The following is a 72,089-nucleotide window of genomic DNA, read 5'->3' as shown; positions in this document are numbered from 1 at the left end:
GTGTAATCCCAGTAGAAGTTAATAGTTGAAGGTAGATGTATAACCCAATGTGATTGCTAATAAACATCATTCACGAATCCAAAATCATAGTTCATTTTATTGCTAAATTCCAGCCTATTCCTCTTCACATATTCCGAAATGGAGACAGTCATAGCCCAGTCACAAAACTGTAGAATCCCACAGAATGAAGCTATTTGGCCGATCGAGTCTGCACCAACTCCCCAACACAGCATCTTACTCACACTCTATTCCTGCAACCCTGCTAATTCCCCCTAATATCTTGGAACACTAAGGGTCAATATAGTGAGGCCAATCCACTTAACCTGCAGATCTTTGGAGTGCGAGAAGAAACCGGAGCACCCGGAGGAAACCCACGCAGACACGGGGAGAATGTGCATGCTCCATCCAGACAGTGACCCAAGCCCAGGAATCGAACTCGGGCTCCTGGCGCTGTGAGGCAGCAATGCTAACCACTGTGTCACCGTGCTGCCATCAGTTCGCTGATGTTGATTTCCAAGAATTATCTTATTAAAAATCCCCGTTGACCATAGAGGAAGGTTATGATTGATCAGATTTCCAATAGGATTGGCACTTAGCTATACACCTGGATAAACAAATAGCTTCATGTGTGCGTGTTGGGGGTGTTACGGTGTTGGGGGAGGGGGGGTGAGTGGATGAGGGGGGTGAGGGGGTGGGGGATGTAGGGAGGTCTGGGGGAGTGTGGGGGGTGTGGGGAGTGTGGGCGGTGTAGGGGATGGGAGGTGTAGGGGGTATGGGGAGTGTGAGGAATGTGGAGAATAAGGGGAGTATAAGGGGGTGTGGGGAGTGTGGGAGGGTGGGAGGTGTGGCAGTGTGGGGGTCAAATGGGTGAGGGGGGTGTGGGGGGTGAGTGGGTGAGGAGAGTGTGGGGTGTGGAGGGGTGTGGGGGTGTGTGGAGGGCGTGGGGGGTGTATGGGGAGTGTGGGGGTTGCGGGGAAGTGTGAGGGGTTGTGGGGAAGTGTGGCGGATATGGAGGGTGTGGAGGGGTGGGAGGTGTGGGAGGGTGAGTGGGTGAGGGGGGGTGTGGAGGTGAATGGGTGAGGGGAGCGTGGGGGGGGGATGGGGGAGTGGGAGGTGTGAGGGTGTATGGGGAGTGTGGGGGTTGTGGGGGGGCTGAGGGGTGTAGGGGCTGTGGGGGGGGGGAGGGTGGGTGGGAAGTGCGGGGGGGTGTGGAGGGGTGGGAGGTGTGGGATGTTGAGTGGGTGTGGAGGTAAGTGGGTGAGTGGAGCATGGGGGGGGTGATGGGGGAGTGGGAGGTGTGGGGATGTGTGGGGACAGTGTGGGGGGGCGTATGGGGAGTGTGGGGGTTATTGGGGGTGGGGAGTGTAGGGGCTGTGGGGGGCGGGGAGGGTGGGTGAGGAGTGCGGGGGGGTGTGGAGGGTGCTGGGGTGTCCTTTGAGAGGCTGGGTCTAGTTTTGTAAGCAGTTAAACTGGAAGAATTAGTGATTTAAATCGCGTTGGCAGACAGTCACCAGCCCATTGTTCAGGGGACATTCACATTTCTGGACAATTGTCGGGCGAAACGCTCCCCCTCCCCCTCACCCAGCCTCCAAGCCCTCCCCCCGACCCTGGGGAACCAGGAAATTATGGCCTGATGTCTTTCGAGTAAGTCTTCCTGGGTGGAGCGGTTATTAATGATTTTTTTACTAATCCTTGTACAGGAAGCGATGCCTTAGAACGTGGAATCCTGGAGGATGGGAAGTTTCCGAATGTACCCATCAACAAGGTCATCTGACGCTGCCTAGCCCATAATAACCTGCAGTTAATGAACATCACAGGAATCTCTTCAAAATACTGGTGAGGTTGACAAGGCTGCTTCTGACTACCTGGGAGAGCTGCTTCTGCTGGAGGGTGTCTGATCTCAGATTTCAGCAGATTGCAAAAGTCTCTCAATAAAGGAAAGATTGTCAAGGTGTTTCTGGACAAGGTCAGTGTACTTACACCGTCAACAGGAGGGAAGTCCCTCACCTGTCTCTGCTGCAAAGAAAACTTCCTCCTAGAGCCTGTAATCTTTCCTTCTATCTCCTGAAAAGACAGACAGACAGATAGAATGATTGGATGGTTACCACACAGAAGGGGGCAATTGACCCGTTCACCCAAATCTTCCGGCCTCCGATTGTCAGAGACTGGATGTCTGGCTGGAGATACCTGTGGAAATCCTGACATGCTGACCCACCTGGAAACTGCCCATTCGAGGCCTCAGAGAACATCTCCGACTCTAAGTTAGAGGGAGACTTCCGACAGTTCCGATAGACTTAACCTGGATACTTACCAAGGAAACATTAGGCAGAAGAAACTAAGTTTAACTACTGGATAACTCCAGAACTGACAGATCAAACACTCATCAGAACACAAGAACACAAGCAATCGAGCAGGACGTGGGCCCTTCAGGCCTGCCCCACCATCCAATATAATCGTGACTGATCGATGCCAGACTCAGCTCCTTTTCTGTGCTATTTTCCCATAGCCCTCTGTCCCTCGGTCTATCAAATATTTATCCACCTCCACTTTAAATGATCCAGCCTACACCATCCTTTGGGGCAGAGAGTTCCAGAGATTCATTACCCTCTGTGAGAAGAAGCTTCACCTCAGTTTTAAGTGACTGGCCTCTTATCTTGTAGCTACATCCCCTTGTTCAAGGTTCTCCCATGAGTGAAAACATCTCACCATCTACCTTGCCCAGCCCGTTCAGGATCTTATATGTTTGAACAAGGTCACTCCTCGCTCTTCTAAACTCCAAGGACCCATTTATTTCGTCCCTCTGTTTTCTAAGTGACGACCAATTTTCAATCCATGCTAACACGCTTCTTCAATTCCATGGGCTTTTACTTTGTGTAACAGCCTCTTGCCCGGCATCTTTTCAAATGCCTTTTGGAAATCTAAATACACGGCATCTATAGGTACCCCTTTATCTACTCTCCGGGTTGCATCCTCAAAGAGTTCAAATAAATTTGTGAAACATGATTTATCTTTCATAAAACCATGTCAACTAGGTTTAATTATATTTATCTTTCTTAAATGATTAGCTATTTCCTCTGATTACTGACTTCACAACTTGCTAATAACTAAGGGCAATTTAGCATGGCCAATTCTCCTAACCCACACATCTTTGGACAGTGGGAGGAAACTGGAGCACCCGGAGGAAACCCACACAAACATGGGGAGAATTTGCAAACTCCACACAGACAGTGACCCGAGCCAGGAATCAAACCCGTGTCCCTGGCAATGTGAGGCAGTAGTGCTAACCACTCTGCCACCGTGCCATCCTGGTTCACATCGCCATGGCGTTTTTGCCTTTCACCTTAACTTGCTGACCTCTGATTCTCAATTCTTCCTCCAACAGGAACATTTTCACCCCGTTTATCCAATCTGAACACCTCTTTCAAATCTTCTTCTAACCTTCCGTTCTATAATGAAAACAGTTCCAACTTTGTCAATCTATCCATGCCATTGTTACAGTTTGAAAACATGACCTAGGTCAGGATTTTCCAGTCTCGTACCAATCCCTTCCACCACTGCCAGTGAGAATGGAGAATTTGGCACTCAGTCAAATCTCCATTCAGTGCAGCGAGACTGGAAAATCCCATGAGGTCGGAGAATTCCTGCCTTAATGTTTTGTCTTTTTCTATAAAATCACTGCGGCTGAAATTCACACTTTGTTTAGTTTTTGGCTGGCTATAAATCATTCAATAATCCATTATTAACCAGTCATTAATCTGTCTGTTATTAATGTATCTGTTATTAATGTAACTTCCAGCAGTGACCTTTGGGCATTCTTAATCAGTCAACATTAAATGCAAATGAGCAACATTCTCAAAAAAAATGGAAAAATACTTGCCTGAAGTAAATCTAAAAATGGAACCAAGGGCCACAAATTAATCATTGTGTTCCAATGTGAGTCACACTTGTATCAATCTGGTGTCAGGAGTGTGATAGAATACTCTGTGCTTGCCTGGATGAGTTCAGCTTCAACAACACTCAAGGAGCTCAACACCATCCAGGACAAAATATCCCCTTTGATCCACCACTTTAAACATTCACTCACTCCACCATTGACACAGCGTGACAGCAGTGTGTACCATCCACAAAATGCATTAATGCATCTCAGCAAGGCTCCTTCTACAGCAGCTTCCAAATGTGCAACCTCTACCACCTAGAAGGATAGCAGATGTACAGGGACACCAGCACCTGCTACAACTTCCATTCCAAGTTTCACACCACCCTGACTTGGAACAATGGGTTGTCGTGTCCCGTTCCGCCTGCCACGGGATTCGGAGCGGGTGAGGGGCGGACCATGGACAGGTCCGTTGATCTCGGGCGGGATTTTCCAGTTTTGAGGCGAGCGAGGCTGGAAAATCCCACCCTATCTCGTTGTTTCGTCACGGGATCAGAATCCTGGAGCTCCCTCCCTAACAGCACCATAGGTACAGGGCGTGAGATGTGCGAATTTAATGAACTGTCAGAATGGGGAGGTCACAGGTTACACCTGCCCCTCAGGGACTGCAGCGATTTAAGAAGGCAAATGGCCACCACTTTCTCAAGGGCAACTAGGGTAGGGCAATAAATGCTGATCTAGTCAGCGACACTCACATCCCGTCAAAGAATAAATAAAAAAGAATTTTCTGCTTCTGTTTCTAATCTAATTAAAGCAGTTCCTAATTCTGACTTAATTAGTTTGAAACACCCCTCTCATTTTGTTGAATAATAGAACAAGATTAAAGGACGAAATGATCTACTCTGCTCCTATTCTCTTTCCTGTTTCTAGATTGGGGTTAGCACTGCTGTCTCACAGCGCCAGGGACCCGGGTTTGATCCCTGGCTTGGGTCACTGTCTGTGTGGAGCCTGCACATTCTCCCCATATCTGCGTGGGTTTCCTCCGGGTGCTCCGGTTTCCTCTCACTGTCTGAAAGATGTGCTGGTTAGGGTGCATTGGCCGTGCTAAGTTCTCCCTCAGTGTACCCGAACGGGAGTGTGGTGACTAGGGGATTTCCACAGTAACTCCACTGCAGTGTTAATGTAAGCTGACACTAAGTAATAAATTTGAAAAGGTTAACCTCATTCTCTTTTCCGTCACAATGATTTTGATGATTGACTCTTACTTACGCCTTTTGCCAAATACAGGCAAATTCTCACCTGATGCTTCTTATTTCACAAGTAGTGACGAGTGGAGCTCCTAAACTACAAACAAAAAACCCATTCTCACGTCATGTTTGCCTTTAGTTGCCACTTGTTTGTCGTCATCTGATCAACTTTCATTGGAAGACGGACAGGATACTTTACAGGAAAGTAAAATCCTGTTCTGTGGCACGAAAAGCTTCAGAAGGAAGTGTGCAGAGTTTATTCAGAATGGCAGGGCCCACACAGTGTTTAAAGTATACACTGGGGGCCATTCTCCCAGCCCGCTGCACTGTTTGAGTAGCACAGCAGGTTGGGGGATATCAGCGGGGGCTGATTCACCAATGTCCCACAGGGCTATACAGTCCCCGTGGGTCTCCGTGACTGCGATCTCTGGTGCAATCAGTTCCGTGCTGGAAATCAGCATGTAGCATGGAAATCTCTATCTACATTTCATTAGCAATCCTGGGACTGAAGTCTCCCGACCCGTGAGCGTCTCCCTCCTCCTTCAGCAGAACTTACTCCTGCTCCCCACCATGGGAACAGGCCCCACTGGAGGGAAGAGAGGCCACTGAGGTTCCCTCCACCCCCCCGGAGATCGGGGGTAAGGAAGGGCGCTCCTTGGGCAGTACCAGACTGGCACCGCCCAAAGGGCACCTTGACACTGCCCACTGGGCGCCGGGCAGTGTAAGGGGGCCAGAGGGAGTGGGGCCTACTGGGCACAGCTATCATTGGGGGGGGGGGGGTGGAGATCCCACTGCCACTCTGCACTAGGATGATTGCGAGAGAGAGAGAGGGAAGAGGGGATCGGGGCTGACCATCTGGGTGGGGTGCGGAGGGGGCGGGACTGCCAGGGGGTGTGGGGGCTGGCATAGAGATTGCCCTGGGTGGGGAGCAGGCGTGGTGGGGGGAATGGGGAAATCAGGGGTGGCCAAGTTGGGAGGGGGGGTATATGGGAGGCCAGTGATCAGGGGTGGCAATGCGCAGTGGCCCACTCAGCACGATGCTGCCGGCTTTCCGGCGGGAATAGGTCCCTGCTCCTGATTTTCAGAGTGAATCCCGCTGTGATGCACAGTGTGTCCGAAATCCATTCTGGAATCCCGCTAAAAAAAAACCCAATGGGATTTACTCCTATTTTCCTGCATGTGGGGGACTTAGAATTTTTTTGGGAGCATTCCAGCCATCATTTCCGTTTAGTACCCTGGGATTCGGGAGGCGAGATATCATGAAATAGAATTGGGCTGCGGATTTTGGGAGTGCCCATTTTTATGTGGGCAATGCGCGAGTTTAGTGAAATGTCGGAATGGTGAGGACTCGGGGAACATCAGTCCAGGCGTTTCGGTTTTAAAACAAGCAGTAAAAGCCCTGTTCTTTCACCACAAGAACTTGGGCTACCAAATTCGGCAGAGCAACCTGTTCCGGAAGACGTTCGAGTTCAGGCCTCACTCCAAGTACACTGGTTTGGGCAGAAGGTTTCATTTTATCAGAACATCAGGATCAGCTGCTTTATGCCACACATTCTAACAGAAACGCTGGAGAATCAAATTTGTTCAAAACATCTTACTCCACACTGAGAGGACCAGGAGAGGCAAATTCCAACAGTGTGACTGTCGCTCCATTCTGCCACCTTGATTTTTTTCAGTGTCAAAGCCAGCTTCCTCACTCTGAAAATCGCAGGGCGATAGCAACTGAGCAGAATTAAACCACAAAGTTTCAATACTGACCAACAAGGCAGGGTTTCTGTAATCCAAAGATTCCCCTTGCTTCGAGCAAGACCTAAAACAAAACAAGCATCTGAAGATCTATTTTCCGGATGTACAGCAAGGGGAGAGGTAAGCTCTCTCCCCCAGCACCAGGCTGTTACGAGCCAGCACTAACCGCACCATCGCAGTACTTGTTCATCGAAAACACAGGGAGGAGAGGCAGCTGTAAGCTCTCGTCCAAAGAGACACAGCATTTAGCCACTCCAAATGCTTATTTATTAGTGTCGCAAGAAGGCTTACATTAACACTGCGATGAAGTTACTGTGAAAATTCCCTCGTCGCCACACTCCGGCAAGTACATTGAGGGAGAATTTAACATGGCCAATTCATCTGAACTGCACATCTTTGGATTGTGGGAGGAAACAGGAGCATCCGGAGGAAACCCACGCAGACACGGGGAGAATGTGCAAACTCCACACGGACAGCGACCCAAGCTGGGAATCAAATCCTGGTCCCTGGCGCTGTGAAGCAGCAGTGCTCACCACTGTTTAAAGTTTAAAGTTCATTTATTAGTGTCACAAGTCAGCTTACATTAACACTGCAGTGAAGTTACTGCGAAAATTCCCTAGTCCCACACTCTGGCGCCTGTTCGGGTACACTGAGGAAGAATTTAGCACAGTCAATTCATCTAGCCCACACATCTTTGGATTGTGGGGGGAAATCAGAGCATCCAGAGGAAACCCTCAGAGACATGGGGAGAATGTGCAAACTCCACACAGACAGTGAGCCAAGCCAGGAATCGAACCCGGGTCTCTGGCGCTGTGAGGCAGCAGCACTAACCGCTGTGCCACTGCACCACCCTCTGTGCCAATCAGTGTAGCCCCAAGTGCATCCAGGATCCAAGAATATCAGATTGGCAAAGAGAGATTGGACCATGAACTGTCGAGCAGAAGATCTTGCAGAATTCCAAGGCTTTAGACAAAAGACGCCCACTGAGCAGATCAGCAGGTAGGGGACCAGGTAAGAGAAATGAACATCAAATTATTGATTACCCTCAGTAACAAGAGACTAATATGGGTCAACATGTCAGGATGATCCGATGGGAGAAAAGAACTCCGATAAAAGCTCACCTACTAAATGTCCGAGTCAACTTTAGAATTCAACTTTAGGGGAGATTTCATTGCACAAATTCAAACAAACTGTACATATCGTCAAGCTCAATCATTATGTTGATGGTGTCAAATGAGCTGAAACGTCTTACACTAATGGGGGATTTTGCCTGTCCCACCTGTCATGGGGATTGTAGCTGGTGGTGGGGGTGGGTGGAGGGGGGGGGGGTGCGGACCACACAAAGGTCCATTAACCTCGACGGGATTCTCCGGTTTTGAGGCGAGCGTGGCAGGAAAACCCCATCCTAAGTATCTGCAACACTATGGACAACATACCGTACGTGCAAAGATAGATACCAATGCAAGTGCCAACCATTGCACATCCTCAACACCACATACACAGGACTACGGCACAGCACGATCCCATCAACATCTGACAGGCTTACCAACTACAACAGGTCTGCCATCCCTATGCAATGGTGCCATCACAATACAATGCCAATACAGAAGATCCGAGTGGACATTCTTGCTCTTTCCATGTGCAGTGATGTGCTGGTGGTTACTATCCATAACATAGCAGAGGCCGCTATCACTGAACAGGAGGAATTGACCCCATACGTGGCACATGGGTGACCTCTGACACAGCGGGCGGGATTTTACAGCCTCACTCCAGCAAGACCAGAAATTCCCGCCCGAGGGCAATGGGCATTTCCGGTGCCCGCCTCTCGCTCGCTCTGATTCTGTGGCGGGCAGAATTCTAGCCCTTGAGTCGGTTCTCCAGCCCAGGCCTCCTACTGGGCAACATCGATCATGGGATGGAAGACAATAACCGGGTAGGCTTGGTCCATTTTCATAGAATCATAGAATCAATACAGAAGGAGGCCATTTGGCCCATATTGTGGCTCAATCTTGTTATGTCTTATTTGCACTGTTATGTCTGCTTGCACACGGTTTTTCTTTGTCTGAAGGGTAAAGGGGGAATTGTCTCGACGCTAATATGGACAATGACGTGCCTGCAGAGTGACGTCACTATGACATCACCATGTGTAAGGCCCGGGGTTAAAGGGTGCAGTCTCCATGTTAGATATTCACTAATTCCCATGATCCTTACTGCAGATACTCACTCTGTATCAACAAGAGACCATATCCACCTTGTACGCCAACCACATAGTCAAGTAATTACTCTGTTAGAACCTAGACTGAATCAGAGTCTGTGCAGAGTTGCTGTTAGCAATAAACTGCATGTCATTCTGTTGAACCAGAACCCTCATCATTCTCAATATCTTGCTTAGTATAGATAACGTAAAGACAGATTCCCTGAGGTCTATATCAAGATCCTCTATATATATAATGGCAGCAGACAACAAGAGACTACAACTTGGCAGCAATGGATAGCAAGAGATTACTTTTATTTCAGAAGGATGAAAATTAGCAAATTCGCCAAGGAACACACAGATGGTGAGGAGGAAATTGTTTCTCCTTGTCTATTTTCATTGCCAGAGTGGTAATAGGGGAAACCGTGACACTGAATCTCTAAATTCATATGCTGGATGCTGTTGTTCCACTGAGTCCAGCTGGAAAGCTTTGTCTGGGCATTGTGTAAGTATAAGATGCAGTGTGGTTCCTTTTGCAGTAAATAGCTGGACAGCACCCAATATCCGGGTCAACCCATGGAGAATGGTTGCTGCCTCTACAGCACCATGGGGCCTGATGGTTCTCGGAGAACTATTACCATAACTGGGAAAAAGAAAGCAGTTTTTGTTAAAGAACTTTATCAATGTCCCAGACTGGGGATTCACTTCAAACATGTAACCTAGGTATCTCCTTATGTGACACAATGTGTGGAATATGTGCCAGAGAGGAGGGGGGTTGGGCTATGAAGAGAGACTAAATAGACTGGGTCTGTACTCGTTGGAGTTTAGAAGGATGAGGGGGGATCTTATAGAGACGTATAAGATAATGAAGGGGATGGATAGGGTAGAGGTAGAGAGATTCTTCCCGCTTAGAAAGGATAGCAGGACTAGAGGGCACAGCCTCAAGATAAGGGGGGTGCAGTTTAGATCGGAGTTGAGGAGGAACTTCTTCACTCAAAGGGTGGTGAATCTCTGGAATTCTCTGCCCAATGAAGTGGTGGAGGCTACCTTGCTAAATATATTTAAGTCACGGGTAGATAGGTTTCTGATAGACAAGGGAATTAAGGTTTATGGGGAGAAAGCAGGAAAGTGGAACTGATCCACTTCAGATCAGCCATGATCTTATTGAATGGCGGGGCAGGCTCGAAGGGCTAGATGGCCTACTCCTGCTCCTATTTCTTATGTTCTTATATTGCCTGACTGCACACGTGTTTTACAACTGGAAAAGTGCTAGCTAACTGCAGGTTGCAGTGTAATCGGCTCCGGGTAAGGTCAGTGCAGACAGTGGGCTGAATGTTGTCAGATGAACCTTCACCCTGAGATAAAGAAGCAGAATCTACAGTAAAAGTGAAAACTGCTGCAGCTTTCACAGGTCCCTGCCCCTAATCTGATCATTAACCCAGTTCTGTTTTGACAAACAAATTTCTGACCTCACACTTTCCATGAGAACAATGAGCTGCTAATGGAGCTCCTTACCCAGGCTGCAGCTCTGCTTTGCCAGTCAAATTCTAAAGTTCCTGAACTGTGGTTGTAACTAAAAACCAAGTGGATCCACTCAGGAACGAAAGGACAAATGGCAGGTTTTATTAGCAAGACTTGGTACCTCCCTGTGCCCCTGTTATCCTTTCCCAGAGTGGTGAATGATCCAAGCGGACCCTGATTGTTAGATACTCACGGCTGTGTGACGGCTCATCCAACTCAGATCCAGTATTTTACTGGGGGCTCATAGAGCCCACAGAACCCCTGCAGTGCAGAAGAGGCCATTCGGCCCATCAAGTCTGCAGCAACTCCCTGACTGAGTGCTTTACCCAGGCCCTCTACCCCGCCCTATCCCCGTAAACCCATTCATTTCCCAAGGCTAATCCATCTAACCTTTACACCTTGGGACATCGAGGGGTAATTTAGCATGGCTAATCTTTGGACTGTGGCAGAAAACCGGAGTATCCAGAGGAAACCCACGCAGACACAGGGAGAACATGCAGACTTCCCACAGGCAGTGACCTTGGGATTGAATTGAATCTGTGTCCCTGGCGCTGTGAGGCAGCAGTGCTAACCTCTGTGTCAACTTGGCACCCTACTTTCCATATTCCCACTGAAGGTTTAAACCTGTTTTTGTTCAATAGATCTTGTAGATTGGATTCTCTTTTGCAGAAATAACCTGCGCTTACATAGTGCTTTCACGAGATGTCCCAAAGCACATATTAAGAAGGCTAGAAATTTATTTATTAGTGTCACAAGTAGACTTACATTAACATTACAATGAAGTTACTGCGAAAATCCCCTAGTCGCCACACTCTGGCACCTGTTCGGGTACACTGAGGGAGAATTTAGCACGGCCAGTGCATCTAACCAGCACATCTTTCGGAATTAGATTAACACTGCAATGAAGTTACTGTGAAAAACCCCTAGTCGCCACACTCTGGCGCCTGTTCTGGTACACTGAGGGAGAATTTAGTACGGCCAATGCAGCTAACCAGTAGTAACCATATAGTAGCTTTGGAAGTGTGGTCACTGCTTTAATATAGAAAGCATGTCAGCCACACCCAGAGAGGCCTCATAAACAACAATGAGATAGATTAAAGGCCTCATTCTATTTCACTGGTGTGGGTTCGATTAAGCAGATTGCTCTCAATTTGTGTGAATCATAGTCACAGAACCACCTGGCTTTCAATCCAAAGCACTCTGGGCACAGATAGCTTTATCCAAGGGTGGGGTTTATACTCTGGGGTTGTGGGTATTCCCATCTTTGGCAGTCCTTGTGGATTTTGGCACATCTGATGTACCCCCCTGTGGGTGGCATGGTGGCACTGTGGTTAGCCTCACAGCGCCAGGGACCCGGATTTGATTCCGCCCCAGGGTGACAGTGTGGAGTTTGCACATTCTCCCCGTGTGTGTGTGGGTTTCCTCTGGGCACTCTAGTTTCCTCCCACGGGCCATATGTGAAGGTTAGTGGTGCTAAATTGCCCCTTGTATCCTGGGGGGGGATTATGGGTTACGGGGATAGGGTCTGGGGCAGATCTGGGTAAGATGCTGTTTCAGGGAGTTAGTACAGGCTCGATGGGCTGAATGGCCTCCTTTTTTGATTTACATGTGCATATAAAGGGCTGAAGTCTTTGAAAACACCCCAAACACTGCATAAGAAACTACAGGGAGATACAGCACAGCAAAAAAGATCAAAGCAATTAGAACCTGTTACAAAGGGACTGGAAACCACAGAACACAAACCGCCCAATGATGCTGAAAAACCAGAGGTTTTTGGAGGTTTTTGGAGGTTTTAACATCAGCCAAAGAGGAGTCTGTGCAATGGCTATCAGAATGAGGCCACACGCACACTATGTCAGTAGTAAAGACTTTAAGGTTCAAGTTTCAATTGGTCTTTTCTTCAGAGATTTCAAAAAAATTCTTCATTCTTGCTGAAAAACCAGAAAAACAAAAAGAAACACAAACAGAAAATGCTGGAAAATCTGAAAGTATCTGGAATTTTACGGCCTCGCTCGCCCTGGAATTGGGACAGGCGAGGCTCGCAGATCGGAATTCCTCATCGGCCTCCGATGGGGTTTAATGACCCTCACGTGAGCGGGATTGTAAAATACCGGCTATGTTTTGAATCAGGATCAGCCTTCACCAGAAACAAGCAGCTGTGACGAGAGAGAGAGAGAGAAAGGTTAATATTTCTTTATCTGTGTATTTACAGTGTTTTCTGTTTTGGTTTCCCCACCCTCCCCCCGGGTATTTTGTGCCTGTGTCACCAGAGTGAGAAGGCGGCCAGTTTCCAACTGAAGGGCAATGTTGAGTAGGATCTGTAAGTAACCACAGCACGCTAAACATTTCCACAGGCGCCCACTTAAACCTTATTGCCCAGAGCCTATCATTAGGACTTCAATTATAACAGCATTTCTCACCAATTGCCTCAATCTGACTCACAGCAAAGGACTTTTCAGGGTACAGTGAATGCAATCCTCCTGGATTTTCTTTGCCCTAATTGCGTGAGGTTCTGTAAGTGTTCTTTGCTTGAGTGCAGCCTGTGAAGCCTGTCATCACTTCCTGAGCATCTTCCCTCATCAAGGACTGAGAGTCAGCATTTGTATAGACAGGGGAAGTGATGGCCCAGTGGTATTATCGCTAGACTATCAATCCATGAAACTCAACTGGCGTTCTGGGGTTCGAATCCCGCCAAGGTAGATGGTGGAATTTGAACTCAATTAAAAAAAAAATCTGGAATTAAGAATCTGCTGATGACCGTGAAGCTCATTGTCGATTGTCAGGAAAAACCCATCAGGTTCACTAATGTCCTTTAGGGAAGGAAATCTGCTGTCCTTACCTGGTCTGGTCTACAAGTCACTCCAGAGACACAGCAATGATTCTCAACTACCCTCTGAACAAGGGCAATTAGGGACGGGCAATAAATGTTGGCCCAGCCAGCGATGCCCATGTCCCACGAATGTATAAAACAAAATTGTAATATATTAATATTCCATATGGTAATGTCACTTCTCCAGGCATCATGTGTGACTACCTAAAAGAGGCACTGTGCTTCTTACCTCATTAAGTGAGTGTTGAATGCTTGGTCTGAGCCCTCATTTGTTCAGATTGAGTGGAACAGGAGCCAGACGTTAAAATCAGTACAGTATGGTATTTGTTGTGTCTTAGCGATAATGTTCACGTGTCTATTGTTCACATATCAGTCCTGGCAACAAGCACTTAGTGCCTAATCCAGCTGACATCCTGCACACCGATACTTGACAATTGCTGACTCGAAGCAATGTGACAGAAACATGCAGAGCGATGCCTGATGGGGAATTGGTTTTCCAGACTTTACATCGAAACGAGTGCAGTAAAGGTCATCACTGGCCTCAAAACAGGACAGGAATGTCCATCTGTCATGGGGAGGTTGTTCTCTGACCCCAGTCAGGCTCTGCATTCATTTGCATGTAGGAAGCAGGCTGTGACAAGCCCTTAGCTGGGAATTTTCACCAATCTGCGGGGGTAGGTGGGAGGTAGAGACTTGTTGCCATAAGATTTGAGGATCAATCACAGCAAGAATGAAGAATTTTTTTGAAATCTCTGAAGAAAAGACCAATTGAAACTTGAACCTTAAAGTCTTTACTACTGACACAGTGTGCGTGTGGCCTCATTCTGATAGCCATTGCACAGACTCCTCTTCGGCTGATGTTAAAACCTCCAAAAGCTGTCAGGCCGATCCTGGATCAGTGTGCAGCTCTTTTCTCTTCATTCATACGTTTTAATTGGGTCACTGTAATAAACATTGCAGATCCAATTGGACAGCTAATTGAAGTTGCTTTGTAAACCAGCCATTTGTTTATTTTATTCATTCACGGGACATGGGCATTGCTGGTTGGCCAGCATTTATTGCCCATCCCTAGTTGCCCGAGGGTAGTTGAGAGTCACATTGCTGTGGCTCTGGAATCACATGTAGGCCAGACCAGGTAAGGATGGCAGATTTCCTTCCCTAAAGGATATTACTGAACTGGATGGTTTTTTCCCAACAATCGACAATGGTTTCATGGTCATCAGTAGATTCACAATTCCAGATATTTTTTAATTGAATCTAAATTCTACTACCTGCCGTGGCGGGATTCGAACCCGAATCTCCAGAAGATTAGCTGAGTTTCTGGATTAATAGTCTAGCGATAATACCACTAGACCATCACCTCCCAATGATCTCATTGAGAGGCGGAATAATTTCAAGGGGTTTAGTGACCTATTCTGTTCTGAGGTTCCATATCCATCTGAAACCCCCTTTGAGATGTTCCTTAAAAACCTACATTTTGTGTGGAATTTGTATCCAACCGTTAGTACACACGGAGGTGCGGTTTGTGTTACTGAGACTGTGTTCTGGAAAATGAAAGGAATGAGTGGAATATATCCCTGAGCTTTTACTTGTGTTCAGATCTTCTGGGAAAATGGCTGGACGAGGTTATTAAACTTGTGATGAGTTCAAAATACAATTGCTTCCAGTTAGTTGTCCAGCACTTAAATCCAGCTGACCCCATGAAAAGTGAAAATGAAGCAAGATTGTAAGTTAGATCTCCAGGAGACGCCTTTTCTTCCTTTCAAACAATGACAACACCACTTTTGCATTCATTCTCTGGCACTTCATTGGTTGTAAAGTTCTCTGGGATGTCCTGAGCCACGAAATTGTATCTTAAAAATTCAAATCTTTCTTGCCTGCCTTTTGGTTAGCAGCTTTCACCACTCACTATTGTCCCTGTCAGGCTAAAGGACGCAAGACAATCGCAGGCATTTAATCCTGAACTCATTACAGTCTTGGTTCAATCATCAACTGAAGAGCTGATCTCCGGGGGTGAAGTGAGAGGCTTTGACATCAGGGCAGCATTTGACCAAGTGTGACAAGGAGCTCTGGCAAAACTGGAGTCAATGGGAATCAGAGGGAAAACTCTCCGCTGGTAGGAGTCAAACCCGGCACAATGGTTATAGTTGTTGGAGGGAAACCACCTCAGTTCCAGGACATCTCTGCAGGAGTTCCTCAGTGTCTGAGACCCAACCGTCTTCAGCTGCTTCATCATGGAGCTAAAAGTTTGCTGATGATTTCACAATGTTCAGCACCAATTGTGATTCCTCAGATACTGGAGCAGTCCATCTCCACGTTCAACAAGACAATCTCCATACTTAGGCCGACAAGTGGCAAATAACATTTGCATCGCAATAGTGCCAAGTAATGAACATCTCCAACAAGAGAGGGCCTAACCATTACTTCTTGAATTTCCCATGATCAATATCTTGGGGATTACCGTTGACCAAAAATTGAACTGGACTAGCCACATCAAGGATAACTCACAGGCTCGGAATCCATCTTCCTGCCTCCCCAGATCATGTCCGCCATCTACAAGACACAAGTCAGGATTGTGATGGAATATCCCCACTTGCCTGCAACTCCAGCAACACTCAAGAGGCTCGACACCATCCAGGGCATAGCAGTGTGCTGGGCTGCTATCCTATCCACAAATATTCACTATCTCCACCATCTTTACTCAGGGGGTAGTAAGGGCGTGGAATGCCCTTTCTGCAGCAGTTGTGGACTTGCCAACTTTAAGGGCGTTCAAATGGTCAGTGGATAGGCATATGGATAACATTGGAATAGTTTAGGTTAGAGGGTCATTAGATTGGTTCCACTGGTCGGCACAACATCGAGGGCCAAAGGGCCTGTACTGCGCTGTAATGTTCTATGTTCTATCAATGTACTGCAGCAGGAGTGTGCATACCATTCACAAGATACACTGCAGGAACTAACCAAGCTTCCTTAGGCAGCACCTTCCAAATTTTTATGACTGCTACCATCTAGAAGGATAACAGCAGCAGATATCTGGGAACATCACACCCTGGAGGTTCCCCTCCAAGACATTCACCATCCTGACTTGGAAATGTATCGCCGTTCCTTCACTGTTGCTGGGTCAAAATTCTGAACAAAATCCTGACAGCACCGTGGGTGTACCTACACCACATAGACCACAAGGGTTCAAGAAGGCAGCTCACCACCACCTCCTCAAGGACAATTAGAGAGGGGCAATATAACATTACATTAGAAGAATGACCAGCCTGTTTGATACTAGGGTGAATATGAACACATCAGATAATGAAAATGTTTAGGGTTGGTTTTAAGATGTATCAAAAAAGGAGAGAATAATAGAGAGGTTGAGGGAGCAAGCTTCAGGTGTTATGACCTGGACAGGGAAGGATGCACAGGGGGTTTGCGTTGGAGGAAAGAGAGTCCCTGGAAATAGCTAGGTCAGTTCTGCAGTAGCTCTGGATCATATGGGGATGTTCTGCCCCATCCTAAATCCATTTCAGAGAGTGGAAAATCATGCAAATTACATGGAAATCTCCAATAACCAGCTCAGGTACACTGTGTGCACCATTCATTAATGTTTCTTTGCATGTTTCTACCTCCCATTTATGAATAAGCGTGCTGACAGTAACCCCCTGGGGGAAAGTCAGTCAGGCACATTGTGCAGATGGGGTGGCACAGTGGGTTAACACTGCTGCCTCACAGCGCCAGGGACCCGGGTTCAATTCCCGGCTCGGGTCACTGTGTAGAATTTGCACATTCTACCCGCATCTGCGTGGGTTTCCTCCGGATGCTCCAGTTTCCTCCCACAGTCTGAAAAACGTACTGGTTAGGTGCATTGGCCGTGCTAAATTCTCCCTCACTCTATCTGAACAGGCACCGGAGTGTGGTGACTGGGGGGTTTTCTCAGTAACTTCATTGCAATGTTAATGTAAGCCTACTTGTGACACTAATAAATAAACTTCAGGTCGGCAAATAATTCCTTTCGCTTCTGGCTATGTGAAGCTGGTAGACTGGGCTGACGGTAAATCGGTTTCCACACCCACTCCGACCTGCAAACTCCGCACTGTATAGAAAAATAACATGGAGATGCCGGCGTTGGACTGGGGTGAGCACAGTAAGAAGTCTCACAACACCAGGTTAAGGTCCAACAAGTTTATTTGATAGTCATCCCACAAGCTTTCGGGATTTGCACCTTCGTCAGATGAGGGTCAGGAAAAATGACCCCATTGCCACCTCAGTGGTTGACCTGGAAAGGTTCACCCACCAGCAGTAAGTATTAGAAACTTGCAAGTAGGCTGCAGACTTTCCAATACCTTGTGTTTCCCAATCTGAAGCATGCATCAAAAATTAACCACCCCCTCTCCTCACTAAACTAAATATGACTAATGGATTAATCACCTCCATCAGTCTAATCCTTCCCACTGCAGCAACGTGGCGAGATTGCATTGGCGTGTTGTATAAGGTGCAGCAAGCAAAGAGTCCTTCACCTACCTACTTTAGTCTACACGCTGGACTCTGGGCTGCATGTCCTCAGAATAGATATTGAACTTCTAGAGCTCTGTTTCATCTTTTCTTGAATTAGAAACATCTCCCAATGCAAACAAGATTCAAAAATTCAAAGGCCCTCAGGTATATTCTCAGGGAAATTTTACGAGGTTTTTTCTCAGTGTCCACTAGAGTGAAAATGGGAGAGTTGCTTGTTTTTTGTGTGGGTTTTCACACCCAATCCTTTGCATTCTGTCTCTGAAAAGATGGGCTAGTCAGTTTCTAGCCAGAGAGGCTGTGGGCGGGGCTTAACTCGCCAGCCAGTGTGCAGAGGGAGCTATTGTGCATGTGCAGGTCTCTGATGCTTCCTGGGTGTATTAGCAGTAACAGGGGTCTGACAGACAGAGAGAGAGCTGTCAGGCCCCTGCTACTGCAGGCAGCCTTAATTAGCTCCCCACCTCCCCCCCTCCCCAAGTTGCGGTGGCCTGCAATCTGAGATGCCAGCCCCACTGCTCAGACCGATCACGGCCCTCATTCCCTCCCCGACATTTGCAGGATGGCGGCGGCCCCCCCCCGACCCCACCAATCGCAAGCAAAGTGGCAGTGAATCTCCCCATTGGCCCCACCCCGGGCAGTGCCAAGGTGCCACTGCCAGCTTGGCACTGCCCAAGAGGCACCCCCGTCTCCCCGGGGGACCTTAATGGCCCCCAGTTTCACAGGCGAGGCCAGCAAGACTGTTACCCGTTCAAGGGGAGCCAGTGTTTTCCTTGCTGGAGAAAAATTCTCCTGGAGAGGCCATAAAGGCAAGTTATCCCGGGTAACAGAGCTCCAGGGTCACTAAACAGATGCTAATCAGTCACTTCCGGCAAGAAGCTGTCTGCACCTGAATTCCGAATTCGTAAAATCGTGACAGGCGCAAAAATGGACGCCATTCTCGCCAGCCACTTTATGCCCAATTTTATGACATTTTCCTGCTGCAAAATAGGCGTAAAGAGGTCGTAAAAGTCTGCCCCATGGGTCAAATAACTTCATTCTGCACCGTGCAATCCTATGATGCTAAAATTCAAGGTGCAACAAAGATTGACTTTTTGAGTGGAACTTCCCTGTCCCACCCACCGCAGGAATCAGGCAGGACGCTGACCACACAGAGGTCCTTGGAGCTTGGGCAGGATTTTCCAGTCTTGAGGTGAGCGTGGCTGGAAAATCCCACCCTTCGTGTAGGTGGTAGACAGAAAGGATCACTCCATCATTTTGTGCTCCCTGAAGTGACACTAAATTACTTCCCCAGGGATAATTCATAGAATCGTAGAACTCTACAGTGCAGAAAGAGGCCCTTCAGCCCATCAAGTCTGCGCCAAACACAATCCCACTCAAGCCCTACCCCCATATCCCTACATATTATTCCCACTAATCCCTCTAATCTGTGCATCCCTAGACACTAAGAGGCAATTTCTTAGCACGGCCAATCAACCTAACCTGCACATCTTTGGACTGTGGGAGGAAACTGGAGTACCCAGGGGAAACCCACGCAGACACGAGGATAATGTACAAACTCCACACAGACAGTGACCCAAGCTGGGAATTGAACCCAGGACCCTGGATCTGTGAAGCAGCAGTGCTAACCACTGTGCTACCATGCTGCCCGATTGTCTGCCCACTCTATTACACGGGGATGGAGCACCGATCTCCAGCCACTAAATCACGCTGGGAAAGTGTCAGAGACAAATCCTCCACCTTTTCTCTGCCCATTCTTCTTGTGACCTTTTTTTCCATGACATCAAGAAACTAGGAATGCCAATGAACCTTCTGAAAGGTGCCACCAATTGTACAGTGTCAGTGAGCAAGATAAGCAAATAAGTGGGTGATTGAACGGAGAGACAATAATTAATTTCCTGCCTGGTGAATTATTGGCCAACTGAGTGAGTTTTCGGTATCACTGATTGTCACGTGTGCTATCCCTACAGTATTGTAATAACTAAGCACTGGCATGTTTAGGATCACAGGAACAATGATCAGCATTCTAACCTACTGGAATGGGACTTTTCTTTCGCTCTCTCTGGGATAGTCCTGTTGGTCAATGCATTTGGTGTGGGAACCATTTGCCAAACTGTTAAATGTAGAGTGTATAGAGAGCAGCACCTGGGGCTGGAGATGTATACACACAAGCTCGGATCTGGGTAATGAGGACCTGCGGCCCCGTGACAGAGCGGGGCTGGAAAATGTGGTGAGCCATTCCAAACTCCATTGGCGGGAACGGAAAATTCCACTGGTGGAAAATCCCACCTGGGTCCGTTTTGAGTCTTTTGATTTTTCAGAATAAAAGCGTATCGCAAATGTCCCCACGTCTGTCCCCATTTAGTAAATCAAGCCAGGACGTATTAGCCTAACAAAACAAGACTCATCTTAGAAGCAGATTCCAGAGATGCATGATGACCTCGACCTTTGTTCAGTTTAACAGTCCGTGGGAGCGGTTAGCGGAGGGTGTTAAAGCACATCTATTTGGTCCAACATTGTATGGAATAACAAATCAAGTTCATTAATATTGGTAAACTTTATGACCTTTTAAAGCTGAAGTGTCTTTAAGATAAACTCCAAGCAATAAAATATTTGATGTCTCTATGAATGAAACACATTGACCCCAATAAAAACTCTGCAAATCCTTCCTCCTCATGGTCTAAGTCTTGCTGCTGTATGATATTGCGCAGAGCACAGGAAATCACGATTATTCTGATATGATTTGATTTTGATTTGATTTATTATTGTCACATGTATTAGCATACACTGAAAAGTATTGTTTCTTGCGCGCCATACAGACAAAGCATGCTGTTCATAGGGAAGGAAAGGAGAGAGTGCAGAATGTAGTGTTACAGGCATAGCCAGGGTGTAGAGAAAGATCAACTTAATGCGAGGTAGGTCCATTCAAAAGTCTGACAGCAGCAGGGAAGAAGCTGTTCTTGAGTCGGTTGCTGTGTGACCTCTGACTTCTGTATCTTTTTCCCAATGGAAGAAGATGGAAGAGAGAATGTCTGGTGTTTTTTTTCTGGGGTTGGCTGATAGCTTTTCATCAGTTGAGTGGATATCTCTTGTCTCCTCGCAACCGCCCTTCAAGCCTGATTCCTGGTGCAGGAGAGTGTGGAGGATGTACTGCACTGTGGCAGCTCCGTGGGAAACTGCGCACACTTGCAAAAATCTCCGTGTGTGTGATTTCACACCACAGCTGCACTTTGGAATGGAAACTCTTACTGTTGATGAATATTCCTGGTTAATTCCTGGCGTCTGGATTGTCAGACCCCTGCAGCTGTTGACATCTTGCACTGAGGGAAGATACCAGTGATGCAATGCCAAGCATTCGCTCATTCTGACTGGTATCATTGCGGGATAGATGAACATAATTGCAGGCTCTGGGAAGAATGTATGGGTTGCCTGCCATGAATACTCATTGGACACCAGCTGCGAGATCCTGAATATCTATTCGGACAATGCCTGGAAAGATCCTCAGGGTAAAGGGTTGGGAGTGGAGATGGGTTTGACAGTCATTGGCCACCAGCTCCTGCAGGGGGCAGGATATGTTCCAGCTGGCTTTATCTGGTCTGCCACCTTACACAGTGTGGAGATGCCGGCATTGGACTGGGGTAAACACAGTCACTGTAAACAGTCCCAAAGGAGAAGTGCAGATGTCCCCTGGACATCCCCAAGTCTGGGGATTGTGGGCGAGCGCAGCTGGGAGATCCCAGCAATGGGGATGAGGGAGGGATGAGGTGTTGGGTTAGAGAGGCCAATGGGCCAGGAATAGAGGGGGTATTTGGGAAGGGTGCCCCGATGGGCATAGGGGCCCTCCCAAAGGAGGTATCTCCACCCCTCCTTACTTTGCAACAGCAGCTGGAGCCCTGACTTATTCCTCCTGTGCCCCAAACAACTGGGGTAGAGGTGGATTGAGACCCTCACGTGGGGGGGGGGGGGGGGGGGGGGGGGGGTTAATCGGGCCATTTATGTACCTCAATAGCCCAAGAGAAGGCAGGCTGTCTGACACCTCACCTGAGTCCTTCCTCTCCACTGTAAGTTGGGGCCAGGTCAGGATGGGCGAGAGTGTGGCAGGCTGGCGACCCGCTCGGTTTTACCAGCTCCCCTCCTGCTTTCTGCTGTTTAGCCACCGACCCTTGAGCAGTAGGCTGGCCATGTTTCTCCTCGCTCGACTGAAGACATCCAAAGCCCACCCACACCGACCATGCCAGAACAAACCTCCACAATGTGCGAAGTAACCTGTGAGCTAAAATCGTGTAAATCCCACCTGCAGTCAAAGAAAGCAGCCGTGTGTTCTAAGTATTTTTTGCTGTATTTGTGTGCGAATATTTCAGACCCAGGGCTCTTCCCTTCTCTTTAGCGGTGTGGGAAATCTGTGGGGGCACGGTGAAGTTTAAAAGCCCAGTTGAAATTCTGCTCTGATTATCACGTGTTAACCTGCATCTCCTGAGGAGGCTGCAGACACACAACCTGGAGCTCCGATTAACCAGGGAAGTGGGCAGCTTGGAGCCAGCGTCACAACACATTTATATTTCCATTCGTTTTAATCTGTCGCCTGCATCCGTAACCACATCTGCCTATAAATTTCCCATTCAGTCTGACTCACAGCTAGGAAACTCATATTGATCTCACGCAGCAGTGACAACTCATGTGTTGTATCTAGATTTAATAATCTGTCTCGCAATGCACACAGTAAAAAGTCTCACAACACCAGGTTAATTGCTTGTGCTGTAGCAGCTCTTGTTTATGGGAATGGAAGATTGGGAAAGATTATCTTTATTCCTGTTCTGCTGGCAGGAAGAGGAGGTCTTGTGGTACAGTGGGTAGTGCCCCTACCTCTGAACCAGAAGATCCAGGTTTGAGTCCCACTCCAGGACTGGCTAAATTGGTTGAGTATCAGTCTGCAAAATCCTTCCAACACACACCAATGGTTGGCGGTAAGAGTGAGACAGACTCTGGGTTTGCCATGCTTGATTTGGAGTGGTTTCTCAAGCTCTAACCCCTGTCTAGCAATGCTTATTCCAGGAAAAGCCTTGCTATGGGGGTAGATGAAATCCTAGGTCATGCCCTACTGCCTCCTCATGGATGTAGGGAACCCGTGCACCTGCATCCTTTGGTTTCACTTATCTGCTCCCATCTTGATAGAGTTGGTTCATTTTGTCATGCACCCAGCTTTTCCATTCTTACATTGGTTCAAGCTAATCTGAAAGGATCTTAATTATAAATGAAAGAAACATGTTACTGTGTATATTCAAACACAACATACTGCCAGTGTAAATTCCCCCACTGTTTATCAGACCAAATCCCAATTGTTGTGTATTTGTATTTTGACTCACTGTCGCGTCCCCGCTATAGTGATGTATGCTGGGAAATATTCTCGCAAGATATGACCCATCCGAGGTTGACGTGATGAGATGTAGAGCAGGAAACAGAAGCAGCAGACAGGAGAGTGATTGCACCTCATGAATAAAGCTCCACTCATTTCTACCAAAGTGCTGGAGAGTGTCAGGTCTCCAAACACGCCAATCATTGCTGGAACAGGCCCCTAAACAGAACCCCCAACCATTGAGGATTCCGGGTAGGAGAGGGTAGGAAGCTGCAGTGTGGACTTTTTCATTCTGTCTCCCCTTGACTGGATTGGGAAAGTTTGAGATCTGCGTGTTTCAGCCTCCAAGCTCAAGAGCTCACCAGATATTGATGGTGACCTGGCAAAATAGACCAAGCTGAAAAGGTCCCTGGATTTGACAGGGAGGGGTTAGTGGAGTGGTCCCAGTATTAGCTAAATATTTGAGAAGTATTATACACAATCCAGAATGCCCCTAAGTTCTAATGGAACTGAGAACTTCTAGAGGTTGTTTGCCCTTAGAAGGCTAATGTTTTCTGTCTCAATGTATATCTGGTTATAAGAAGTGTGTTTTTAACACTGTGTCTATCCTGATTGCTCCCTGGGTTATTCTTAAGCCTATCCTGGCACTGCATGGCATGGTGGCACAGTGGTTAGCACTGCTGCCTCACAAAACCAGGGATCTGGGTTCAATTCCTGCTTGGATCACTGTGTGTGTGTGTGTGTGTGTGTGTGTGTGTGTGTGTGTGTGTGTGTGTGTGTGTGTGTGTGTGTGTGTGTGTGTGTGTGTGTGTGTGTGGAGTCTGCATATTCTCTTCGTGTCTGCGTGCGTTTCCTCCGGGTGCTCCTGTTTCCTCCCACAGTCTGAAAGACGTGCTGGTTAGGTGCATTGGCTGTGCTAAATTCTCCCTCAATGTACCTAACAGGCTCCAGAGTCTGGCGACTAAGGGATTTTCACAGTAACTTCATTGCAGTGTGAATGTAAGCCCACTAATAGATAAACTTAAGATAGCCTAGGATGCTTGGCTGTGCTCTGACATCAGAAAATTCTGGGTGGATCTTGTTTCACTGTTTCCACACCCTTTGGAGACCATACCATCGATCGAGGCAGCTGTGGGTGACTGACCCTAGAATCTGCCTTGAGCAGGACCTGGGAAAGGTCACACTAACTGTTGTCAGGGAAGAGGGCAGCATCATGTGGGTGAACACTTGCCAGGTCGCTCGAACTTCACCCTGGATGAAGGGGCGTGCATGACACCATCAGGTTAGAGACCTAGAACTCTTGATCCTTGCGGGGCTGAGTGGAATTCTGTCCTCTGAATGGGGCTAATGGCCTCTGACCTCTGCAGACGTTTAGACTGTATTTCTGCCAATAGCATATCCTGAACAGTAGTAACCTCGCACACCAGAAAATCAATCACTTTATGTTCCAGTGATAGCCCCCCCGCCAATCATTAATGTCTCAGTGAGTTCATTGGCTGGCATGTCAGTAGCTGCAATAAACAAAACATTCTGAATGTTTCATTGTCCTAAAGATGCAATGGTTATCTGAAAACTCTCAGGTTATTTGCATACCGTACTGTTTGTGCAAAGCCTTCAGCTGTGCAGCACTCAGGCTAATGTTAAAATATTATTACCATCTTAATTAATTACAGTTTGCCAGGACTGTTCAACAGAAAGTAATGATTAGCCACATATCGCTATGGCGACACCACTTTATAGAATCCCTGCAGCACAGAAGAGGCCATTCAGCCCATTGAGTCTGCACTGACTCTCTGACAGGGTATCTTCCCCAGTACCCCTCCCCCCATCCCCATAACCCCATGCTTTTATCATGACTAATCCCTCTAACCATGACTAATCCCCCTAACCATGACTAATCCCCCTAACCATGACTAATCCCCCTAACCATGATTAATCCCCCTAACCATGACTAATCCCCCTAGCCATGACTAATCCCCCTAACCTTTGGACACGTAGGGACAACTTAGCATGGCCAATCCACCCAACCTTCACATCTTTTGGAGTGTGGGAGGAAATCGGGGCCGTGCTAAATTCTCCCTCGGTGTACCTGAACAGGCGACTAGGGGATTTTCACAGCAACGTCATTGCAGTGTTAATGTAAGCCTACTTGTGACACTAATAAATAAATCAATAATACTGGATGGCAGTGGCCACGGGTTTGGAAGGTGCTGTCTAAGGAACCTTAGTGAGTTATAACTTGTAGATGGTGTACACATTAACCCGGCAGAGGAGAAACCCCCTCGATTCTTGATCCTCTGCCACCTCAGCCTCAGACCCTCCTCACCCTCACCCTCAACAGAGACCCTCCTCACCCTCAGCACAGAACCTCCTCATCCTCAGACTCACTGCACCCTCAGCCTCAGACCCTCCTCACCCTCAGACTCACCTCACCCTCAAAACCCTCCTCATCCTCAGACTCACTGCACCCTCAGCCTCAGACCCTCCTCACCCTCAGCACAGACTCCCTCCTGCCGTGTGCTGCAGGACTTGTCCTCAAATTGAGTTTGAATCTTGGGCTCTGATACCCCACTGCCTTCACCCACCCACCCACCCGCCGTGGTTGTGAGCCAGCTTCTCCTGGAGGGACACAAATGGAGATGATGCCATGCCATGTGGGGTTGATCCGGGCAGCGATGAGAAGGTGGAGCGCAGAGCAGATTCAGGGCACACTTACCCTGGCAAATGGAGCTCGTTGTTCGCCTTCTCGCAGCATTGCGCCCCATCCTCTTGTGGAGGGTGTTGGCACAGGCCAGAGCTGGCACTGGCTCCCAGGCAGGGCTTTGTGATCTTCCTGGAGGGTCTCCCGCTAGCCTGGGGGTAGATTGTTTCCCTTCCCTCCTCTCCTGGGTGAGGGGTCTGCCTCTCTGTGGAGCGGGGAGCTGGCTCCTTTGCTGAGTAAGTGATGTGGAGCTGTTTAAATGCAGAACCCCCTCAATAGAACTGCTCAGATGATCCCTGGGGTGGGTGAATCAGATGGTTTGTGCCAGTTTTTCATTTGGGGAATTATTTTTTTCAAGGTATCTGAAATGTCCAAAGATGTGTTGGTTCGGTTGATTGGCCAGGCTAAATTGAGCCTGGTTTTGAGGGGATTGGCAGTATGTGGGATAGGTTGGGATTGTTGTCAGTGTGGGCTCATTGGGCTGAATGGCCTCCTTCTGTACTTTAGGGATTCTAAAACTTAAGGAAGTTCTAAAACTTTCTTGACGAAGGAACAACGCTCGGAAAGCTAGTGGCTTTTGCTACCAAATAAACCTGTTGGACTTTAACCTGGTGTTGTGAGATTTCTTACTGTGTTAACCCCAGTCTAACGCCGGCATCTCCACATCTAAAAGTTGTGGTCAGGATTTCGCTGCTGGGGCTGGCAGGATTCGCACCTGTTCTTGCACCAAAATTAACATTTAACAAAACTTTGGGCAAATTCTGCTCATTGCGTTTGCTTATTGAGAGAAGCTTCCTGCTTATATTTTCTCCTTTCCCACGGAAGGTGCTGCCTTCTCCCGTCTGACAGTCATTGGCCACCCCTCCGTATCCACACTGAACGTCGCGCACTGCAAATCGAGGCCGGCTGGGAAGGCTATTCGACTATGACGGCATCACAGCCTGTGTGACTTCTGGACAGGAATCAGCATTGCAAGCTGTCCGGCTTCTCCCCTTTTACCCTGTCTGGGAATCTGAGATTAAATGTAACAAGAATCAGCTACAATGAGATAATCCACTGATTGGAAGTTCCTAACATTGACCAGTTTTGTACCAGGATATCTTGGAATTCTCACTGGTCTATAACTAATGGTGGAGCCAGATCATTTAATGATGACTGTCTGTGACAAATACAATCATATCATAAGACATAGAAGCAGAATTAGGCCACTCGGCCCATCGAGTTTGTTCTACCATTCAATCATGGCTGATTTTTTTTCTCATCCCCCATTCTCCTGCCTTTTCCCCATAACCCCTGATCCCGTTATTAATCAAGAACCTATCTATCTCTGTCTTAAAGACACTCAGTGACCTGGCCCCCACATCCTTCTGTGGCAAAGAGTTCCACAGATTCCCCACTCTCTGGCTGAAGAAATTCCTCCTCATCTCTGTTTTAAAGGATCGTCCCTTTAGCCTGAGGTTGGGCCCTCTGGTTCGAGTTTTTCCTACTGGTGGAAACATCCTCTCCACGTCCACTCTATCCAGGCCTCGCAGTATCCTGTAATTTTCAATAGATCCTCCCTCATCCTTCCAAACTCTATCTGACCAGTTTACTGACTATCTTCTACCATTTGTTAATTAATCTCAGATATAAGCAGCTACTTTAATTGTTCACAGATCTTAACATGGAGATTCATGAATTGTTTTCACAGATTAAAAGACCATTCGAAATCACAGCAGGAGGAAAGATTGTGTACCCCTTCCAAGGCCCAGAAATAGTCCTGATCATGGACTCCACTTCATGTGTTTAATCTCCAGGGTATGGCCCCGCCTGCCAGAGGGAATTTCCAGACCCGCCGAAGTCAGTGGACACCAGAACAGCCCGCCACATTTCCCTGCCTTGCTCCCCACTCCCACCAGGACAGGGCCATAACATTCTGACCCAGAAGTTCCTCCGAAACCATCTCATCATCTTCAGCCAGTCGAATAAATTGTCTTCTTCATTCTCTGCCTGAAGGCAGGTCCAACCCACACACTGTCATGTCTCCCACCAGGGGTTGGGAAGGCAAAGAGAAAGGTTCCCGAATCCAAGCCAAACAGAAGGCTGGCATCAATCTGACCCACACTGGCTACCCAGCCAACTGGCACTGCGAGTGGAATTTGCCAAGTTGGTACTCAAGCTGTCTTGCTGCTGAATGAACGCACCTCCCTTGGCCATTAAGTTCTCAGGTGGGATTTGAACCCAGGACCGCTGGCTCAGAGGAAGGGTCATTACCCACCAGTGGGATGTATGTGTCTGATGAGAGTACATATTGACAACGTAGCTTGTAGCATGTGTCTAATCGCCTGTTAGTCTAATCATAGAACCCTACAGTGCAGAAAGAGGCCCTTCGGCCCATCGAGTCTGCACCGACCACGATCCCACCCAGGCCCTACCCCCATATCCCTACATATTTTACCCACTAATCCCTATTACCTACACATCCCTGGACACTAAGGGGCATTTTTAGCACGGCCAATCAACCTAACCCGCACATCTTTGGACTGTGGGAGGAAACCGGAGCACCCGGAGGAAACCCACGCAGACACGAGGAGAATGTGCAAACTCCACACAGACACTGACCCGAGCCGGGAATCGAACCCAGGACGCTGGAGCTGTGAAGTAGCAGTGCTAACCCACTGTGCTACCGTGTCACCCATAGAAATAAAAACTGAAAATGCCAGAAGCAGTCAGCGAGTCAGGTGGCATCTGTCCAGAAAGAGGGAGTTAAAGGGCAGAATCTTCTGTCCCCATCACAGCCACCAATGGGCACGACCGTGGGGGGGCCTGATTCTGGAGGAAGGCCGGTTGGTGTCCTTGGATCTGCCTCGCTGGTCCACCCGGCCTTCCAAAGAGGTAGTCTCTCACTGACCCTCCAGTCGAGACCCTCGAACATTCCTCTCAATGTTTCAGTTGGTTAATCGGCCTTAAGAAAGGTCATTGACTTCTCTCTATGTCTCTCTCTCTGTCTCTCTCTCTCTCTCTACGTCTCTCTCTCTCTCTCTCTCTACGTCTCTCTCTCTGTCTCTCTCTCTCTCTGTCTCTCTCTCTCTCTGTCTCTCTCTCTCTCTACATCTCTCTCTCTCTCTCTACGTCTCTCTCTCTCTGTCTCTCTCTCTCTCTACATCTCTCTCTCTCTCTCTACGTCTCTCTCTCTCTATGTCTCTCTCTCTCTTTATGTCTCTCTCTCTCTCTCTCTCCATTGACACTTCCTGACTTGCTGAGTGTTTTTCACTATTTTCCGTTTTTCCTTCAGATTTTCAGCACCTATAAGATTAACCTTCACAGTAACTTCATTGCAGTGTTAATGTAAGCCTACTTGTGACTAATAAATAAACTTTACTGCGACTTTATTTTGTTTTGGAATCTGATCTTGGGCATTGTGCCTGGTTGTCTAGTGAATCTAGTCGTAGCTTTGTGCCACAGTGTCTGATGGTGTAGGAAGAGGAATGTGTCTAGTCATTTGACAGCATGAATAATGAATCCATCCCTCCCATTGCAGTCACTTGGCATGTGTCTAATTGGTGTGATGTGCTTTTTCAGCAATGTGGCCAATTATTTTGTGGTGTGTGCAATTCTGATTATCCCCACGCACACGTTACTTCAGTCCATGTTATTGTCCACACCTGGCCACCTTGGTACCAGTGAGTCAACAACTATTAAACATAAACAAAAACAAAAATCACTTGTTGGCCTTTAGGTGAAGATCAAGTATCTGTTCTTATCAGTTTAATATCTGGCCTATCTGGGGGCCAAATATTAAATTGAGTTTTGGGACAGAGAGGTGGAACAGCAGCTTGTTCCTTCCACTCCAAGTGTCAACTTGGTTTTGCAATGCCTTGGGGAAAGGTGCAGCCACTCCTCTTTGCAGGTGGCACAGTGGTTAGTGATTCCAGCCTCGGGTCACTGTCTGTGTGGAGTCTGCACGTTCTCCCCATGTCTGCCTGGGTTCCCTCTGAGTGCTCCAGCTTCCCCGCACTCTAGGTTGGGTTGATTGGTCATGCTAAGTTGCCCCTTAGTATCAAGGGGGATTAGCAGGGTCAATACTTGGGGTTACAGGGATAGGGCCTAGGTGGGATTGTTCTTCAGGCTTGATGGGCTGAATGGCCTCCTTTTGCACTGTAGGGATTCTATGATTCATATCTCCCAACAAGTTCATAAAAACATCCACATTAGGAGCAGCAGACAGCCACCTGGCACCTAGACCCTGCTCCCCCCATTCAATAGTTGACCTGATTGTGGAACTCTGTGTTCCTGTCTGTGCCCCATTACCTCAAACTCCATGTAGATTGAATTCCGTGTAACTCAGCTTTGAATATATTCAATGACCCAATATCCTCTAACTCTCTGCGGAAGAGAATGCTACAAATTAACAACTTTCGAGAAAAGAAATTTCTCCTCAAATCTATTTGACTCCTTATTCTGAAATCGTGATGCCTCGTTCTCAATTCTTCCCTGAAGGGAAACATCCTCTCCGCCTTTACATTGTCAAGTCCCCTCAGAATCCAGAGAATCACAAATTTGTCACGCCACAGAAGGAGGCCATTTGGCCCATCATGTCTACACTAGCTCTCCAGATGAACATCATGACTTAGTGTCATTCCCTCTGCCTTCTCACCGTACACCTACACACTGTTCCTGTTCAAATAATCATCTAATGTCCCCTTGAGTGCCTCTATTGAACCTGCCTCCACCACACTTCCAGGCAGTGCATTCCAGACCCCAACCACTTGCTGTGTGGAACAATTTTTTCTCACATTGCGTTTGGTTCTTTTGCAAGTAATTTTAAATCTGTGCTCGCTTGATCTCAACCCTTTTACGAGGGGGACAGTTTCTCCCTATCCGCTCTGTCCAGCCCACTCATAATTTTGAACAACTAATTTCCTCTCGGTCTTCTTCTCTCCAAGGAGAACAGTCTCAAACTCTTATAACTGACATTTCTCAGTCCTGGAGCCTTTCTTGTAAGCCTCTTCTGCATGTTTCTGCATCCTTGTAAACCTCTTTGCAATCTCCCCAGTGCATTCACATTCTCCCTACTGTGTGGTACCCAGGACACAATAGCTGAGATCTAACTAGTGTCTTGTAGAAGTTCAGCAGAACCTCCTTGTTCTTCCACTCTTTTGTCCGATTAATAAGATCCAGGATAATGTAAATTTTATTAACTGTTCTCTCCACCAGTCCTGACACCTTCAATGATCTAAGCACCTGAACACCAGAACCTCCTGCATCCCTTTAAGAATTTTACTTGTTATTTTATCTTGTCCAAGTTCTTCCTACCAAAATGCATCACCTCACACTTTTGTCACCTATCTGTCCACTCCACCAACTTGCCCATGTCTTACAATGTTCTCCTCACAGCTTACAAAGCTTCCAATAATCTTGTATGTTATAATAAGATCACCTCACGTTCTTCTAAATGAAAACAAGCCCAAGTTGTTCAACCTTTCCTCTTAAAATGTTCCCTTAATTCCAGGAATCAGCCTTGTGAACCTTCCCTGAACTGTTTCCAATGCATGTATATCCTCCCTTCAAAATTCTGTGGTAACAGGGTATTCCGGGATGTGGGAATTAGCACTAATTTGAGGAACTATGCTTGTATTTGTATGAAGAAAGCTGGAGGAAGGTGGGGAATGGGTGAGGACATGTCAAATGAAGGCTTGAAATTTCCCCCTCTCCATAACAGAGTGTCTGTCACGGTCTCAGTAAGTTGCCCTTGACATTGAGTCACAATTATAATGCAGGAACTGCTACAATTTGCCCAGTAAACAGCGCTGTGATAATGACCCGATAATCTGTTTTTTTTTCCCAGTTTTTTTTATTCATTCCTGGGACCTGGGCGTCGTTGGCTGGCCAGCATTTATTGCCCATCTCTAGTTGCTCCTTGAGAAAGTGGGGGTGAGCTGCCTTCTTGAATCGCTGCAGTCTACGTGCTGAGGGTTGACCCACAATGCTGTCAGGGAGGGAATTCCAGGATTTTGACCCAGCGGCTGTGAAGGAAGGGCTGATATAGTCAGGATGGTGAGTGGCGTGGAGGGGGATCTTGCGGGTGGTGGTGTTCCCCATGTATTTGCTGCCCTTGTCCTTCTAGATGGAAGTGGTTGTGGGTTTGGAAGGTGCTGTCTAAGGATCTTTGGTGAATTGCTGCAGTGCGTCTTGTAGATGGTACACACTGCTGCTATTGAGCGTCAGTGGTGGATGGATTGAATATTTGTAGAGATGGTGCCAGCCAAGTGGGGCTGCTTTGTCCTGGATGGTGAGTGTTGGAGCTGCACCCATCCAGGCAAGTGGGGAGTATTCTACCACACTCCTGACCTGTGCCTTGTACATGGTGGACAGACTTTGGGGACTTAGTGATCTTAATACATAATTTCAGCTAAATCACCAGGGAAAATGCCCTTTATTCTCCCTGCCATGGTGCTGTGGGATCTTTCGTTTGCCCCTGAGAAAGTGAACATTAATTTGCACTTCCGCTGACAGTATTGGGAACACTCCCTCAGTGTGGCGTTGTGAATCAATGTTTTTGGACTCAAGCTTCTGGTGTGGGACTTGAACTCACAGCCCACTGCCTGTAGAATGAGGTTACTGACACTGGCTCCTGGCTCACACACTGTCACGGGACGAGAACTTCAAAAGGTTCCGAATTTTAAAAAAGAGGCATTTTCCATTCTCCTCAATAAAAGGAGTGCAGGAAGATTAAAGATGTTCGATTAAATAGATTAAAGTAAAAAGAAGCTAAAGGACCAAAATTAAAACAGCTAGATTGTGGACAATGAGAAAATAATGAGGGTAAAGAGGGGAGACGATGGACTAAAATAAGGTTTGTAGGCTTTTTAAACCATTTATTTTTAAATATCTAAATTTATATTAATTCAGCTTCTGTTATTTGAGTAATTAGTTGGCAAGTCGTAGATCATAGAATCCTACAGACTTGAAGGAGGCCATTTGGCCCTTCAAGTCTGCACTGACCACAATCCTACCCAGGCCTTAACCCCTTAACCCAACGCATTTACCCTAGATAGTCCCTCTGACACTAAAGGGCCAATCAATCTAACCCATGCATCTTTGGATCGTGGGAGGAAACCAGAGCATCCAGAGGAAACCCACGTAGACACAGGGAGAATGTGCGGACTCTACACAGACAGTCAGTGCTACAATAAGTGAATTGAATGATTGTGAAGGGCCTTGGGTTCTCTGATGTTCTTCATCCGATGGTTTCAGTATCAGGATTGTGAATTGTAAGTGACTGACCAATGTGACTGAAATTTTCTTAGACCAAGCAGCAGTCTAATTTGTTACATTTGTTATTGAGATGTGAGCATTAATAGCGAGGCCAGCATCTACTGCCCGTCCCCAACTGCCATTGAGAAGGTGGTGGTGAGCTGCCTTCTTGAATCGCTGCACTCCATGTGGTGTAGGTACACCCACAGTGCTGGTAGGGAGGTGAGTTACCCATTTTGACCCAGTGATGGTGAAGGAATGTATTTCCAAGTCAGGACGGTGAGCGGTTTGGAGGGGAACTTGCAGACGGTGGTGTTCCCATGTATCTGCTGCCCTTGTCCTCCTCGATGGCAGAGGGAATGGGTTTGGAAGGTGCTGTTGAAGGAATCTTGGTGAGTCACTGCTTTTAGAGTTTCCAACTGTGACTAATTGTATTTTATCACGTGACTTGCCTCCACACTCCAGCCGTTATGGAAAACAGCCAAACAGCCATTTTATTCCTATTTTTAATGTTTTTTATATCTGGTAAAGTGAAAGAAAATTCAAAGAAAATGACAAAAAAAATCCATCTGTTTTTATTGTCCCGGTGATTTTTCTCCGGGGTTTCACACAGCTGTATCCTGGAGATGGACCTGGAATTCCTGGAACTCCAGGCCATTCCTGGGTGACTGGCAACTCCAGACAGCAGTGTAGCTTGAATATGGTACACATTACAGCCACTGAGAACAGTGGTGGACGGAGCGAGTGTTTTTCGGTGATGATTGGGGTGCCAATCAAACCAGCAGCTTTGTCCTAGATGGTTCGATTTGATTTATTATGATCACATGTATTAACATACAGTGAAAAGTATTTTTTCTTGCGCGCTATGCAGACAAAGCATACTGTTCATAGAGAAGGAAAGGAGAGAGTGCAGAATGTAGTGTTACAGTCATAGCTAGGGTATAGAGAAAGATCAACCTAATGCAAGGTAAATCCATACAAAAGTCCGACAGCAGCAGGGGAGAAGCTGTTTTTGAGTCGGTTGGTACGTGACCTCAGACTTTTGTATCTTTTTTCCGATGGAAGAAAGTGGAAGAGAGAATGTCCGGGGTGTGTGGGGTGCTTAATGATGCTGGCTGCTTTGCCGAGGCAGCGGGAAGTATAGACAGAGTCAATGGATGGGAGGCTGGTTTGCGTGATGGATTGGGCTACATTCATGACTTGTTATAGTTCCTCGCAGTCTTGGGCAGAGCGGGAGCCCAAACCAAGCTGTGATACAACCAGAAAGAATCCTTTCTATCGTGCACCTGTAAAAATTGGTGAGAGTCGTAGCTGACATGCCAAATTTCCTTCGTCTTCTGAGAAAGTAGAGGCGTTGGTGAGCTTTCATAACTATAGTGTCAGCATAGGGGGATCAGGACAGGTTGTTGGTGATCTGGTCACCTAAAAACTTGAAGCCCTACTTCATCCCCACTGATGTTGACAGGGGCATGTTCTCCTTTACTCTTCCTGAAGTCGATGACAATCGCCTTAGTTTTGATGTTGATCTTGAGTGATGGAGTCACACTCTTCCAGGCAAGTGGAATCAATGGGTTCAGTCAAAGAAGATCTAATGGAAGTGGGCGATTAGTAGGTACCTACTGCCACGGTGGAATGGCTGAAGCATGTAAGGCATGTGTTTAAATTACCCACATGAATATGCAAGAGTTGAGTAATTATCTGCATATTGTCACAAGACACAAATAAAAGAATCTGAACAGTCATCTCAATGTGACAGATAAACACACAACGTGGGTTCAGGTAAAGAGCATGCTGTTGACTGCAGGTCAGAACATTTACTGGAGAAACACTGCAGCAAAATACCGCTGTATTTAAAATAGCCCCTCCTGATTTTCATTAAAAGTTGAGAAAGGAGAGGAGGCGCTTTAAACAATTCCAACCAGAAAGGCAAAAGGTGAAATGTTTTCATTCATTTGTAGGGCATGGGCATCTCTGGCTGGCCAGCATTTATTACCCATCCCTAGTTGAGAAGGTGGTGGTGAGCTGCCTTCTTGAATCACTGCAGTCCACGTGCTGTGGGTTGACCCACGATGCTGGAATAGCAGAAAGTGTCAGTAACATTGTCCTTGACATTGTTAAACATTCAGAGATGATCGATGAGGGTAGGGCAGTGGATGTTGTCTACATGGACTTCAGTAAAGCCTTTGACAAGGTCCCTCATAGCAGACTGGTGCAGAAGGTGAAGTCACATGGGATCAGAGGTGAGCTGGCAAGGTGGATACAGAACTGGCTCAGTCAAAGAAGACAGAGGGTAGCAGTGGAAGGGTGCGTTTCTGAATGGAGGGCTGTGACAAGAGGCATTCCTCAGGGATCAGTGCTGGGACCTTTGCTGTTTGTAAGATATATAAATGATTTGGAGGAAAATGTAACTGGTTTGTTTAGTAAGTTTGCAGACGACACAAAGATTGGTGGATTTGCAGATAGCGATGAGGACCATCAGTGGATACAGCAGGATATAGATCAGTTAGAGACTTGGGCGTAGAGATGGCGGATGGAGTTTAATCCAGACAAATGTGAGGTAATGCATTTTGGAAGGTCTAATACAGATAGGAAATATACAATAAATGGCAGAACCCTTAAGAGTATTTCCAGGCAAAGGGATCTGGGTGTACAGATACACAGCTCACTGAAAGTGGCAATGCAGGTGGAGAAGGCATACGGCATGCTTGCCTTCATCGGCTGGGGCATTGAGTTTACAAATTTGCAAGTCACGTTGCAGCTTTTGTCGTGGTTCCCCAAGACGACAACTTATTTAACCCGATTGAAACAGAGAGTCTGAGTTGTAATCCTCCAAGCAATGGACTTTATTTCCAGTACAACAGAAATAAAGCCGGGATGTCCGGAACACTCCATCGAGCCATCGGCTTACAGTCTTTTTAAGCACATTTCAGCTCCATACCTCAAGATCCTTATCTCGCTTTTACGACCCACTGACCCTTTATCTGTCTTGCTTGAGATTGATCACCCCCTGTTTCCTCTCTTTTCTTCTTGAAACCATGGTGGTTATATCCCTTGCTTTTATCTTTACGACTCTGCTTGTACACTAATAGTGGTTTAGCTGACTTAGGCCGAATGTGAAGAAAACATGCTCACTTTATTACTTTCTTTTTATTACGGTCAATCTCAAGCTGGACAGATGGGTTGTGTCCATTGTCCCCTAAGGGACTATTGGTTGCATTTGCTAGTAAGTAACTGCTATACTGCTGCTCTGGGCCTCCTGCTTTGATCACATTTGCTACACTTGATTATATTAGGTTACAAATCAGCTATACTTGATTACCCATCCTACCCATCCTAATTCTACTTCAAGGAAGACATTCTAATACTATCCTTGCTTCCGTATTTCATATCCAGTTTAGGCACAATTATTCAGTACAAATTCTCTAAGTACTAACATGCTTACATATTGAGTACAAATTTCCTTACATATCCCCCCTTTGAGACTATCCCCTAGTCTCATTCCAATTATCAAGGCCAGCGCAGATAGTCCCCCTTGTTTGACCCCGTTCACATGCACATATTTAATTACACTTGTAGGCAACGTGGGGGAGCCGAGTATTTTGGTCAGGGATCAATGTCCCCATTCTAGTCTTATCATGGCCTGTCTAGCAAAAGTCCGAATTTTTAGGTTGCTCCCCCAGATTGCCTGCTCCTAACAGTCATCAGCCAAAAACCTTCCCACCCTTGTCTAGGGAAGGGAAAAAGACTGATTCCTGTGTACAGACTAAGTCTCTTGGTCTCCGTAGGCATCGGTGAGGTTGTAGAACGATCCTCCACTAGTGCAGCTATTTCGCAAACTGACAAGTTTCAATTTCAACCAGGGTCATTGTGAATTCATCCAGCGGGGGCAGTTCAATGTTTCCCCATTCCTTAGTTGTTCCTCCCGAACGTGGGTTGCCTGTTACTTGTGTCACCATTTGTCGCACTGCCAATCTAGCAAGGAGGGATCTCAAGACAGGTAAAAAACAGCAAAATATTAATCCCAGGATGGTTATTGTCATGGCTGTCACAACTCCAGCTTTAGCAAACCAGGCCCCCCATCTTCCTAACATATTGTCCAGCCAATTCCATACCCCATGCCCGAACCCAGCATTCTCCTTCACCTCTCTCCTGAGATTTTTCAGCTTATTCATGGCCTGTGTGAATGACCCCTCTGGGTCAGTGTTATTAGGGATAAATGTGCAACACTGGTCCCCAAACATAACACACACTCCTCCTTTTTCCGCCAGAAGCCAATCTAATGTTTTATTCCCCTATCTCCCCGATTCTGCATATCTATGCTCTCTACACTCCATTTTCCTTTACTGTGGGTCAAGGAAGTCCCTGAGGGAAATAGTCTCCAAATCCCAGGTGGGGAAAGAGGCCCCTTCCCCTTCCCCACCTCCCTTGGTGCTTTGGCTAACAAGTCCAGGCTGGACACTTGCATCATCAGCCAGCTCATGCACAGAACCACTTTCACCATCCTCCGCTCCTGTTTTTCTGTTTTGGCTCTGTCTCTGTTCCCCAAGATTCCCCCTGTGTAGTTCTACTTCTTCCTCACTGCTACTCAAATCCAGATGATTGATGTTTTCAACCTCCCTTCTCTCCCCTGCCCCTGGTACCGTTCTGGTGCAATGGTTTAAGTGATACCACAATGTACTGCCTTCTACTTGTATCGCCGTGGGAGAAACTTTGGTCACTTCAAACGGTCCCTCTCGCCTCGGTTCGTTCCAACGCCTTCGAAACTTCCTGATGTATACTCGATCTCCAGGTTTGATCTGGTGTTCTGCTGCAGGACTCTCCTCTTCCTTGGCTTTTTCCTGTTCAATTATAGTTCTATGTATAATAGTTAATTGCTGTATATACTCTCTTGTGTCCTGATCTAAGCACTCCAATGAGGGGCCCCCTGCCCCCCTGATCTTTGGTACCGGCATTACTCTTCCTGTCATCATTTCGTGCGGACTCAAATGTGTGATTCTGTTTTCCTGACTCCTGTACTGCATTAAAGCCAATGGCAGAGCATCTATCCAGTTTTTCCCTGTCTCGCTGCAAATCTTACTTATTTTAGCCTTAAGAGTTCCGTTTGCCCTCTCCACCATTCCCTGGGACTGAGGATGATACACACATCCAAACTTCTGCTTTATCCGTAATGCTGAGAGAGTCTCTCTCAGCACCCTTCCGATAAAAGCAGACCCATTGTCGGAACTTAATTGCATGGGTATGCCAAACCTTGGGATAATTTCTTTTGACAGGAAGTTAATTACCGTTCCAGATCCTTGATCTTTGGATGGCGTTGCTTCTATCCATCTACTGAATCTGTCAATAATCACCAGCATATATCTTTTCCCTCTTACCACCTTTCCCATATCCACATAATCCATGCATAAGTGTTTGAAGGGTCCTTCGGGAATGGGTATGTGCCCTATTGGGGCAGTAATGCCCTTTCTGATATTATTCTGAGCACACACCTCACACTGACTTAGTATGTAATCAATTGAGTTCTGTAGATATGGGGACCAAAATCCTTCTTTTTTGATCTTTCTGGTCACTTCCCCCCTTGCGCAGTGATCAACCCCATGTGCTTCGCTGATTAGTACGGTTAGTAGCGGTGTGGGTGCTATGATCAACCCCTCCCCATTTCTCCATATTTTATCTTGCTGTCCCTGCAAGGCTCCCCTATCCTTCCACATTGTCTGTTCAGCCACAGAGGCTTCTTTCTGCGCTTGGGCTACATCTTCTAATGTAATTTGGGGTTCGATGTTTCCCTGACCTGGCCCTGGATGCGATCTTGCTATTTCTACCGGGGCTATCGTAGCTTCGGCACATCCTGATGCCTCTTTAGCTGCTTTATCGGCTTTGGAGTTTCCCTGTGTAATGCTATCTGTTCCCTTTTTATGTGCCTGACACTTGATTATAGCTAGTTTTCTTGGATTCATCATGGCCCGTATTAATGTTCTGATTTGACCTTCGTGTAGTATTGGTCCTCCTCCGCTTTTCATAAATCCCCTTTGCCTCCATATTGCCCCAAATAGGTGACAAACCCCGTGGGCATAGGCCGAATCAGTATAAATCTCCACCGCTTCCCCGTTTGCTAACTCACAGGCTCTGGTCAATGCCTTAAGCTCCGCCAACTGAGCTGAGCATGGCTGCTCACATTCTTTCGCCTCTATCACCTCAAATGTGTCCCCCTTCTGTTCAACTATTGCATAACCAGCGTGATTTCCTATATGATCCCTATAGCACGAACCATCAACATACAGAGTTCGCTTTCCTTCTGTGTCTAATCTATCTGCCTTTAGGTCTTTCCTCAGTTTCATATACGCTCTTGTCTCTCTGATGCACTCATGCTCCTCTCCCTCATGTGGCAATGGCATATAATCAGCTGGGTTGACCCTATTACACTTCACTATCGTAATGTCAGGGAATGTGGTCAACATTTGAAAGTGATGAATTCTTGACGGCGTCAGGACAAATTTCCCTTTTTCAATCAATTCAGCTACCTTGTGGTATACATGTATGTTTATCGGATACCCCATTGTGACTGTGGCTGCTTTTTCGTATGCCCACCAAGCTGCTGCCAGACCTTGATAGCAAGGAGGATACCCCATTGCTACGTCGTCTAGCTTGGTGCTGTAATATGCTACAGCCTGCCTTCGTTTGCCCTTGCAATTCTCCTGCATTAATACTGCTGTAGCAAACCCTGCTTCTCTGTTACTCACAAATAAGTCAAAAGGTTTGTCATAGATTGGTAAAGCCAATGCTGGTGCCTGTGCCATTTCTTTCTTTATATTCTCAAATGCTTCTGAAGCATCTTTGTCCCATTTTAGTTTGGCTGTTAATTCTTCACACCCCGCCTCCTTCATTATCTTTCGTAGTGCCTGTGTCTTTTCTGCATAGCTTTCCACCCATTCAGAACTGAATCCTGTCATTCCCAAAAATGTCATCATTTGCCCCACCGTCTGTGGTTTCGGAACTTTTAGTACTGCTTCTATTTGCTGTGAAGCTATCCCCTTGTGCCCTGCTGATATCTCTCTCCCCAAGTATTCTACTTTTTCCTGGCACAACTGCAGCTTTTTCCTGGATACTTTGTGACCCCCTTCTGCTAATCTTTCCAATAGTTTTAAACTGTCCTTCCTGCATTGCTCTCTTGTCTCTGCGCATAATAATAAATCATCCACATACTGTATTAATGTTCCCTCCAACTGTATCCCCTCCAAATCTGCCCTCAACACCTGGTTGAATGCATGTGGGGAATGCTTGAATCCTTGGGGCATCCTGTTATACGTGTATTGTTTCCCTTCAAATGTAAATGCAAAGAGATACTGGCTTTCTTGAGCTAGCGGCACGCTAAAAAATGCTGAGCATAGGTCTACTACAGTGAACCATCTGCTTTCAGGCGGTATATTAGTCAACAGGGTGTAGGGGTTGGGAACCTCTACTGGCATGTCTTCCACTACCTCATTTACTGCCCTCAAGTCATGCACCAATCTCCATTTTTCCCCGTCCGCCTTTTTTACCGGTAGCAGTGGTGTGTTACACTTGCTCCGAGTTTCCTTTAATACCCCTGCTTCTATCAGTCCCCTAATTGTTCCTCTAATTCCTTCAATTGCTTCTGCCTTAATCGGATACTGTGGTCTGTAAGGTCCTTGTCGTCCGGTCTTTAGTCTAACTTCCACTGGATTAGCATTTTTAACCCTCCCTACATCAGTGTCCTGTCTGGACCACAACTCCTGTGGGAGGGAATTCAAATCCTTTTCTAAGCTCTCTCTCCACTCCTGCTCCTGCTTCTCAATCTCTGCCTCTATTTTTACCTGTTTTGTTTTCCCAATCATTTTAACATCCACGATTATCTTCAACATTTGTCCATTACTGGACGTCCAAATATCTACGTTTTCTGTCTGAACAAATTCTAATTCCCGTGCCCTCAGTACCATTGGTCCTAGATCTTTTGATCTGTGTCCCGGATTCACTTTTAATGTAACATGTGGTTCCGACCCAGATACAGAGAACCATTTGTTAACCCATTCATTCCTCACAACCGTGAGGGCCGCTCCCTCTGGGCCAACTAAAATACTTTCCGACCTTATCTCCTGTTCTCGTCCTGCCTCCTTTTCCCATTTCTCCTGTATCTCGGGTTTCTGTTCTTCATCAAATATCATTGTGCTGTGTAGTTCTGTCCTTGGCCATTCGGCCTGTGGAATCCAAGTATCTATCAGCTCTCCCCAAACGTCCCATACCTGTTTTTTAACTTGCTCCTCTATGTCTCCCAACCAGTACACATTAACCCCTTCCTTCCCTGGCACTCCGAGTAAATACACTCCCATCAAATCAATTCCTTGTTCTGTACATTCTAATTTTAGTCCTAAACCTAAGATTGCATCTCTTCCTAATAAATTTAATGGCGTTCTATCACACACTAATATAGGTACATGAGTAGTTTTGCTTCCAATGGTGACAGGTACCGGCGTTGTCATCTGAGTTAACGTTACTTTCCCCGAGAACCCCACAGTTTTCACAAACTGGTTTGATAATGGTAGGTGATTCGCATATTTTGTTTGTATGCACGTACACGTGGCGCCGGTGTCTATCATCATGGGGACCTCAACCCCTCCTACTCTAACACTAATTATGGGCTCCTGATCTGCTGTATCTGTTATTTGTACGTACTGTCCTACCATTTCAGGGTTCTCAGGGCCCCCCTATAGGGAGCTCTGAAAATTCACAGGTCCCTGCAGCACAGGGGTGTTATTCAATGGCATTTGCTGGCCTATCTGCTGCTGGTTTTCTCCCTGCCTGTAAGAGTTCTGTGGGCAGTTTCTTTTTATATGTCCTGCTTCCCCGCACCCCCAGCATACGCCTGGAGGGCCAGGCGGCGGTCCCTGCCTTGGAAGCTGCTGATTTCCCTGTCCCTGTCCTCTCTGATTCTGATAGGGTGGCCTACCACCTCCTTGTCCTTTCCCATTTCTATTCCAGTCAGTCTGATTTTGTGAAGCATAAGGGTGTTGATAATTTAAGCCATAGCCTCCTGGGTTCATGGACAGCGGGAAGGCAGAAATGTTATAGGTTATGATGGGCTGGCCTCCATCTCCGTTTCTCCCTAGCATCGGTGCAGGTATTTCCTCTGTCTTTTGGTTCACCACCATCGGTGCTATTTTCTTGGGTGTGGGGTCTTCTTTCACTTTCAGCTTTTCTTTACTTTTAATTTCTTCCAGCTGGGCTTGCAGGAGTTTGCGTTGTATCTCCTTCAACTGTTTGTCTGCATTTTTTTCCTCCCTGCGGTGTCTCTCCACTGCATGGGCAACATAATCCACAAACTCTCGGTAGTTTTTCGAATCCAGGCCCACCACTTCTTCCAGTCTTGCCTTAGCTGAAGTCGGCAGGCCTTCTAGGATTGCGGCTCGGAACAGGGAGTTGGTTAGTGGATCTGTTAGAATGTCCCTCTCCGTGTCCCTTCTCCACCTTCTTAATTGGTTTTCTATGTACACGGCCGCATTCTCTTCCTCACCCAACGGTTCCCCTCTCAGAGTTTTTATATCCATCCGATTGGGGTACATATCCCGCAGTGCTTGCCAAATGTCGTGGCGGTATGGATCCATTAGTGTTCCATCCACATCCGGGTCATAGGCTGCGGTCGGGATGCCAGCACGTCTCATTACTTCAGCCATTTGGTCCATTCCCAGCACTTTTGTCAGGAGAGCTTTGATGTCACCCAGCGCCATCCTCTTTCCCATCATTCCAGCCTCCAGCTGTCCAATCCACCTTCCGGCTCCGTCCAAAATATTGGGTAATTCGTTAATTAAATTGGGCAAGTCCTGACCTGACCAAGGGATATATTGCAGTCTGCCACCCTTCAGAATCACCGGGAACACCCCTTTCTGCCTTCGTTCCTCGGCTGGATATTTTACAGTTTGATATCTTTTCCGCATTGATTTTCTTCGTCCCCTTAACACTGACTGTCTCTCCTCCTCTGCACTACTTTCTTCTGTCCCTCCGTCCATCCCTTCCTCTATTCTTTCTCTCTCTGGGTGCTTCCATGTCCACCCTTCTATTTTCTGAATTTTTTTATCCCCACTCCACTTCTTAGTGGAAGTGACTACTTGTTCAATTAGTCCAGCTAACTGATGTATTAACAATACTGCTATTTTCTTTGTTTGGTTTCTCTTTTCTAACTCTCTAATCTGTGATTCTGACGTTTCAATTCTCTCCTTGTCGTCAGCCCAATTTTTTTTTACCCAAGACTGAGATGTGTTCAATTAATCCAGTTTAAACCTGTTTAATTAATTCAAACTAAGAGAATTCCAATTATCTTAGTTCCGTCCTTTTTTCCCAATCATTTCCATTGTTGATCTAGTGGGTGAAATGGATCCCACCCCTAGGTCGCTCTTATCACAGTCCGGTGATACCTATCAGGGGTGATCAGTCCCCTCCGTACCACTGCTTACACTCGTGGGCTTACACCCTTAAGCTCACACTATTAAGCCGGCTTTCCCTTCTACTCCGGCGATCTCTCAGACAGATTCTTTCTTACTCTCATCTGAACATCACATCCCAGGCATCCTTTTCTAGCCTTTACACTCACTTCAAACTTCTGAGCTTCGCATAGGGGGCTACCCCTCTTAACAACTGGTCTAAGGCTGGGTGTAAAGATAGACACCTCCTTATTTGCACGTGCTCAGCTCAGACCTCTCACACACTCTCACACTCTTTCATCACAGATGAGCACCTACTGTACTTTGATTCACTCCCTTAAATTCGGTAATCTATTCCGGAGCTCCAGTTGTGGCCATTCAACCGGACCCGTAAACAGATCCCAGGCTTCAGCACCAATTCTTGTAGGTAAAGATACCTCTGAGACTAATTGTGAGTCAAAGTACAGCAGTTTAATTAACTAAAGCCTGATTCAGAAAATCCAAAATAAGATTTATTTTTATCACCTTTAAATATCCTCACTAAATCAAGACCCTTGCACCTTCTTACAATTCTGGTACAATAAAACAAAACATCACTTGAAACACAGATGCACAAAGAAATACTGAAAGCATTCTAATGTGCAATCTACATGTTTAATTATTTCTACAGCTCTGCCTTTGTAACCAACACAGGCAAGTACAAAATCAAATCTACTGTGTGCCTAACTGGTTAACTCTCCTTACAACTTTAAGATGCAATGTAATGCCACCTTTCCCACTTGGCAGAATTCAAATCTCTGTCCGATCCCTGCATAATTTAGTAAACTTAAAGCAATTCACTTTGATTGGCTATACCTATTACATCACCTGAGGGTCTCAATTACACAGTTCCACCCTCTCTCCCTCTCTCTCTCTCTCTCTCTCTGTACCATACAGAGTCAGCCTGCTTGTCTCTTTTTTAACCCTTTACTGGTGGGAGCTCACTGGCCTCTAATAAATTTGATGGGTGTCTCATGTCGTGACAAATCCCCTTCTCTCTCAAACAGTCATATAGTCATGCACAATTCCAAATACATAACTGCTATTAGCGTTCACCCCGCACCTCAGTAAAAGCCTATGTCAGGGTTCCCAGTTCCACTGACATACTTCTCTCTACTCTTTCTGCTCCCTCATCACATAACCTCCCCTTAGTTTTAACTACCGTATTAGGTAAGAGAGCAATCTCTCACAGATCTCTCTCCCTCTCGGTTGACGTCTTTTCCCCGAGGTCCTGGGTAGGTTCGGACTGGCAGGCCTTCCTACACTTACTCTCCTTGGGCAAGTCGTAACCTGGAATCCCGCTCCAAACCGCTTGACTTAACCTAGTTGCATCTATTAGCGTTCGGTTCTTTTTGCGTCGCACTTTTTACCCATTCACAGACAACACAGTATTCGCAGCGCGCTTTGCATGCAAAACTCTACCCTTCAGATTAGACTCAGTCTCTCAAAGTATTTTCCCCAATTTAATTTTACCTTTGCAGGATATTCTTTGGGTTGGGGAGATCCAGGACCAGCAGAGAGCCGGGTGCGCTGGGCCTCGAGATCCCTTTTTCCGACAACAAGGATTTACATGCAATATAAGTCTGCTTACCTTGCTGTCAGAATGCCGGCTTTGGGATGTCCAGCCCCAGTCAGACCACTGTCTCCGCTACTCCTTCCCGATGCTAGTTTCCGGGCGGTCTCCCACAGCACCCTGCTCGCAGCGCCAATTTTGTCGTGGTTCCCCAAGACGACAACTTATTTAACCCGATTGAAACAGAGAGTCTGAGTTGTAATCCTCCAAGCAATGGACTTTATTTCCAGTACAACAGAAATAAAGCCGGGATGTCCGGAACACTCCATCGAGCCATCGGCTTACAGTCTTTTTAAGCACATTTCAGCTCCATACCTCAAGATCCTTATCTCGCTTTTACGACCCACTGACCCTTTATCTGTCTTGCTTGAGATTGATCACCCCCTGTTTCCTCTCTTTTCTTCTTGAAACCATGGTGGTTATATCCCTTGCTTTTATCTTTACGACTCTGCTTGTACACTAATAGTGGTTTAGCTGACTTAGGCCGAATGTGAAGAAAACATGCTCACTTTATTACTTTCTTTTTATTACGGTCAATCTCAAGCTGGACAGATGGGTTGTGTCCATTGTCCCCTAAGGGACTATTGGTTGCATTTGCTAGTAAGTAACTGCTATACTGCTGCTCTGGGCCTCCTGCTTTGATCACATTTGCTACACTTGATTATATTAGGTTACAAATCAGCTATACTTGATTACCCATCCTACCCATCCTAATTCTACTTCAAGGAAGACATTCTAATACTATCCTTGCTTCCGTATTTCATATCCAGTTTAGGCACAATTATTCAGTACAAATTCTCTAAGTACTAACATGCTTACATATTGAGTACAAATTTCCTTACACTTTATAGAACCTTAGTTAGGCCGCACTTGGAATATAGTGTTCAATTCTGATCGCCAAACTACCAGAAGGATGTGGAGGCTTTGGAGAGGGTACAGAAAAGATTTACCAGGATGTTGCCTGGTTTGGGGGGCATTAGCTATGAGGAGAGGTTGGAGAAACTTGGTTTGTTCTCACTGGAGCGACGGAGGTTGAGGGGAGACCTGATAGAAGTCTACAAGATTATGAGAGGCATGGACAGAGTGGATAGTCAGAAGCTTTTTCCCAGGGTGGAAGAGTCAATTACTCAGGGGCACAGGTTTAAGGTGCGAGGGGCAAGGTTTAAAGGAGTTGTACGAGGCAGATTTTTTACACAGAGGGTGGTGGGTGCCTGGAAATCGCTGCCGGGGGAGGTAGTGGAAGCAGATACGGTAGTGACTTTTAAGAGATGTCTTGACAAATACATGAATGTGATGGGAATAGAGGGATATGGTCCCCGGAAGGATAGGGGGTTTTAGTTAAGTCTGGCCACATGGTCACTGCAGGCTTGGAGGACTGAAGGGCCTGTTCCTGTGCTGTAATTTTCTTTTAGTTTGTTCTTAGAACATCCACAGAAGAATCACCAAACAAGACTTGACACTGAACGTAACAAATAGATATTCGGACCGCTGACCAAAGATTAGATCAAAAAGGTAGGTTTCAAAAGATTGTGTTCCAGGTAGAGAGAAAGGCAGAGAGGTTTCAGAGGGAATACTGGACCTCATAGCCTAGCTGGGACTGGAAGTCCAGTCACTAATGTGGGTATGTGCGAGTGGTCAGAGAGAACCATAAAGGCTGGAGGAGAGAGGGGGGGGTGTGATAAGTCTCCAGAGGCAGAAGTCCTTTCACCAAAATCCCTTTATTTATAATTCCAACAGCAGGACACAGAGCGACGTCACTCAGCAATGCACCTTTGGGTATTCCAGAGGAATTGACACTCCCGATTAAAATACAAGGAAAAGGCTCCCTGATTGGCCTATCAATTGACTCCTTAATCAGGGACTTCATATTCCAATAAGCCAATCTCAACGGCCTGATTGAAATCATCACACGAGGCCCCTGTGACGAGATTTGACAACAAGGTTTGAGAGTTTTAAAATTGAGGCAAGTCAGGATAGAAGCAGGAATAATTGAAGTGTGAACAAAGCCATAGAATCCCACTCACTAAGAGCAATGAATAATTTGAGACAATGAATGTGCTGAGGGAACGTTGTTTGGGAAGAACAGGGAATTTTGGATTAATCTCTCCTCACTGGGGATTTTCCTCGTCTCACGTCTGGACCTCTTGTTGACGAATTGGTCGAGACTGGTCGCCGTGATTAGAGTCAACAATTTTACCTTTGTATATCGCCTGACCACCAGAATGGTAGATTTCCAATTAGATAATTTCCAATTATTCCCTATGTTCCTAAATACATCATTTAATTAGAAATCAGAATGTAAAACGTTATGGTTGATCTTTTCAGAGTAAAATGGCGAGGAAATAGTCGAGTATAAGTGAGTGTGCATTTTGGAATCTTTTCTTTTGATTTCAGCTGTAGAATCATGTGGAAAGTTATATCAAAAACATAGAAACTAGAAGCAGGAGGAGGCCATTCTGCCCTTCGAGCCTGCTCCACCATTCATTTTGATCATGGCTGATCATCGAACTCAATATCCTGATCCCCCCTCCCCCCCGTATCCCTTGATCCTTTTAGCCCAAAGAACTATATTTAATTTCTTCTTGAAATCACATAATGTTTTGGCCTCAACTACATATTGTGGTCGTGAATTCCACACATTCACCACCCTCTGGATGAAGAAATTTCTCCTCACCTCAGTCCTAGAAGGTTTCCCCCTTGTCCTCAGACTGTGAGCCCCAGTTCTGGGCTCCCCCACCATTGGGAGCATTCTTTCTGAATCTAACTCTGTAACCCTGTCCAACCTTGTGCAAGTGATGGTGAGGGCGAGAGCGAGAGTGAGGGTGAGAGCGAGGGGGAGAGTGAGGGTGAGAGCGAGGCTGAGGGTGAGGGTGAGGGTGAAGGCAAGGGTGAGGGTGAGGGCAAGGATGAGGGTAAGGGTGGGGGCATGGGCGAGGGTGAGAGTGAGGGTCAGGGTGAGGACGAGGATGAGGGTGAGGGCGAGAGTGAGGGTAAAGGTTAAGGTGAGGGTGAGGGTACAGTGCACAGTGTTGGAGCCAGCCAGGACAGTCACTCATTCTCTTCTCTCTCCACGCCAGGCCCCTCCACCCAAAACCCACTCCAGCCCACAGGGGAGTCCTGGAGGAGAATGAGGACAAATACTCACCCCTTCCGTCTCTCCAACCACAACCCCAAACAGGAGATATCGCGTGCCAGGATAAAGATTAGAGGAGAAAAGATGCTGCTTAACTCTGTCGAAAACCACCAGCTGAGGCATTCCCCCCCTCCAAGGCCACCTTGATGTTTCTGGAGTGGACATGCAGGGGCAAGTGTCCAGTACTGGCCCTGACCTTTTCTTATAGCACGTTCGTTAGACTGTCCCTGCGTCTTAGCCTCAGTTGTGGTTTACTGCAGCACTTGCAATAGTCTAAGGCTGGCATTTACAACGTTTCGGAAGATGCTCCCTAGGATCTGAAGGTTGTCCCTGACCTTCGTTGACTGCCTGCTGATGTGACTTGGGTTCTGATGCTGTTAGGGACTCTGTGAGATTTTACTGATACCATCACTCTTGGGTTGAGGGATTTGCGTGAGGCCCCTTCTCCCAATCAGAGGACACTACTATCTGTAGTTAAAGGAGCAAAGAGCTCCTTTATCTGTATTCTCCAATGATAGAGCTATCTCAAGGGCCTTCTTTAGATCCAAAGTGAGTTCTACCAATACTTGTTTTTGGACAGTCACAGTGGAGTTCCGCAGACTAGTCGATCTCACAACATGTCATTCAGTAGTGGCCTGAATTCACAGGTTTTGGAATCAGGACCAGCCAGGTAGGTCAGGTCTTTCATTACATGAGAGGTCGGGACCCCGTATGCTGTCAACATAATCACTTTGTGATTCTCAGCCCCCTCAATATTGTTAGCCTGAAGAAAGTAATGCACGAGCCCTGTGTATTGCGTCCAGTCTAATACATTTGCAAGGTCAGCTTCAAGTTTATCAAAAAGAGGGATTTTTCTCATCGGAGGATTATTGACAATGAAGATGGAGGGAAGAAAAATATCCATTTACTGTTCGTTGCCAACGCAATAATCTTACTGAGGCCAACCTCCCGTCACCATCACCCTTTATGTACAATGTGTTCAAAGTGCCACTCAGTAGCTGTAGGGTACTGGTCAGCTCCAAAGGCCTTTGACTGCCAGACTGAGTGGGGTCAGCTGGTTTTAAACCCCCCCCCCCTCCCCCACTGCTCCTTCCCTATTGGGCGATCCTCCACTCACCCAATATCGGAGATCATATACTATGAGGCTCGTGGGGAGATTTGTTGTCATTCCCCTGTGAGCATTATAACATCTACTGCATTCAAATAAATTTATGACACTGTTGTCACCCCAATATGTGATGTGAATAACTCTCATCATGGAATCCTACAGTGCACAAAGAGGCCATTCAGCCCATCGAGTCTGCACCCAGGCCCTAACCCCATTATCTCATGCATTTACGCTAACAACACCCCCTGATACTAAGGGTCAATTTACCATGGCCAATCCACCTAACCCACACATCTCTAGGCTGTGGGAGGAAACCGGGGCACCCGGAGGAAACCCATGCAGACATGGGGAGAATGTGCAAACTCCACATAGACCCAAGCTGGGGATCAAACCCGGGTCCCTGGTTCTATAAGGCAGCAGTGCTAACCACTGTGGCACCGTGCCACCCAGAGTGGGCTTCTTCGGAGAGTGTGAGTTTTCTTTGGGATGGAAGGGGCGGGGGGGGGTCGGGCGGGGGGGTCGTGGGGTGTGCCGATGGTGGTGTCACTGGACTGGTTCTCTGGCTCCTGCTTGGGGTAAGAGTGTTCATATCCCACCAGAGCAACTGGTGGGATTAAAAAATAACAAGAAAAATATCTGGAAATTAGAGCTAGTCTCATAGAATCAGAATCATAGAACCCCACAGTGCAGAAGGAGGCCCTTCGGCCCATCGAGCCTGCACCAAACACGATCCCACCCAGGCCCTATCCCCTTATCTTTACATATTATACCCACTAATCCCTCTAACCTACGCATCGACACTAAGGGGCAAATTTCTTAGTATGGCCAATCAACCTAACCCGCACATCTTTGGACTGTGGGAGGAAACTGAAGCACCCGCAGGAAACCCACGCAGACACGGGGAGAATGTGCAAACTCCACACAGACAGTGACCTGAGCCGGGAAACGAACCCAGGACCCTGGAGCTGTGAAGTAGCAGTGCTAACGCACTGTGCTACCGTGCCGCCCAGTAATGATAATGGGAAAACAGTTATTGCTTGTCATAAAAGCCCATTTGGCGTTTAGAAGGATGAGGGGGGATCTTATAGAGACGTATAAGATAATGAAGGGGATGGATAGGGTAGAGGTAGAGAGATTCTTCTCGCTCAGAAAGGATAGTAGGACTAGGGGGCACAGCCTCAAGGTAAGGGGGGGGCAGTTTAGATCAGCGTTGAGGAGGAACTTCTTCACTCAAAGGGTGGTGAATCTCTGGAATTCTCTGCCCGTTGAAGTGGTGGAGGCTGCCTCGCTAAATATATTTAAGACACGGGTAGATAGGTTTCTGATAGACAGGGGAATTAAGGTTTATGGGGAGAAAGCAGGAAAGTGGAACTGATCCACTTCAGATCAGCCATGATCTTATTGAATGGCGGGGCAGGCTCGAGGGGCTAGATGGCCGACTCCTGCTCCTATTTCTTATGTTCTTATGTTTATGCTAAGGGGAGGAAATTTGCTATCTTCATCTGATCAGAGCCTACCTACGACTCCAGATCCTCAGCACTGTGGTTGACTCTTCACTGTCCTCTGAACAAGCCACTCAGTTCAAGGGCAGTTAGTGATAAGCAGAAGGTTTTAGCCTTGCCAGCAACACCCACATCCCAGGAAAGGATAGGAATGCAGAAACTGCCTCAAGCAGCGCTGCCTTTGGTTTCACATGCGGAACATTGTACACAAGGGTGCCACATCACTCAGTGACGTGCTCCCAGGAATGGAAGAACCAGTCTTTCAAGAATTCAACGGTAAATACCAAGTGCGGAGCACTGAAAATAATTAACCCGTTCCTCCCGGCAACTGCCATTTTGAGTAGATTTCGCAGGCCACATATTGATTGGGATTCTCTGACCTTGCCTGTGGCTGGGATTCTCCAGTCCCGCTGCAGTGAATGGGGTTTTGCCTGAGCGCCAAATTCTCCATCCTCGCTGGCAGCATTGGAGGGGTGAGCGAGATTGAGGAATCTCGGACTGGTCAGGGGAAAGGGGAAATCTTGCAAGCTGGCTAATCGATGAGCAGTATTTATTGGGGAGTGATTATAAAGTTTGTGAACAAGATTAGCTTTAAAAATGTTATAGGTTCAAATTTGCGAGGTAGTTTCAAGTAAATTTGCGAAGACCTTGGTGGCGATTTCATAGTCGACCTTGGCACCTGCTCCCATTATCCCAACTAAGGCTGGATCAGATGTTCTTTCAGAGGGTCAGCGCTGGTGGGCGGCAGGGTGGCACAGCACTGCTGCCTCGCAGTGCCAGGGACCCGGGTTCAATTCCAGCCTCAGGTCACTGCCTGTGTGGAGTTTGCACATTCTCCCCGTGTCTGCGTGGGTTCCCTCCGGATGCTCCCGTTTCCGTCCAAAGACGTGCGGGTTAGGGTGATTGGCCATTGTAAATTGACCCTAGTGTCAGGGGGATTAGCAGGGTAAATGTGTGGCGTTGTGGAGATGGGGCTTGGGTGGGATTGTGGTCAGTACAGACTTGAGGGCCAAATGGACTCCTTCTGCACAGTAGGGATTCCACAAGAAGACAAGACTCGATGGGCTGAATGGCCTATTTCTGCATTGTAGGTGTTCTATTGTCAGTTTTTTGTGGCCTTGCTTCAGCAAGACTGGAAATTACTGCCTGGGGTCAACAGACATTCCTGCTTTCTGCTCCTTACCCGCTCCAATTCCCTGCCAGGATAGTTGGTAGAATTCCAGAATATGGTTCTATAATCCTGCCTGCTCTTGCCGAGGTTGACGTATATGGCCCCATGCCCGTGTATGGAAGAACAGCAGGGAATTACTCCCAGTGTCCAAGTCAGTTCCGAAACCCTTGTTAAGAAACAAGATTACCTGCTCATTATCACCGTGTTATTTCTGGAACTCTGTTATGCAAAATTGGGCGCAGGTTTCCTCCATTACAACAGTAACTACACGTCCAAATTGCATGATTGGCTGTAAAACCCTTTGAGGCACTCTGAGATTGCAAAAGGTGCAAGTCTTTCTTTAAACATTTCCATTAAGCAATAGTTAAGCAAAAGGGAAACAGTTTCAGCTACAATGGGAGAAGGACACAGTAGCATTAGGTGAAAGCACATAAAAGGGTTAAGGTTCCTTGCAGTCACGTCAAGGAGTGATGGTGAATCGTACGAGAGGTTCATTGACTCGTTGCTGCTTCCCACGTTACACGTCACTCCTCTGGGATCGCTCCAAACACCAGGGCCACGTATCTCTCACTGCTGAGCTCTGCGCACTGACAAATGGTGCAGGTCAGGTACACACAGAACACAATCATCTCTCACTGACACAGCGCCAGTGTACAGGGCTGTTATCGTAATCTATCAAAGGAATATCGAACACGTTAATATCCAGAAAAGGAATGGTTCTTCATGTCTTCCCACAAAAGACACTTTGAGAAGGAATGGCAGGTGTAACAGGGAGTTTTGGATTGTTTGACTAACATGAGTCATGTGGCCATTTCACAAAATGATGGTGAAATCGATGGGAGGCTTTTGTTAGTTGTTGCTTTCAGTGGATCTGCATGCTTTATATAGCTCAGTGTGACAATGAGTCAGATGTTTCTGTTTACCTCAGTGTACACTGTACATATCACATTGTAAAACTGCGACAGAAAGCTGACTGCGTTTAGAACATAAGAACTAGGAGCAAGAGTTGGCTATCTGGCCCCTCGAGCCTGCTCTGCCATTCAATAAGATCATAGCTGATCTTTTCGTGGACTCAGCTCCACGTACCCGCCCGCTCACCGTAACCCTTAATTCCTTTACTGTTCAAAAATTTATCCATCCTTGCCTTAAAAACATTCAGTGAGGTAACCTCAACTGCTTCACTGGGCAGGGAGTTCCAAAGATTCACAACCCTTTGTGTGAAGAAGTTCCTCCTCAACTCAGTCCTAATCTGCTCCCCCTTATTTTGAGGCCATTCCCCCTAGTTCTAGTTTCACTTGCCAGTGGAAATAACTTCCCTGCTTTGATCTTATCTATTCCCTTCATAATCTTATGTGTTTCTCTTAGATCTCCCCTCATTCTTCTGAATTCCAATGAGCATAGCTCCAGTTTAAATGTCTCTCTTAAGCCAATTCTGGATTCAACCTAGTGAATCTCCTCTGCACCCCCTCCCCCCAGTGCCAGTATGTCCTTTCTCAAGTAAGGAGACCAAAATTATACACAGTACTCCAGGTGTGGCCTCACCAGCACTTTATACAGTTGCAACATAACCTCACTGTTTTTAAACTCCATCCCTCTAGCAATGAAGGACAAAATTCCATTTGCCGTCTTAATTATCTGCTGCACCTGCAAACCAACTCCTTGAGATTCCTGCACAAGGACACCGAGGTCCCTCTGCACAGTAGCATGCTGCAATATTTTACCATTTAAATAATAATCCATTTTGCTGTTATTCCTGCCAAAATGGATGGCCTTACATTTACCAACATTGTACTTCACCTGCTAGACCCTTGCCCACTCACTTTAGATTATCTAAATCCCTTTGCAGATTTTCAGTGTCCTCTGTACACTTTGCTCTGCCACTCACCTTAGTGTCATCTGTGAATTTTGACACATTACACTTGGTTCCCAACTCCAAAGCATCTATATAAATCATAAACAATTGTGGTCCCAACACTGATCCCTGAGGCACACCGCTAGTCACTGATGTTCAACCAGAAAAACACCGATTTACCCCCACTCTTTACTTTCTGTTAATTAACCAATCTCTATCCATGCTAGTACATTAGCTGTAACACTGTGCACCTTTATCTTATGTAACAGTCTTTGGTGTGGCACCTTGTCAAATGCCTTCTGGAAATCCAGATACACCACATCCACAGGTTCCCCATTGTCCACTGCACATGTAAACTTCTCAAAGAATTTCACCAAATTAGTCAAACATGCCCTTCATGAACCCATGCTGCCTCTTCCCAATGGGACAATTTGTATATCCAGGTGTCTCACTATTTCTTCCTTGCTGATAGATTCAAGCATTTTCCCTAGTACAGAAGTTAAGCTAACTAGCCTACAGTTACCTACCTTTTGCCTACCTCCTTTTTTAAACAGTGGTGTCACATTTGCTGCTTTCCAACCTGTGGGAACCACCCCAGAGTCCAGTGAATTTTGATAAATTACCATGAGTGCATTTGCTACTTCCCCCGCCATCTCTTTTTATCACCCTGGGATGCATTCCATCAGGACCAGGAGACTTGTCTATCTTTAGCCCCCCACTAGCTTGCCCAACACTGCCTCTTTCATGATAAAGATAGTGTTTAGGTCCTCAGCTGCCATAACCATCCCGAAATCGGTTTTTGGGATGTTATTTGTGTTTTCCACTGTGAAGACCGACACAAAATACCTGTTCAATGCCTCAGCCATTTCCAGTTATTACATCTCCCTTCTTGTCCTCTAAAGGACCCATGTTTACTTTAGCCACTCTTTTCACTTTTATATATTTACTATCTATTCTGAGTTAGTTTACTCTCATAATCTATGTTACCTATCTTTATTGCTTTTTTCATGGCTTCCTGCTGACCTTTAAAGATTTCCCAATCCTCTAGGTTCCCACTAATCTTTGCCACTTTGTAAGCATTTTCTTTCAATTTGATAACCTCCTTTAATTCCTTAGATATCCCTGGCTGATTATCTCTTTTCCTATGGTCCTTCCTTATCACTGTTATATACACTGGTAAACGCTTGTCAGTGTCAAATGGATTGTCACAGTCAAATGGATGAACAGCAATATTGACCCTCAGGTATTTCCAGTTTCTGCTGACCATATAATGCTGGATGTAACTGGCCATTTCCTCTGCATGTATATCACGGTGGCACAGTGGTTAGCACTGTTGCCTCACAGTGCCAGGGACCTGGGTTCAATTCTCTGTCTGTGCAGATTCTGCACATTCTCCCTGTGTCTGTGTGGGTTTCCTCCGGGTGCTCCGGTTTCCTCCCACAGTCTAAAGCTGTGCGGGTCAGGTTGATTGACTATGTTAAATTGCCCCTGAGTGTCAGGAGGTCAGCAGGGTAAACATGTGGGGTTCCAGGGATAGGGCCTGGGAGGGATTGCGGTCGGTGCAGGCTAGATGGCCAAAATACCTCCTAGGGATTCCATGAGTCCAAAAGATGTGCTGGTTAGGTGCATAGGCCATGCTAAATTCTCCCTCAGTGTACCCAACAGGAGCTGGATTGTGGCAACAAGGGGATTTTCATAGTAACTTCATTGCAGCGTTAATGGAAAACTACTTGTGACACTAATAAATAAACTCCAACAAACTCACAATTTCTGACACAATTGTTGTATTTTAATAAATGAGCTCACCCTGTATCTATGTGTCTCATGTTGGATAATGAATGGATCTAATTAATAATTGACCCATTACTTAATCCTTAATGATTCATTTGTCACTGAATACAGAAATTGCTGCCAATAAGTGTAACAATCCAGTTCAAGGCACAGGTAACAAAAGGGCTGGTACTGGGGGTGGGGGGATTGTTCCTGGTACAGATTTCGCTAAGGTGGGATTGACATTCAGCAGTGAACGTGGCTGAGGATTAATCCAGCAAAGAAAAAAAATACCACCTGTTAAGAAAATGAATGCGTTCGCGGCAGAGACAGTCAGTGCGATTCCATCTTCAGAACATCTCCGTCCGGTCTTCATTTAAAATAAAACTATTCTGGACAACAAAGAAAAGTATTGCACGCGCTGGAAATATTGACTCTGACAGATGACCATTAATTCTGTTTCACTCTCCAGATAAATGTTTATTTGTTAGTCACAGGTCAGGGTTATATTAACACTGCAATGAAGTAACTGTAAAATTCCCCAGCATAACCTGCTGAGTTGCTGCAGCAATGTTCACTTTTACTTTGCTACCCCTGCTCTTCAACTTTCATTCATTTAGCTATTTATTTTTAAATGTATCGCTGACCAATCCATCGTATTATAGCCCTTCAGAAGGTGGTGGTCAGGTGCCTTATTGACCTGCTGACCCACTGCTGGAGCCACAGCGCAGTTAGAGAGGGAGCCCCAGTGAAGGATCAGTGAAAAATTTCCAAGTTCGGGTGGTGAGTGAGTGGGAGGGGTGCACAGCGGGTTAACACTGCTGCCTCACGGTGCCAGGGACCCGGGTTCAATTCCGGCCTCAGGTTACTGTCTGTGTGGAGTTTGCATGTCCTCCCCGTGTCTGCATGGGTTTCCTCCGGGTGCCCCAGTTTCCTCCCATAGTCCAAAGTTGTGTGTTTAGGTTGATTGGCCATGCTAAATTGCCCCTTAGTGTTAGCGGGATTAGCTAGGGTAAATATGTGGCGTTAAGGGGATAGGGCCTGGGTGGGATTGTGGACTCAATGGGCTGAATGGCCTCTTTCTGCACTGTAGGGATTCTATGGATTCTGTTCCACCAATCTACTGCCCTTGTCTTTCTAGGTGGTAGAGGTTGAGGTTTGGAAGGTGCTGTCAAAGGAGCATTGGTGGGTTTCTACAGCGCATCTTGTAGATGGTACACTCGGTTGTGTACCTGTCTTGGAGGGAGTGAATGTTTGGGGTGCCAGTTTGGGGATTATTTTGTCCTGGATGGTGTCGTACTTCTGAAGTGTTGTTGGAACCACTTATCCAGGCGAGTGGAGAGTATTTCATCACATTCCTGACTTATGCCTTGAATTTAAAGTTTATTTACTAGTGTCACAAGTAGGCTCACATTAACACTGCAATGAAGTTACTGTGAAAATCGTCTAGTCGCCACACTCTGGGTACACTGAGGGAGAATTTAGCATGGCCAATGCACACAACCAGCACGTCCTTCCGATTGTGGGAGGAAACTGGAGCACCCAGAGGAAACCCACGCAGACACAGGGAGAATGTGCAAACTCTGCACAGACAGTGACCCAAGCCGGGAATCAAACTCGGGTCCCTGGCACTGTGAGGCAGCAGTGCTAACCACTGTGCCACTGTGTTGCCCCATGGCAGGTTTTGACGGGTTAGGAAATGAGTTATTTTTTGCAGAATTTCTGGACTCTGACCTGCTCTTTGAGCCACAGTATTTATATAATTGGTCCAGTTCAGTTCTTGGTCAATAATAATTCTCAGGATGCTGACTGTGTGGGATTCAATGATGGCAATGCCAAGAGGTGATGGCGAGACTCTCTCTTGCTGGAGATGGTCATTGCCTGGCACTTGTGTGGTACGAACGTTATTTATCACTTGTCAGCCCAAGCCTGGATATTGTCCAGGTCTTGCTGCATTTGAACATGGACTGCTTCAGTACCTGAGGAATTCTGAATGGTGCTGAACATTGTGTAATCGTTGGTGAACATTCCCACTTCTGAGCTTAGGAAGGAGGGAAAGTCATTGACGAAGCAGCTAAAGATGGTTAGGGTGAGAACACTACCGTGAAGGATTCCTGCAGAGATATCTTGGAGGATTGACCTCCAACCACCACAATCATCTTCCTTTGTGCCAGGTTTGACTCCAACCAGTGGGGAGTTTTCCCCTGATACCCATTGACTCCAGTTTTGTTAGGGCTTCTTGATGCCACACTCTGTCAAATGCTGCCTTGATGTGGAGGGCAGTCACACTCACATCATCTTTTGTCCGTGTTTGAACCAAGGTTGTAATGAGGTCAGGGGCTGAGTGACCATAGCCGGACCCAAACTGAGCGTCCACGAGCAGGTTATTGCTGAGTAAGTGTCGATGACCCCTTCAACCTACTGATGATCGAGAGTAGACTGATGGGGGTGGTAATTGGTTGGGTTGGACCAGACATACCTTGGCAATTTTCCATATTGTTGGGTCGATGCCAGTGTTGTAGCTACACTGGAACTGATTGGCTCAGGGGTGCAGCTAATTGTGTTCATCCAATTGGGAAACAGCAGTGGGATTGGGGGGTGGGAGTGGGGAGGGGGGGGGGGGGGAGCGTGGATGGTGGTTAAAAGCAGCTTGCTCCTGTCAGGCTGGCGGTTGGTAAACTTGGGACCAATCTGTAACCACTGAGAGGCATTCAGACATTCAGATATCATTGTAAATAAAAGGGTAATTGGTGACGGAAACCTGGCCGCGATGAATATCGCCTTCAGTGATCTGCTGGTGTGCACCGACCATAAACACCAACTCATCCAGAACCGCACTACTTCCATCTCCGCCCACACTAACTTTAACCTCACTAATCATTTCCATTGGAGTCTCTCTCAGCACTGGCCCTTAAGGGTTAATGTTCCATGATCCTAGTTCCTGTCTGAACTTTATTCTGAAGAGAACATCCCTGGGTGTGATACGCTAATGTTCTGATTTTGCAATGGTTGCTTCTGGCGTTAACCAAAGTAAAGCAATGTTCCAGACGATGCTAATCTGATCTTTGGATTTAAGAATTTGGTCGGGTGCAGGGCAGAATATATTTCTCGCCTCTCCTTTCCTCCCTGAGTAAAGGTGATAGTTTGACATTATAGGATAATTGCCAATGGAATCCATTGTGTTGAAGGCTGGTCCGTGAATTCCTTGTTGGTGAGGTTCCGCGGTGACAGTGCTAACAGACAAACAAGCACGTGTGCCCAAATGGTAACTCCGCTCCGACTCACATCAATCGTAAAAGGCTCAGCTCCTGATTTGAACTGCCTCAGCTCTCCTGGGTTGGGTTCATGCTCCTGTTTGCTATTCAGTGACTCCGGCTAAAAGAGGATGAGATGGGACTCAGCCAATGCTAATCATTGTCAAATAGCACACTGGTCTGATTGGATTTATTATTGTCACACGTATTAGCATACAGTGAAAAGTATTGTTTCTTGCGTGCTGTACAGACAAAGCATACCATTCATAGAGAAGGAGATGGGAGAGTGCAGAATGTAGTGTGTAGGGTGTAGAGAAAGATCAACTTAATGCAAGGTAAGCCCATTCAAAAGTCTGACAGCAGCAGGGGAGAAGCTGTTCTTGAGTCGGTTGATACGTGACCTCAGACTTTTGTATCTTTTTCCTGATGGAAGAAGGTGGAAGAGAGAATGTTCTGGGGTGCGTGGGGTCCTTAATTATGCTGGCTGCTTTGCCGAGGCAGCGGGAAGTGTAGACAGAGTCAATGGATGGGAGGTTGGTTTGTGTGATGGATTGGGCTACATTCACAAACTTTTGTAGTTTCTTGCAGTCTTGGGCAGAGCAGGAGCCCATACCAAAGGGACGAGGGAAGAGTTGGCTAAAGTAGGCTAGGAGCGAAAAGGTTACGGTGGGACGATTGAGGAACAGCGGAGGACTTTCAAAGTGATCTTTCACAATGCTCAGCAAAAGTATATACCAGTGATAAGGAAGGACTGTAGAAAAGAGATAATCAGCCATTGATATTTAAGGAAATAAAGGAGGGGATCAAAATGAAAGAAAATGTATACAAAGTGGCAAAGATTAGTGGGAAACTAGGAGATTGGATATTTTTAAAGGTCAACAACAAAAAGACTAATATGGTAGGGTGTTGGGGAGAGTTAGATGGCACCTTCCAAACCCACAACCACCATCAGCTAGAAGGACAAGGGCAGCAGAAAACTGGGGACACCACCACCTGGAGGCTCCCCATCAAGTCACTCACCATTCGGACTTGGAAATATATCATCGTTCCTTCACTGTCGACACAGGAGAAAATCCTGGAAGTCCCTCCCTAACAGCACAGTGGATGTACCAACACCGAAGGACTTCAGCGGTTCAGGAAGAAAGCTCACCACCACCTTCCCAAGGGCAGCTAGATACTGGCAATCAGTGCTGGCCCAGCCAGTGATGCTCATGTCCCATAAATAAACTTTATAACAGCATTGTGGCTGTACCTGCATCATGTGGACTGCAGCAGTTCAAGAAATTGGACTGCCCTTTCAAGGGCAAGTAGGAATGAGCAATAAATGATGCTAAAGCCAGCAATGCCCATTACACCTGAGAGAGCAAACATAAATTTCCTGTCTCCTAATCTTTGATTAATCAGCAATCTGTGATATATGGCTTTCTACTCTGTTAACTCAGTCATAAATATCTGTTCTTGTGTGTTAATAATTACAATAAATATTTAAAAACGTGGGGTCACGGTTCTAGATTGCTTGATTGCAACACACACATTAACATCGGGTTCCCGAGTTACTTTATGCTGCATTCGTGTAAACTGAGGGAAAATCTACTCCGGGATTAATTGCAAAAATGTAAGTTGTTTTACTTAGAAAAGGTGCACATTGAAGAGCAATAAAGATGTTTCACAAGATAACCTTTCATTGTGTCACCACATGTTTACACGGTTACTCTGGCAACGTTGTGCAATGTAGATTGTCTTTCCCCTCAGCTGCAGCCAGTTGTAGGCCTCAGGCTTGACAAGGTTCGCACACGGTGTCTCCTGTAATCCCCCCTCTGGCTGCATGCTTCTTACAAGATGAGCTGTCCTCTACATTGGGTCATACTTACAGTGACTGAGGGTTGAATAAAGCCTTTGTGTTCCCAACGCCTTCTCTGACTTGACAGCAACGCTCGCCAACAATCTTCTAAAACCTGCTCAGGTCAGATTTGCCCTCTGAAGAATGCAGGACTTGTAGGGATGCACTGACATGCCTTAGCTCATTTTAGGTACTGTTATAATGTAGGCGACACGATAGTCAAGATGTGCATCACAAACTTCCAAAAACAGCAATGAGATACGTAGAAACATTTTTAAAAAGTTTATTTATTAGTATCGCAAGTAGGCTTGCATTAACACTGCAATGAAGTTACTGTGAAAATCCCTGAGTTGCCTTTTCGGATACACTGCGGGAGAATTTAGCACGGCCAATGCATCTAACCAGCACGTCTTTCAGACTGTGGGAGAAAATTAGAGCACTCAGAGGAAACCCACGCAGACACGGGGAGAATGTGCAAACTCCGCACAGACAAGCTGGGAATCGAAGCCGGGTCCCTGGCGCTGTGAGGCAGCAGTTGCTAACCCACCATGCCACCCCAGTAGCAGTGCTGGGTTTCAATGACTGGCGACCAAGGATTTAAAACATTTATTCAGTCCTCTAATCAGCATGATGTATATCTGTCCACGCTGCGGGGAGAACTCCTGTGCCAATGACATGTGATCCTTTAAGCAGCACGTTGTCACGTGACATAAAAACATAGAAGACAGAAGCAGGAGTTGACCATTTGGCCCTTTGAGACTGCTCCACCTTTCATCTTGATCATGGCTGATCATGAAATTCAGTATCCTAATCCTCCCTTCCCCCCCCCAATATCCTTTGATCCCTTTAGCCCTTAAAGTTACATCACACAACCTCAACTACATCTCAACGACATCAGTGGGAGTGAATTCCACACATTCACCAGCCTCTGAGCGGAGAAATTTCTCCCCACCTCAATCCTAAAAGGTTGACCTCTCATCCTTCAACTATGACTCCTAGTCCTGGACTCCCCCACCCAACAACTCGGTCTATAAGGCAAATAGTAATCTGGTTTTAAGTTATGATGGAACGGAAGATATCAGCTGGGCACTGGGGAGGAATGGGCGTCTTGTCTTCAATGCCCTGCTTTGGGACCCTTCATACCCTTCTGAGGGGGCAGGGTGGATCTCCGTTCGATGTTTCACCTCGACAATACCTCAGATAGTCCAGCACTCTCTCTATTCCACTGGGGTGTTAGCCAAACTGAATGCTTCCAACACAGCAGGTGGGATTTTACAACGTCGCTCGGGTGAGATCCAGTGAGCAAGGTGGTAAAATTCCAGTTGGCGTATAGTAACTGGCAGGAGTAACATCCAGATTTCTAAACCTGCCCTGTTATCCACTAGTCTGATCTGTTTCCTTGTGTACAGCACTGTACTGAGGCCATAAGATTAGCCCCACACATGTCATTAGCCACCTCCACACATATTGGGGTACATTTTCCAGTCCCGCTGCTGCAGGAATCATCACAGGCAGGACAGAAAAGATCAATGGACCATTTAAAGGCCTCACCCATCGGTTCCATCTTGTTCTCCCACCTCTTCAGTTTTGTTCCTCACCATTTCTTGGCCAGGAATCTGGACAATAGCCAGAAGATTGCTCCCAAATCCTCAGCCAATAATTATCTTCTGATGCCAGAGACTGTCAAAGGCAGCCAGGGCAACTGACCTTTCCTCCACCTCTTTGGGTCATGGTCCACCTCCGATTGGCACCTTTCAGTATCTGAGGAATCGAGAATTACGCTGAACATTGTGCAATTATCAGTAAACATTCCCACTCCGTAGAAAGCATTCTTTCTGGTTGTATCACAGTTTGGTATGGGCTCCTGCTCTGCCCAAGACCTCAAAGAACAACAAAAGGTCATGAACATAGCCCAATCCATCACGCAGACCAGCTTAAGAACATAAATAGGAGCAGGAGTAAGCCATCTAGCCCTTCGAGCCTGCCCCGCCATTCAATAAGATCATGGCTGATCTGAAGTGGATCAGTTCCACTTTCCCGCTTTCTCCCCATAACCCTTAATTCCCTTGTCTATCAAAAACCTATCTACCCGTGACTTAAATATATTTAGCGAGGTAGCCTCCACCACTTCAACAGGCAGAGAATTCCAGAGATTCACCACCCTTTGAGTGAAGAAGTTCCTCCTCAACTCTGATCTAAACTGCTCCCCCCTTATCTTGAGGCTGTGCCCTCTAGTCCTGCTGTCCTTTCTAAGCGGGAAGAATCTCTCTACTTCTACCCTATCCATCCCCTTCATTATCTTATACGTCTCTATAAGACCTCCCCTCAGCCTTCTAAACTCCAACGAGTACAGACCCAGTCTATTTAGTCTCTCTTCATAGTCCAACCCCCTCATCTCTGGTATCAGCCTAGTGAACCTCCTCTGCACTCCCCCCAAGGCCAATATATCCTTGCGCAGCTTCCTACCCATTCACTCTGCCTCGGCAAAGCAGCCAGCAAAATTAAGGATCCCACGCACCCCGGACATTCTCTCTTCCACCTTCTTCCTTTGGGAAAAAGATACCAAAGTCTGAGGTTATGTACTAAATGACTCAAAAATAGCTTGTCCCCTGCTGCTGCTTGAATGGACTTATTTTGCATGAAGTTGATCTTTCTTTATACCCTAGCTATGACTGTAACACTACATTCTGCACTCTCTCTTTTCCTTCTCTATGAACGGTATGTTTTGTCTATAGCGCGCAAGAAATGATACTTTTCACTGTATGCTAATAATGTGACAATAACAAATCAAATCAAATCAAAATTTAGATGATGGTAGAAAGATCATTGATGAAGACACTCTTCTGAGGGACTCCTGCAGAGATACCATACAACTGAAATGACGTCCAACCGTCTTCTTTTGTACCAGGTGCGACTCCAACCAGTGAAAGGTTTTCCCCCGATTTCCATTGATATCACACTTGATGTCAGGGGCAGTGACTCTTACCTCACCTCCGGCGTTTAGTTTTGTCGATGTTTGAACCAAAGAGTCATGAGATCGGGAGCTGTGTGACCTTGTGTTATAATCGAAGTTGATGTTATAATTGGATGGGAAGATCCCAGAATGGAACCCTGGCTCAGTAGACCGCAACTTTTACTTTTGTTTAGAAAACTTGGAAAAACAGAGCTACAGGATCACTAATCAGATTTAACAATAAGAAAAAAACTGTTATTAAACATGAAAAAAAGGACAATGGTACATTTCTCCTTTACTCCTGCACACAACTTAACAACTGCACACAGATGTTAAGATTGACACAGATTACAAAGTACAACTTAAGCTACAATGGCCTCATTAACACAAAGTCCCTTTTAAGCACCCAAGATGACTGTGGTCAAGTACACATACTCCGCTCTGAACCCAAGTTAGTGTCTGTGGGTTTCTCCTCAGAATTCCTCCAGGGGTTGTCACATGATAGTTTCCAAACTCCATTCCCAAAAGCGCGCTTTAAAATCTTCACTCACAATAATGTTTTCCCTAAATGGTTTGCATTCCGAAATTCAGTCCAGGTTTTACAAGTTAGTCTTTGAATCAAAGCTTCCACTCCACACTTAATAGTAAATCCAGTCCAGGATCTTGCACCAAACATATTTGGATATCTTTGTCTTGACTGTGGTATAAAGTGTTCACAATTGCTTTAACCTTCAATTGCTAGACAGCATTAAAATGGCATCAGATGTTTGATTTACCTCTGAAGCCTGCTGGTGATTACAATTGTCTCTCTAGCTCAGAGTGTTGTTTAATCTTCCTTGATTTCTTTTGAACAATACCTCTCTTTAACTCTGGTCTTCTTAGACATTCCTCCAGTCCTAATTCCCTGATTATCTGGACCATAACTGGTCCCTTGGTAAGCCTACATCTTTGTAACTCTTTTGTCCTGTCCAATTTCTCTTGGTAAAGTTGAGAGACGTTCACTTTCCAGTGTCCTGTCTCCAACTGCTGTATATCTAGCTAAAACTAAAAATTACAAGCTTTTTTTTGCCTTACAAGAGCCTTCAGTTACTATATAAGGGTCGCATGCTTATGCCTTTTATTTATTTTTCACACCATAGCCCTCTCTAAGTACACTAGAAACACAGAGTTTAGCCAGCATAAATCTAGAAGCACAAAAGGGACTTGGGAGTCCTCGTTCAGGATTCTGTTAAGGTTAACTTGCCAGTTGACTTGGTAGTTAGGAAGACAAATGCAATGTTAGCATTCATTCTGAGAGGACTAGAATAATAAAGTAGGGATGCTGAGGCTTTATAAGGCCACAAGTTAGACCACATTTGGAACATTGCGGTCAATTTTAAGCCCCATATCTAAGGAAGGATGCATTGGCCTTGGAGAAGGTCCAAAGGAGGTTCACACGCATGATCCCGGGAATGAAAAGCTTGATGTTGAGGAGTGTTTGAGAACTCTGGGTGTGTACTCGATGGAGTTTAGAAGGTTGAGAGGGGATCTCATTGAAACTGACAGAGTACTGAAAGGCCTGGATAGAGTGGACATGGGAAAGATATTTCCATGATTAGAAGAGACTAGAATCGAAGGACACGGAATAAAGGAATGAGCCTTTAGAACTGAGATAAGGAGGAATTCTTTCAGCCAGAGGATGGTGAATCTATGGGAGTCACTGCCACAGAAGGCTGTGGAGGCCAGGTCATTAAGTATATTTAAGACAGAGATTGATAAGTTCCGGACTGGTAAGGTGACCAAAGGTTACGCAAAAATGTGGGAGAATGGGGTTGAGAAACTTATCAGCTATGATTGAATGGTGGAGCAGGCTTGATAGGCCAAATGGCATAATTCTGCCCCTATATTTTATGGTCTTAAGATCTTATGGACTACTTCAGAATCACAAATGGTGCTGAACATTGTGAAATCATCAGTGAACATTCTTCTGGCCTGATTTTGAATGGAAGGTCATTGATAAAGCAGCTGAAGACATTTAACACGAGGATGACAATATCCTGTGACTGAGATAACTGGTCACCTACAACCACAATCATCTTCCTTTGTAAAGGTAAAGCCACCATTGTCCCAGATGACTATAGGCTGACTGGGGGCAAGAGGCCAGAGGTGAGGAGAGGTCTTAGCCCGTACAGGAATTGAAACTGCGCAGTTGGCATCACTAATCTGTCACCCCTAAGCCTCCTATTCTCCAAGGAAAACAAGTCTCACTCTATCTAGTCCTCCTTATAACTGAACCCATCAAGTCCAGTAGCCTCCTAGTAAAGGTTGTGAAAAACACTTTGCAAAAGGAAGTTAGTTCTTCTCTTTTCTGAAAAAAAGAGGTTAATTCTGAAGATTTCACTCAGAATATAATGAGTACATTCATGGGAACATTGTATAGATGTTCTGTTACCTGGGGCTTGTTTCACAATGTAGTCATTTTGCAATATGTCATCATTTGTTCAGGTATTGATGTCGATGAAAAGGTACTTTCTAAAAAAAAAACTAGACACAAACAAAGTTTAGGATATGCCACAGACAATTTTCAATTTCACAATCTGTTCCAGCAGTTTCTTAAGAAATAGTTTGATATACAAACCCATTTCCAGACATGTTGCCCAACTGAAAGAGCCCCTACCTCATCACATATAGCATAATTTACGCCTAATGTAAAAACTATTGGATTTGCTTTGATTTATTATTGTCACATGTATTAACATGCAGTGAAAAGTATTGTTTCTTGTGCGCTATACAAAGCATACCATTCATCGAGAAGGAAAGGAGAGAGTGCGGAATGTAGTATTACAGTCATAGCTAGGGTACAGAGAAAGATCAACTTCAAAAGTCTGAAAGCAGCAGGGAAGAAGCTGTTCTTGAGTTGGTTGGCACATGACCTCAGAGTTCTGTATCTTGTAAGCCGGAAGAGAGAATGTCCAGGGTGCATGGGGATCTTAATGATGCTGGCTGCTTTGCCGAGGCAGCGGGAAGTGTAAACAGAGTCAATGGATGGGAGGTTGGTTTGTGAGATGGATTGGGCTACATTCATGACCTTTTGTAGTTCCTTGCAGTCTTGGGCAGAGCAGGAGCCCAGACCAAGCTGTGATACAAGCAGAAAGAATGCTTTCTACGGTGCATCTGTAAAAGTTGGTGAGAGTCGTAGCTGACATGCCAAATTTCCTTAGTAAGCGTTGGTGGGTTTTCTTAACTATAGTGTAGGCATGGGGGGGACCAGGACAGGTTGTTGGTGATCTGTACACCTAAAAACTTGAAGCTCTTGACCCTTTTTACTTTGTCCCCGTTGATGTAGACAGGGGCATGTTCCCCTTTATGCTTCTTGAAGTTGATGAAAATCTTCACTTTGTTGACATTGAGGGAGAGTGGAATAGACTCAGCATCCTCTTAACTCCCATTCAGATTGGAAATCCATTCTGATAACGGTCACACGTAACGCAGCATAGTCACTTCCCCAGGGGAACATGTGTAAAGGGATACAGTCCATTATTGTCCCGTGTGATCACACACCACCGTGCACCCCAGGCAGACTCACCAACTTTGGACATGCCCATGTATCTTGCCCTATATTGGCAAGGTGACAACTGAGGAGACAGTGCCAAAGTTGCAATGCCAATAAGGATTAAAATCAGGGTTACGTTACAGGCTGGAATTGGAGGACTGTTGATTGTAGGGGTGGAGGAGGTTACAGAGTGAGAGAGGGATGGTGGGAGAAGGGGTGGGGGGGGTGGGGGGCGCCCTTACCAGAATTTGGCATAGTGTCTGGAAAAATGACATGTTTCTTTCCAGTTGCAATGGATCTTGAGAAACACCACACCCCCATCACTGCACCCTTCCCCCGTCCAGCCCCCCCACCCTCCCGTCCCACCAACTGAGCAGACAGTTTAAAAAAAAGTTTAGTTTACCTATTAGTGTCACAAGTAGGCTTACATTAACACTGCAATGAAGTTAATGTGAAAATCCCTCACTCCGGTGCCTGTTCGGGTACATGAGGGAGAATTTATCATGGCCAATGCACCTAACCAGCACGTTTTTTGGACTGTAGGACGAAACCAGAGCACCCGGAGAAAACCCATGCAGACATGGAGAGAACGTGCAAACTCCACACAGATAGTGACCCAAGCTGGGAATTGAACCTGGGTCCCTGGCGCTGTGAGGCAGCAGTGCTAACTTCTGTACCACCCTGCTGCCCTCAGACATAGAGAGAGTGGGCTCAAGATCCTGCTCATTGTCCAGCGATTCAACCAGAAAATTTCTTGGTATCTGAATCTGCTGTGTATATATGTTCGAAAAACTCAGTTTCCATTTCTTATTAGACGTCCCATGCTGGGTGAGCGGAAATCTCCTTCAAGTAAACATTGGAAAGACCAATAAAAAGTAAATATCTTCGATCCCCTTGATCACTCCCATTCCTTAGTCCTCAAATCCATCTCTCGAGCTGACTACTGAACCTTATATCAAATGTTCAGAACTTTGGTACCATAATCAATGCCTTCAGCCACATATCCAATCCCATTCCGCTATCAATATCTTCCTAACCTTCCTCCGGTCCTACCTCAGCCCACCTCAGCTGTGTTTTTTTATTACCATTAGACTCCCCTGCTCAGTCTCCCATCAGTCATGCTCCACGGATCATCCAAAACTCCTAACTCGCAACAACCCCACTCACCCATCTCCGCTGTGCCGGCTGATCTACATTGTCTCCTGGTTGAGCAACATTTCCAGATTAAATTTTTCCAAGTTCCCGCCACTTCTCTTGAGCTTTTCCAGCTCAATATTTCTCTAATTCAGACCTATTTAACATTCACCATTTTAATCGTTCCAACACTGGCAGCTCAGTTGCTGGAGACCTGGACTTTTGGCTTTTGGAATTCCCTCTCTAAACATCTCTATCATTCTGTTAGTCTTTCCTCTATGAAAGCACTCAGTGAAGCCTGTGTCTGTGACCCTTATCTGTCGCATTATGTCCTTACCTGACTCAGATTTTGTATAATAACCTGATGAAATGTCCTGGTATGTTTAGCTATGTTAAGAGGTGCTACATTAATACAAAATAGAATTATAGATTCCTACAGTGGAGAAGGAGGCCATTCAGCCCATCGAGTCTGCACCAATCACAATCCCACCCAGGCCCTATCTCCATTACCCCATACAATTACCCCAGCTCATCCCCCTGACACTAAGGGGCAATTTAGCCTGGCCAATCCACTGAACCCACGCATCTTTGGACAGAATTTTCAGCTATTTTCTTAGGCCTCGGACTGGGCTTTGGACCTGATATTGATGAGTGATTCGAGCCAGAGAGAGAGAGAGAGAGAAATGGGATGCAAATGCAAGATGACTAGAAAGAAAAGGCAGAAAAGACAGATGTGCGAAGGAAAAAGGGGTGCAGTTCAATGCGGTTCAGAAGGCCAGGGAGAGAGAGGGAATGTAAGCAGCAAGAGTTGCTCTTGGCAACTGCTCCCTTTGATGGAATGGAACTCTCAGAGCACTTTCATTCTCAGTCCCACCATAATATGGGTTTAAAGCTCATTTATTAGTGTCACAACTCAGCATACAATAGTGAAGTTACAAATCCGCTAGCTGCCACACTCTGACATCTGTTCGGGTACACTGAGGGAGAATTTAACATGGCCAATGCATCTAGCCAGCACGTCTTTCGGACTGCAGGAGGAAACCGGAGCACCCGGAGGAAACCCATGCAGACACGGGGAGAATGTGCAAACTCCGCACAGTGTGGACTTTGCACATTCTCCTCGTGTCTGCGTGGGTTTCCACCAGGTGCTCTAGTTTCCTCCCATGGTCCAAAGATGCGCGGGTTAGGTTGATTGGCCATGCTAAAATTGCCCCTTAGTGTCCTGAGATGCGGAGGTTAGATGGATTAGTGGGTAAAATATGTAGGATATGGGGGTAGGGCCTGGGTGGGATTGTGGTCATTGCAGACTCGATGGGCCGAATGGCCTCTTTTTGTACACAGTAAAAAGTCTGACAACACCAGGTTTTAGTCCAACCTATTTATTTGATAATATACTCACAAGCTTTCGAGGGACACCCTCTTCGTCAGGTGAATGGAGAGTTTTGTACTGTAGGGTTTCTATGATTTCTATGACAGTGACCCGAGCCAGGAATCGAACCCGGGACTGTGGCGATGTGAGGCAGCACTGTGACACCGTCAGTTCAGAACCTCATTAATTTCAACATATTCCATTGTGTTTGGCTCTCTAGGGTAACATTGGTTAGACACTAAACATCTGGCCCCATTATGGTGGCAACTTTACTTCAGCCTTAACTTTCTATTCACTTTTGGCCAAACGTGGACATGAATGACCCACTTTGTTTGGGTTGAATTCTCCCAATGTCCCTGAACACGTCCTCACTGCCAGTCTTTTCATTCTGATGTGTACCACGCCTGACAAACTCAGCTGGAGCAGAACACGACTAACTTTCAAACTGTAGGCAGCAATTGTCACATTATTAACACCTCCCCAACAGAGGGGGCAGCAGAGAGGCGGCTGTGAGGTGCCACCATTGGTGAGGCAGAATTAATCATTGTTTGTTGACATCTGTACTTTGCAATGTTTATGTAATGACTCGGCTAGACAGGTACAATGTCCATCTTATCGATTAGTTCCATTCGGGTTGGTAAATTAGCCATTTTTTCCGCCTTGCCCTGTGAGAAAAGCTGCCTCGTTGCGCCAACATGATTCATGCCACCTGGGGCACTCAGATCTTTCTGAGAGAGACAAGATAAGGTGCCTTATAAATGCAGGTTTCTTTCCTCAAGCAGACTTTTACTGGGCGATAAGATCACGGGAAGCCCCGTCAGGCTGGTTCTCCCACCATGCCCTGCTGTCAGGGAGATTTTATCCTTGGTGGTAAGGGAATCAGGAGACACTGGCCGTCCAAGATGGCGGGCAGCCAATTTAAATATGTAATATAACTATCTAAAGCCCTTTTTACAAGGCTGTCGGCGCTTAGCCAAAAGCGACGGATCAAATCTCCCATCACAGATACAGTGAGTAGTCTCGCAACACCGGGTTAAAGTCCAACAGGTCTATTGGGTAGCACAAGCTTTCGGAGAGCCCAGGCACTTACCCCGATGAAGGGGTAATGCTCCAAAAGCTCGTGCTACCCAATAAACCTGTTGGATTTTAACTTGGTGTTGTGAGGCTTCTTACTGTGTTTACCCCAGTCCAATGCCAGGAACTCCACATCATGGCCGTCACGGATAAATGGAATCAGGGTGTGAGCACAGTGGGGGAGGGAGGGTTCGTCTTTAAGCAGGGGACAGAGAAGGCCCCAGTGCTTTCCTCGGTGATGGTGGATGGGGGGGTTCCCCCTCTCTCACCAGCAAATTTATATCTTTTTAATCAGTTTTCTTTGACCTAGCTGCGGAGGTAGGCCTCAACGATGGCCACTCTTCCTCGAGGTGCTGCTGAGGCACCTGCGTCCTCTCACTGGACGGGCAACTCTCGCCTGCGGCGGCCATCTTGAGCAGGAAGACAGCCAGGTCCTTGGTAAAATCGGAGAGAGGCCCCGCTGGCTCCCTGTGCGTGCCGAGGTTAACCTACGCATCAAGTCAACAAAATCCAAGGGCAGGATTTATGCCACGCCTTCACCATACATTCATCGCACCCTCATGTACAAAACTGAATCTGAAGATTTACTGATTAACACATCCTTGTAAATATTTCACCTTGGTTTCGTGTTGGTGATAGAATGGTTAACTACACTGGGCTTCTCAGAAATACGTTTGCACTCAGTGATATAATTTGATATCATGCAAAGCAGTATTGCAAAACAATATAAACATAGAACGGTTTATCACCTCTGGTTTGACATCACAGCCTGACAAATTGACTGGATATTTTAAAAAGAGTTCACTTTAAAGTTAATCCTTTACATCTGGGCAGATAAGGCAAAGCTATAAACTAGCTTGCATCTGTTAAGTCCCTTCTTTCAAGATACCTTCTCCCTTTCCCAGGTTAGGGTCGCTTGGTATCCAAGAGTGTGTAGGGTAGGTGGATTAGTATGGTAAAGGCATAGGGTTACAGGGATAGGGAGGAGGGGGTGGGCCTGGGTAAGGCACTGTAGGTTGCCACAGTGGTTAGCAGTACTGTCTCACAGTGCCAGAGAGTTCAATCCTGGCTCTGAGTCACTGCCTGGTGGATTTGCACATTCTCCCCATGTCTGCATGGGTTGACTGCGGCTGCTCCAGTTTCCTCCCATGCTCCAAGC

General features: G+C 46.4%; 1 pseudogene; it reads left to right on the top strand.

The window, feature by feature from the left end:
• Nucleotides 1-29,662: 29,662 nt before the first annotated feature.
• Nucleotides 29,663-29,841, top strand: LOC145357164 (U2 spliceosomal RNA; annotated as a pseudogene).
• The last annotated feature ends 42,248 nt before the right edge of the window (nt 29,842-72,089 follow it).

Source organism: Carcharhinus amblyrhynchos, chromosome 22 (assembly GCF_965287045.1).
Source record: "Carcharhinus amblyrhynchos chromosome 22, sCarAmb.v2.hapA, whole genome shotgun sequence".
NCBI lineage: Eukaryota > Metazoa > Chordata > Chondrichthyes > Carcharhiniformes > Carcharhinidae > Carcharhinus > Carcharhinus amblyrhynchos.
This window is presented reverse-complemented; position numbering and strand designations above follow the sequence as displayed.